The sequence below is a fragment of the Adiantum capillus-veneris genome, chromosome 3 (genome assembly GCF_014529385.1).
Source record: "Adiantum capillus-veneris isolate H3 chromosome 3, ASM1452938v2, whole genome shotgun sequence".
Classification (NCBI taxonomy): domain Eukaryota; kingdom Viridiplantae; phylum Streptophyta; class Polypodiopsida; order Polypodiales; family Pteridaceae; genus Adiantum; species Adiantum capillus-veneris.
In genome coordinates, this window is record NC_140933.1 from 12896537 (window position 1) to 12968625 (window position 72089).

The following is a 72089-nucleotide window of genomic DNA, read 5'->3' on the forward strand; positions in this document are numbered from 1 at the left end:
ATCATCATACCTTGAAATATTTTTTTACTCAGTCAGATTTGAGAGACCGTCAAGCTTGATGGACCGACTTAATGGCAGAATTTCACATGGAAATTCTATTTTTAAAAAAAGGGCCAAGCATAATGTTGTCACGGAGGCATTATCACACATTGTTCATAATATGAGTTTTATTAAGTTAGAGAGTACTTTGCTTCAAGAATTAAAGGAAACACAACACAAAGAACCTTATTTGCAATCAATAAGGTCTAGGGTTGATCGATTATTTATTATTCTTGATGATGCAACTCCATCTAATTCATCAACTCTCTCCACCAAGTCTATTTTTGAATTTCTTAGTGGAGAATGGATTTCTTAAATAGAAAGGGAAGATTTATATTCCTTGTGCACAAGAACTAAAAGCAAAAAATTTGCACGACTGCCACCATGATAGTCCTAGCATAGATAAGACCTTACAATTAGTAGAGAGGACATTTTGGTGGCCTAATCTCAAGCGAGAAGTCCATAAGTATGTCACGTAATGTTTTTAGTGTCAAGTTAATAAAGCAGAGAGAGAGAGAGAGAGAGAGAGAGAGAGAGAGAGAGAGAGAGAGAGAGAGAGAGAGAGAGAGAGAGAGAGAGAGAGAGAGAAGGGGGAAAGATCCCTTCTGAAGCTCTCTCCACGAGGGAACTTTCTGAGGAAGATTTTTTTATTTTTGCTACTGCAAGATTTTTCAAAAAAACTCTCTCGATTCCCATCCCCTTGATACATATCTTCCTTTGTTGGAATTTTCATAAAATAGTCATCCACATTGAGCTACAGGATTTAATAAATTATGGTATGACCCCTCTAGCTCCAAGAATTTTAGGTTCTCAAGATAGTTGCCCCACTATAGTAAGCTTTCTTAACAAGACGCAAGCGATGCTAACTTTAGCCAAGAAAAGGATTCAACAAGCATTAGATAGGGTCAAAAGTTATGCAGATCAGAAAAGATCCTTTAGGGCCGTTGAAGATGAAGCCATAGTATTTCCCCAAGCTCCTTCAAAGTTTACTTCCTTGTCAATAGGAAGGTGTCACAAGCTTTCCCCGAGGTACTATGGTGGACCGAAGTAACTTGTCATCTTTGTAGATACACATTTTTCCAATCTCTTCTTGATTATGCATGCTACACCTCCTTGTCCTCTTTGTTTCCTTGCATTTTTATTTTTACATTACAAAAAAAGATCCTTCCATTGCCCAGAGGGCTACAACCTGCCCCTACTAGAGAGGGCTTCATCAAAATGTGGGGAGACTCTCCCAATGAAAAGGTAACGTATGTACATTGACGAATAAATCAAGATATGGGAGGAGGAAACTATGAGAGATTGGGGACTGGCACATGCAACTCTCCACCCAACCATGCCTAGTAAATGCCCTTGGCTTGCAAAATATAGTTCCCTTGTACTGCATGTGTGTCCTAGCCCTTGGCCATGGCCCGTCTTATCATAGGCCTCACATTTCTCCCCCCTTGGAGAAGTGTTTTCGTCCTTGAAAACAAAAGTGGTGATATCTTCGTAAGAACATAATGTTTTCTACAGTGGCATCCCTCATGGATCCAACTATTCATTTGACCGAAACACAATTATCAAATCAAGAAGAATATTTGATTTTCCACATTGTTTTCCCTTTGCAACCATTTTGTGTAACCGGCCTTATCCAACATAGTATGTAAGCTCTATTTATAACTCACTAGAGTATTTTAAATGATTTACAACAACTAAGAGGTGTCTAAAAGAATATCACTTCTCAATTTCCATGAAAGTAACATGTCGACATAACTCATTAGCAAAGATTAAGTCCTTGACTTGTTATCATTTCTCATAAGTAAACAACCCCACCATAATTAGTGATTGAGGTTGAGAACCTGACCTAAACATGAAGGGATTAAACCTAGTCGCAACATGCTTTGCCTCATGGTAAGAAAACTCCAACTAGAGAATAATTGGATTGATTTGTGCTAACATACACACTTAACATATCCTTTAGCACAATCTTAACACTTGTAATCTACCTATCTGTCTCTGGATGACTGATAGGTAGATTCAAAAAAATAGAATGATAAGCCCTTGGCTTCAATGATGGTATGAACAATTTGAGCCAATGCAATATGTACCTTGCACAATTAGTAATGGCATGGATATATAACAGTTTGAATTGCCAAACATAAATGTGAGCTTATATCCGTATATTTTGATTCACCAAACCTCTGTGTCATTATCCTTGATCCTAATTCAATCATTAGTACTTTGGCATGGAGTGGAAACCTTGCTTCTCATTAAGTTTATCCAAGTACTTTGCTTTGCACAATAGGGAAATATTTTCCTAATGAAAGGTTAAAATATAGAAAAACAAGCATAACTTGAAATTTTATGACCTTGTCGCCCCTTTGTGGCCAATTGCCATGAAATTTAGAAGTAAACTCTCTCTTGAGAATGAAGTGCAATCTAATTTTATCATCTAGGCTTGAATTTGGGTCATAGCCACATATACTGAGAAGTAGAGAGCTATCATACGAACCATGCATGCCCTCTTGGCTTGGTTCATACTGACCTCTAGTGGAAAAAAACATTCAAACATGTTACAAAGTTTCCCGCAAGTTTGTATGTTGATAGTATATTCCAAACTTTGGAAGTTGCTATGCAATATGCCTAAAAGTGAAGCCTCGCTTCTCATTTATCAAAAGATAAGACAAGGTGGAGCCCATGCTCATAGCTAACAGATGCTCCTGTTGATAAACAAGTATGAATGCAAAATAAAGTTGACCTTGTTGAGTTTTCACAGAGAATCGGCCTTGCCAGATAGCTTAGGAAACTTAGCTATAAAATGTCTGCCAAGCTGGCTTTAGAGAGGAATCTGCAAAATTTAATAAGTTTAAAATTGTATACTATAAGTTGACCTTGCTTACCAACTGGTGTAAATTTCCCCTTGGTGTGTTAATCTATGATTAATACAGCTCGTAGCCTTGCTTTTCAACAGAGTTTTATCCATGGCCCATCTTGCTAGACTTCTTGGAGGCACAACTTTAAAGGTTATGAAATCTTTAGCACTTTAATTTATATGCACAAGTCGTGCTCGTGAGTAGCACCATATGGAGTTGTGCTCCTTAGTTAAAATATGACCGATGTATTGTGGCCAATATTATGGCATTGCCATACTAGATAGAGTTAAAGAAAATTGACCCCGCCGATCATCGACCTTGCCGAGTAGGATACCATGCGGAAGCATAAAAATACCTACACAAATTGTACAAACAAAGCGTGCCTGAGCTCCCAATATTGCTTGCATGCACCCGTTGCCAAGTACCCTTGAAAATCGGTCAAATCCAGCTTTGTGACTATGGGTTGATCATGACAGTTTATAATTGCATCAAGTTTAGAGAACTTGCCTAGGAGACATGCCCTAGAAAATCCAAACTCCGAACAAGAGGGAAAGATTTGGCCGGCTTCTTGAATTGGAACAAACAATTGGCCCTATCAAATGCTTGTGCCTTACCAGCCACATGCCTTGCTTGAACTTTCCTTACTGCTAGGCAACTTTGGTTACATGCATCAACTACAAGTGAGCAACTAATAAAAATTTGAAAGAAGTTACCCGGTGCCTAATTTGAGGGAAATTTGTATTGTAGCAACAATATATGGAGCCTTGCTCCTTGAAGGGGGTACCTTTGCACTTTTGTCGACCATACTTACCGCTTAACACTTTGTCCTCGGCCTTCGACACCTTGCTTAAGGCCTTGAAGGTGGTTGTCGTAGCATGAACCCCTATAGAAGTCAATTTTTATATCGAACTATAATTTCCATTATTTTATATTTTGTAGAAGCCAATCTATGCATGCATCATGCATGCGAACTTGGTTGACTTGAAGAACTCTAGGGTTTGTTTTTTGGGGATCATCTTGCCTGTGGTGAATTCCCCTCTTTCCCCTTGCATGCCACGATCACCACCATGCCGCCTTGCATGGATTATTGGAAATTTGCGTGAATAATTTTTTGATGGGTCAAATCCAACAGAAATAGAGCTACTCTAAGTGTTGTCAATTGCCGAGCATCCATGTGCTAAATCCCGACTAGTTTGAGAGCATGAAGATCTGAAACCAGAGCATAAAATTTGACTTACACTCATTTGTAGGGTGGGAACCACCATTTGTGTATACTCAACCCTAGTGTGAACTCAAGTATTTTTTTATAAAAAAAACTTCACTCAAGCGTAGCAACTATTTGCAGCAAAGGACGATGAAATGAGGCTTAGTGGCCAAACGGTGGCCCTCATTGAGCCCATGCAAAAAGTAGAGTTGACGAGGACTACATCCATCTCCCTTCTAGTCAACAAGGCCTCCAAACGGTGCTCTGCACTTTCGTCCCCTTGTGTGTGCAAGGGGCAATTCCCACCGCACTCATAGTTGAAACTCGCCAAGCAAGCCCCATTTCCTGCATCTTGTGATGCCATGGGACCTCGACAAGAGAGGAGAAAGAAAAACATTGACGAGAGAGGGAGAGAGAGTCTTTTGAGAAGATCTTTTTCTTCATGCCGCTTTTCTCTTTCCTCCATAGCTACAATGCTTCCCTAAGCTTTGATACCAATATGAGAGATTAGGGACTAGCACATGCAACTCTCCATCCAACGATGTCTAACATAGGTCCTTGGCCTGCGAAATATAGGCCATTGTACCGCATGTATGTCCAAGCCCTTGGCCTTGGCCCATCTTACCCTACACATGACAGAAACAACCACACTAGATGGTGGTGCTACCATCTAGACGCCCCATGGTCCATGGTGAAGAAGGACCCTGGTTTCCAAAGTCATAAGAAGGCCTTACGATGCTCGCACAAGCCATTGGAGTTGCCTTGAAGCCTCTCAAACTGTCCCCCAAGTGTATGGATCATCCCCAACCAGATGTCATGTACAGTCTCTATCAGTGGGATGGATTGAGCCTCGAAGATGCGGAAGCATCAAGCTCTCTAGAAGAACCAAAGTTTTAGGCTACAGATGAGCTCCTAATAGACATATGAGGTCGGCTACCAACCATGTGACCTCATTGTGTGATGACCAAGGAGTTCCATGTAAGTGGCTATATCAAGTGTTCTTCAATGCATGTGGGTTGGTGCTGCTCAAGGCCACTTCGCATCTACTCCCAGGACACGAGGCAAGCTCAAAGCAAAACAATCCTCTCATCTTGTGCTCATGCCCACTCTACACAACTCTATGAAAATATTGCGAGTGGAAGGCTTCCATGGGCCACCCGTTTGTGGGACTCGGGCACGACTCTGGTGAAGCAAAAACTCCTTCTAGGGCTCCTACTATAAAAGGAAACCTCTGACAATGAGCTTCCCAAGGAGGGATCTACTCTACCATGCTAGGTCGATGATCCCCAACCCTCCCTAAGAGAAAGGTAAAGTAATGCCTTGGTAAGAAACTTTGGCCCAAGCAGACCGTGTGTCTCGCCCTAACCTCAAAAAGTTTGTGATCAAACTCTCCAAGTAGCTCATGCAAGAGCTCGAGAAATTATAGCAAGATGTGATGTACCACATAGTGGCCAAAAGCTAGTGGTTTGCCACTACAAACCTGCTAGCAAGAGAAAGCCGTGTCGAACTCTAATGGAACAATTTCCTCCCGATGGATTGGAGGAGAGGAGAACACTACTACTCTGGTAACAGATCCAAACTTACTTGACGACCCAAGTATCAAATCAATTGTGGAAGCACGACCAACCCACAAAGCCATTGTCTTCCACCAGTGAATCGATGCTCTTGACACACAACAAAATGTCTCAAGACACTGCTCACACCTATGCAAATTGGCCTCCTGGCCCTCCAAAATTGTGCTTGAGTCATTAGCAAACTCAACATCCAATACAACTGACACCCCTCTAATCCATGCATCTCAAAAGCCCATCTGAGGCATAGTGCCCTCAAGGAAGCCCCAATCAAATATTTCATAAGACTTCTCAAAGTCGAGAAGGAGCACTAGAAGATCCTCTCCTTGGAGATGAAAGAGAGTTGTCGCCTCCCAAAAGTTGAAAATGTTGTCAAGGATGCTACGCTCCTTGACAAAACCCATATGTGTCTCATGTATGATGCTCTCATGTAGCAACTAGATTCTCAAACTCAGAGCCTTTGCTAGAAATTTGTAGGTTGAGTTGAGAATGGTGATGGGCTTCCACTGTCGAATCTTGTCCAAAGAGCCCCCCTCCTTGGGGATAAGATAAAGCAAACCCTCAATCATGCTTTCTAGCATCTCCCCAATGTGCAAAATACTAGTATGCACTACGTAAGTCTTGACCAAGAACCTCCCAATACTCCAAGAAGCAGATGGGAGTCAAAACCATCCTCCCTCGAGAAGCTACCACAAAGGAGTGCCCTTAGAAACCTGTTGAAACTCCTCTAGCTAGAGTGGGCTCTCACTGGCTCATGATTTGAAAATTTAGTCCCTGCAAAAATACATACTAAGCCTCCAATGTCACAGGTGTGGTCACAAGCACAAAAACAATCTATCCTAGATAGATTCACCCCTCCTACCCTATGGTCGAGATATCGAGAGTAAGAGAGCTTGTCTGAAGGCCATGCAAATCCTCTAGTAGCTGCCATACATTTGAAATATTCAAGCTCATACATAAATCACTCCCAAGAAGCCAACTCAACTCCATGTACAATAGCATGGCAACCCCATCGTAATCGAAGAAATCCCATCGTCGGAGAATGTCAAAACTGGTTAGCCCGTGAGGGACTGACTCAAAAGGAGAAGCCTACACTAAAAATGGTGTACTCAGGTAGGGTTGACCCTCGCGAGCCAATTGACTCGTGGAAAAAGCACTACCAAGATATCTGAAGCTGCTCAAGAGTGTCTTGCCCCCTTGAGCCAGTGGTGGGATATGAGATGTGTCTAAAGACGAGGGTGGGGGAGATGGGAGGGGTGGGTTTTGGGGGAGGAGGGGGAGACGGAGTGGTGAAGTCGGAGGGAGGGGGAGTTGGCATTGCAAAGATGAGGTGGAAGGACTCTCCTCAGACATATCCTAACGTAGAGGATCAAATTGGTTCCTTGTAGGAACCCATTGTTGTTGGTCTATCGTAGGTCGCCCACCAAGGGGGCCTGTATGGCGAACTTGTCCCTGACTGTGACAACCATGCACCTGCTACTAGATATCAACTGATTGGGTATCTGTCTTTAAAGAGGTGCCACCCTGTGCATCTTGAGTCTCTGTTTGCTATGTCGGACCAACCTTGGTAGGCTGGGTTTGTGGCACGGGTCGGGTTCTCCTACGAGCATAGGACTTCATAAGATGGCCCATCTATCTTCATATGAAGCACTGGCTAGGGAGTCCTGAATACTCCATGCTCTGAAGGAACCATCCACCACTCACCCTAGGCAATAGAACTACCTTCGGGAGAGTGTAGGTGTCCTGAACCAAAATGGGTAGCGTAGGTATACCTACTGCCTTGATAGCAATTGAAGTTGCCATGCGTGGTGTCTCCAAGACTGTCCCAATCTCAAAACCAATTTTGGATAAGAGTGAGAGTTACTCTCTTCTCAGGACAAGGAAGTAGACCGACATGGACAAATCTGCTTCCTCGACAAGCACAAATGAAGCTGGGTCGAAACCATGGCGCCATTGTAAAAAATGGGCTCTAACTACTCAGATGCCCAACGGGCTCATCAAAATTGACCTTGGTCGCCATCTTGAGAGTCTCAAACTTGATCTGATAGTAGTTGTGCTCGAAGAATTGTATGTTGATGATCTTTCCCACCTCTGAGAGAAGGTGGGCCTCGAGGAGATCATGCACCATGCCTCTACTGGACCAAGTGCCAATAATCTTGAAGATGGAAAAAGTGGCCTAAAGGTGCTCCACCTCTACTACAAGGCTCGATTGCTCCATCGGCAAAAGAGCAAGTTGGATGGTGGGCTCTACGGGGTTGGGAGAGGGGGCTTTGACTCCCTCTGAGGCGGGATAAGAGCCTCCATCTATGTCTAAGGTCGAAGGTGGGGGCATCGATGTTGAAGGTGATGCTACAAATGTGTGCATGTGTGCACGCACACATGCGTGCATGCGCGCGTGCGCTCACACACACACACACACATAGACACACATCAATTCGCTTGTAGCATGCATGCGCACACACACACACACACACACACACACACACACACACACACACACACACACACACACACACACTCGATTCAATCCTCTCTACAAGCAAAAGGCGAGAGCAGGTGAGGCCGAGGGTGGGAATGCGACGGGGGAGGGGGTCAAGACGCGCTGCAAGGAAAGGGGCGAGTTGAGGTTAAGGAGCAGAGTGAGGAAGGAGGCGAGCTGGGGGAGGGACAGGGGGGGCGAGCAAGGGTTATGGTGATTGTGTGGAGAGGGGGGAGGACTGTGTACACGCAGGGGAAGGAGACGGGGAGCAACGAGGGGCTTAGCGAGCTTGGGTTTCTTATTTATTGCCTTGCATATTTTTGGCCCACATTAAAGAATGTACATTGTATTTGTCCAATTTACGAATCCATTGGGCATCATGTTCCCATGTTTCAACAACAAGTATGATATCTAATTCATTAGTTAGCTCACCTATGGAAATTCCTGCATTCAAAGGATATCCATCACAATTCCAAAAACACACTTGTAACCGTGAGTTGGTCTTAGAGGTCAGGTGCCCCTACTTGTTGGATGGCATTGCTCCCTCCTTGGATGTCTTTCCTTCATGAGGTAGCTCCTTAGGTCTTTTTACATAAAACATTCAAGTAAATCCAACTATTATCAAGGATAATCGGAGTTGATTAAAAGCTTTGACTTTTTGAACTTTATAAGTGTTAATTTAAAAACATTTCCATTCGTAGAGAAGAGAGTGACGTGAAGTCGCTTGGAGAGATGCTACTTGGAGGCCGCAAGCAGAGGAGGTGTCACTTGGAAGGACATAGTAGCTTTGTTGTTGTCGGCTGAAAAAGCAATAGAGGATGAGATATAAAACACTGCCGCTCATAAAACACAAAAGAGAGGGTTGCCTTGCCTACTGTCGAAAATACCTACCACCTATTTGATGCTGCTTGGGGCTAAGCCCGAAGGCAAAGTGTTTCCTATTGAAAATAATTACTTGCAAAAGATTAAAAAACACAAGGAGAAGCTCCCACACCAACCCCTTGAAGAAGCCATCATGAGTCTCTGATTGTCCTCAACCTCCATGCTATGATACCATGGAGTGAGGAGAGGAATGCATATAGAAGATACAAACACAAAAGAGTGGGAGAGAATGAAAGTGAATGGCCGAAGAGAAATAAGGGCCTTTGCACACTAAATTGCACCCGGTAGCTCCATAAGGAAATGTTCGAGGTCCCATTACACGTACAACGACCACTTAATAATCATGCAAAAGATTGACCCCATTTTGCATGCATTGTAGCAAGTGAATTGGTTGCTCACTCTTCTCATATTGGAGCGGCCTTCGCTTAAGCCCTTTGGGTGCTGAAAATATTGTTTGGACACGTTAAGAGGGCTCCCTATACTTTCGGCGGCCCCCATTTTTGGAACAAGTGCCTTTGCTACACACGGAAGACACGCTAGCGCACAGACTTGAAATGTGAAAAATTGGGGGCGCCCAAACATTGGGACAACTAGACTTTGCAAATCTACTATAATGCTTATCCAACGCTAATATGGCTATACAACCATGCCAGTCACGCTAGAATGTCAACCATCTAATGCTGACATATCTCCAACATAAATTATCTACATATCCTAAAAAATTTGTGAAAAATCCCGAAATGCTCCTTAAATTTCAAAATTTCCCAAAAACCCTTGTACCGAGTTTGGATGGATTGCTCCAATCTTTGCCTAGTTGTTCTTTTGGACTATCTTGAAGCGACTTAGTCAAGAGCATTTCCGGTTCAAGTTCTATGGTCAATAGCTAGAGCATTTTCGATTCAAGTTCTATGGTCTCCTATTGAAGGAGAACCAAACGAAGTTCTGAAAAGGTGAAGTGTTTAGAGATATATACTTGGTGAGCCAAAGGCTCTTTTTCCAATATCTCAACGCAGAAGCCACCACGTGGCATTGAATTTAAATTTAAGAATAAATTTAAGAAAACACATCGCTGCCATGAAAAACTCTAAATTAAAAAAGGGGAAATTACCAAAATACCCCTCTAATTTGTCAAAATTTCCAAAATACCCTTCAAATTTAAAAAATTCCCAAAATACCCCCAATATTTTGTGATAAATTCCGAAAATGCCCTTCAAATTTTCCAAATCCCCAAAATACCCCTAGTTGTGAGATTAAATTTCTCCAAAGGTTAAAAAGTTTGGAGCTTTTCAAAAGCAAGCTGTTGTCTATCAATACAAGATGTTAAAACTAGAATTTGAGTTGGTTATGTAGGCTTTGAAGATGAATTGCTTCATTATTTTTAGACATATTTGCCTTTTTTTGCAAGGTGATTTGTGACAAATTACAAGCTAAACAATTAAACACGGATCTGGATTGTCAAAAAGAAATAAAGATTACAAAATATTGAGCAATCCAACCAAAACAGATACAAGGGTATTTTGGGAATTTCCATAAATAAGAGGGGTATTTTGGTCATTTTCCCATTAAAAAAACTCCGCGTGAAAAGCTACCAAGTCTGCGTTGCTCAATTGCTCTCAGAAGCAGTTCGATCTTCTCCAAGCAGTTCGCAGGTTCCAGAAGCAGCTCGGAGCTTTGTCTGCAGGTTTGTCTGTCCACTCTTTGCGCGCGCGCGCGCGAGAGAGAGAGAGAGAGAGAGAGAGAGAGAGAGAGAGAGAGAGAGAAGGCTATGACGCTAGTAGGCGATGATGGCTTTGCTCGCAATGGAGCCATCAAACGCGGATCCTACTGCCTTCTCATCCTCTGATTTATGGTGCTAGAACTGGCAACGCCCAGCTAGCTGTACTGGCACCTTATAGTTAACCAAAGCCCACCTTATACCTCTTTCACATGAAAGCGAAGAGCCATGAAGAAATGACTAGAGCATTCTTCAGTAACATAGAGTCTGTAGGCCAAGCTCCTCCCTATTCATTACTGTAGTACAAGGTCAACAATGTCATTGTTTGCCCCATCGGCATATTGGAATCGGCCTTCTTTTGCAGTGAAGCCTCAATACCTAATCATAAGCCTACATGTTCCTTCCCCGCAAAGCGATCATAGCAGCTTTGTGTGCAACAAGACCCAGTGGCCAGCTGAACAGTATGTCCCACTTCAACTACCTTACTCAGCTTGTTTCTGCAGGCGCAACTAGTTATGGCCAGCATTATGCCGCTCCAAGTATACCTATGCCCTCGGCCATCCTTCAATGTTCATGTAAATGATATGGAGCAGGTCCCCATGCCTAATTCTCAAGATTCACATCAGTCTTTTCCACGTTGTTTGCCCGTGCAACAGCAAGTTGGGAAGAACCGGAAAGGAGAACTGGAGACCTTTCAAACCCTGGTTATATTTTGCAGATCATCAAGCTGGAAGGTACTTCGGATACTTGCCGACGTGATGAGCACTCTCAAACAACAGATATTTTGTGCAATCGACCCATGGCAGAGGTTTGTTCTAGTGGTGCTACTGAAACAGAAGATATCAGATTTCAATTGATGATCAGTTGGCCTAATCTGGACCAAAACTCATTGCCTTTGCAGGCCCGTTCAACACATTTTTCTGCTGATGCTATCAGGCTGTTGGCGATGCAGACGACAGAGGCCGAAGAAATGGAAAGAGTAAACGTCGAAGTGGATTGATCAGACCGAAGCTTATGATATTTATCCTCAAGTAATTAAGCCAGCGGCTTCAGTGCTAGTTGCTTGCGCTTTTAGCAGAGAGTGTGAGGGGACTAGTCGAAGACAGCTCAATGTCGAGGGAAAGGCATTGGGAAATATTGCCACTAGTGCAAGCCATAGTTTGATGAGCGGTTGGCTTCAATCACACTCCTCGTCCAGCTCTGTTGATAGCCTATCTGAAAATTTGGTAAGGCAAGCATTTTGGAACGATCTGCAGATAAACAGAAACGTCTCTCATGACCAATTCAACGCAGAATATGGTGTCCGTGGGAGTTGGTTAATGTGTAGCTCCAAGGAGATGCAACAGCATTGCAGCAGAAGTCAGTGATCTTGCAGATAACAGAGGTGGCTTGCAAGCATTCCATCTTGGCCATCAAGGTCACTTGCTCTTCTGGCGAAAGAGCAAGTCGAAGGGTCGGCTCTGCGGGGTCAGGCGAGGGGGCTTTTGTAGAGTTCCTCTGAGATGGACTAGAGGCTGCCATTCTGTGTCTGCTGCTGGTAAAGAAGAGGGCGAAGGCTAAAGGCAAAGATGACGACGTGAATGCAAGTGCGCTGAGAACAACTCACAAGCAAAAAAAGGGAAGGGGGGGATGTTAGCGAGCAGAGGGGTGTGGGAGAGCATGGTGGACAGCGTGCAAGCTGGGGCAGCATGCAGGCGGGAGGGGGGGGGGGGGGGGGGGGGGGGGGGGGGGGGGCAGCGAGCCAAATCGAAAAATGAGATTTAACATACTGCTCAGACTTTTGAATACTCCCCGCGTAAATAACCACAAGGGTCCGGGCCAAAATAACCACAAGGGTCCGGGTCATGAGTATGTGCATGCATTCTTAAACATCAATTGCCTTCAGTACTCCTCCTGGGAGTAAATCACCAATCATTGAAACCAGTATTAAAACTAGAGTCAAAACAATTCAAATCGGCACCAAGACAAGTTTAAAACAGATGCAATCCATTTTAAATAAATTTCAAACAGTATTAAAGCTCAAAAGGATCTAAATACAAAAGAAAAATCATTCGGGTTTTTGTTCGTACAGTCGAATTGTAACGATGACTGGCTTGTTCTTCCGGATCAAGGTAATTGTACGGTTCCAAATTTGGAGTGTCGCGTCATTCTTGTCATGCAAAGGCATGCCCAAGAGAACGTCACAGTTGATATCCCTAGATGGTCACTGGAAGAGCACCAATGAGAGGTATCACCTTTTGGGTCTGGCTGGTAGCTAACCCAGCTTCAATTGCGCCACCCTATTGATCATAATTAAAGTCCATTTGCTTGAAGTTTTTAGTAACTCTTGGGTTAAAGAAAATTAGGGCTTTGAAGCCGTTGACTTTTCCATATGCTCTACACAATTAATTGTACTTTTAAGGCATATACCATAGATGTCAGGTATAAGGCCAATGGCCGGCTTAGCTCATTTGGCTAGAGATGGTCCTGGGTTTCTGTCGACCGTCGGTGTGGGTGGCGGCTCCGCTGGTCTGTCAGTGCGATGGGGATAGTTATGCCCTGTTTGAAAACATCCAAAGCATCGGCCTTCTTGTGATAAGGTGTCTCGTTGTTGAGACGTCAAACGAGGCCTTTGCGGTTGACTTTCACAAGAATCTCGAGAATTGTTCATTGTTGCCGAGGCCCGAGAGTTCTAGTTATTGGCCGGAGTTGCTTCTGTAGGCTTTCCTTTCATAATTTGTAGCAAGCTCTTGCATGGTTGAGACTTGCTTGGACGGGCAATATTCTTGCAATGGTGATGGTGGTCCAATGGTGTATCGTTTGCATTGGTCCTCCAAGGGAATAAACTTAAAGGACATCGAAAGGTAGACGTCGAGAAACCTTTGGTTATAGTCGTCCATGGTCTCTGTGACAAAGCATTTTCAAGTTGCCCCATTCTGCTAAGATTCGGACTTCAAAGAGAGAAGTCATATAACTGCGTTCAAATGTCTTGAAAGCTTGCCAGGTCCTCGGAGCATGCGGTTGCGTCGCGATTGAACTCCACCATTGCATAGCATTACCTTTAAGAAATCTTGCTACTCGAGAAATCTTGGATTCTCTGTATAGTTCCCAAAGCATAGATGTTGTTGAATTGCCGTTGAAACTGCAATGCTTTCTTCCGATCTTTTACCCCGGAAAAGGTGAAAATTTTGACTCTCGTGCCGCCATCTTTGAAATCTTTCGGTTGGTTAGGCGCGTATCCCGGGTATGGATAATAAGGGTATCCATATGGCCTCCAATTATTGTAGCCTGGTGGTGGGGAAGGTGGGGGCAACGATGGTGGCAAAGGTGGTTGCACTGGATCAGGTCATAGATGGCTGCACCATATTCCTGAAACTCCCATGATCGGAACAGATAGCTGGGAAGGTTGTCGGTTGGAAGCTCTCGTACTTTCTGGTGCCGGAGGAGGAGGTACCACCTAGAGCATTACAGGGGTAACATGTAATTTATGAAACTGTTGAAAACTTTGTAGCATTGGAAGATTCTGCTGAATATGCCACAAAAGAATGTCGCGAACCTCGTCGAGGAGAAACTGTAGGTACTCTAAATCAATGAACGCCATGTGGTCTTGGGTTCTTTATGGCTTATACCTCAGAGCGATGTTGAAAATGCCGCGAAAGAATGTTGTGAAGCTCATCGAGGAGAAACTGCAAGTACTCTACCGAATCCATGAATGCCAGGTGGTCTTGGTTTCTTTATGGCTTATGCCCCGTAAGACAGCGGCCCGATGCGCGATGGACTAACGGTGGGAGTGGCTAATAAGTCCGGGGTAGGGACACGAAGATAATGGCTATTAAGTCACAGAGAGAGAGAGAGAGAGAGAGAGAGAGAGAGAGAGAGAGAGAGAGAGAGAGAGAGAGAGAGAGATCTTTATTAACGTCTGCTAGAGGCCGAACTCGGCCTATGAGACAAATCAATGTACAACTGTCAGTGTCCTCTGGATATCAAAAGGGACAGAATGATAATAACAACATGAAAAGAGGTAGACTAAGTACCGAGCTGCTGGTGTGATGTAGTGGATGGTGGATGGAGCCCTATTGCTAAGGCTCAATATGCAACCTATATGCGTAGGGTATACAAGAATGTAATGCATATCTTTCTAGCTCCATCTAGTACCATAGTGGGGGTGTAATATCTGATACATAGGTGATGGCGAGGTAAAAATCCCTTGGAGCATAATCTCTGGGGGTGTGGGGAGAGAGAGAGAGAGAGAGAGAGAGAGAGAGAGAGAGAGAGAGAGAGAGAGGGTGGGTAGGGGTGAGGGGGGAAGAGAGTAGAGACTAGGGGATAGAGGGGTGTAGTAAGGCCACAATGCTAGAAATGATAGGTCTAACCTCGTTTGTTGGTTGACTATTGGGCAAGAAAGGCCACTTTGAAAATTGATAAAGGTAGAGATATCGTCCTCAATGTAAAGTTAAAGGGCGAGTCCATCCCACTTGTATTAGCTTTGGCCATTTCTACAGTAATGAGATCCAATCTTTCTATTTACTTGATCTTTTTGAGAGATTTGGAAGAACATAAAAATTTAAATTTGTCAAAGTTAGAGGCAAGATGCAAAGAATATTTGCAAGCTCAAGCCGATTGTTTCTCTGAGGGTTTGCTTAGGGAGCTACAATCAGAGAGACTTGAGGCTCATGTGATTGATTTTGTGTTGCATAGATTTACGAGGATCTGTTAGCAGCTCCGGCTCCATGACTTCAGCTTCATTGATGATCTTCGGCTCTTCTTCTTCGGAAATGTCCGTTGGAGGTGTACCCTGAAACACTTTCAACCAAGAAACATGGAAAACATTGTGCATTGACCAGGAGTTAGGAAATTGCAATTTCATAGAAACCTCATTGATCTTCTTAATGACAAGAAATGGACCATACATTCTGAAAGACAACTTAGGACACTTCTTTCCGACTTGCTTAAGATGAAACCCGATCCTCTTCCTTGATAGAAACATCCCGACGATACTTGTTAGCCTGTCGTGAGTAAGACTCCTGAGCCTTGCTTAGCCGAAGCTTCACACTCTCAGAAATCTCATTCAACGACTGACTTTCAGCATTGGCATTGGGCATTTGATTGACCGAGCGAGTCAAAAGTGATTGGAACGGACGACCAAAAGCTACCTCATACGGAGTTCTACCAATGGCAGAGGAATAAGAGTCATTCAAAATATTCTGATACCAATGTAAGGTGCAGCGGAAGAGATTAATGATTTGCTCGGATCTAGTACTCCGCACACAAACACAAGGGACACTTTACTTCACTTGAAAGAACTGAACTGAAACTGAAAGAAGGAGAGAGACGAGAGGGAAAAGAGACGACACAGGGATGTCGGATCCCAACCCTCAAGGGCCCCGTTGCTTTGTTGCCAGAGCAAGTACTTTCTTTATTCTTGCACAAATGCTACTACAATGGCTGGATGCTGAGATGTTGATACTAATGGGTATTGTTGCTACTAATGCTGGGTACTGGTACTGACATATTGACGGGTACTGAGGTACTGAAGGGGACTATGTCGAAGACGATGTTGACGATGGGTACTGTGGGTTCTATGTCGAAGACGGGGAGGTCGACGACGAGGTCTATGTCGAAGACGATGAAGTCGACGACGAGGTACTAAGGATCTGTGTCAAAGACGGTGATGTCGATGACCAGCACTTCTGGTCTATGTCGACTGTGACGATGCTGACGATGGTGTCGTCGCCAAGTCCGAGACTACGATGACGATGACGAAGGTGTCGTCGTCAAGGTAGGGATCTGCGATGATGATGATGATGTTGACGACGACGATGGTGTCGATGATGACGGTATCAAGGCTGAAAACTGAAAACGCTAGATGTTCTGCTATGGATCTGCTATTGTGGCGGCACTGCGGGGCTGATCTGCAACTGCCGAGTCGTGCAAGGGCTGAGAATGCAAAACGTTGGCTGATCTGGGCTGTGAATTATAAAACACTGGTTGTCTTGGCTGAAAACTGAAAACGCCAGGCTGATCTACTGAGATCTGAAAACGCTAGGCTGATCTAGGTGTAGATGGAAACACGCGAGGTTGTGCAACTGGGTGGGAGCGCGTTCTTGCGAGGCTAAGGGCTGAAATCTGAAATGCTGGTTTACTGGTGCAAAAACGTTGGTCTTCTTCTTGAGAAACGCTAGGGCTTCTGCCGAGGTGCTGCCTATCTGCCTCTTCCTGTCCCTTGCTCTTCTGCTTCTACTGAGTGCCCAATGGGTTTCATTTATAGGAATTATATGCTGGGTAGGGCAAGCTTTCCAACAAACTTACAAAAAGAATTCCAAAAGTCACGCTTAATAAAATGACTTATAAGAGGTGGTTCACGCGGTAAAATGTCTGCATGATGAAATGACTGTTCTTGTGCAAGAGAGGGTATGCAAGTGTGACTGGCTTGGAGATGCACGTCCTGCTAGAGGCTCACAAAGTGCCAGGCTCAGTCCTAAGCTAAGACTCATGCTAGACTACAGCAGAAGTGTGTCCATGCGGCGCAAGTGAAGTGCGCACGTGACATCCCCCCCTGTTAAAAGTGAGGCAAAGCTGTCGAACTTCTATCTGTACTTCTAATGCTGAGTGATGAATGCTTGTGATGCCGTGGATGCACAAATCAATGCAGATTCCTCCGAAACCAGAAAGTGATGGTACTACAGGTGCTGTGGGTACTGTTGGCGATGCAAACACCATGTAAGGGTCATTGTCCAGCCTTAGTACGATTGCCGAATATCAGCCTGCGCTCTATAGTAGATAGTGCTGACTCTGCCTGCTGTAGCAAGAGCTGTTCCTACGAACACCGACTATGGTCAAAACATCATCGGTGCTGATGGACTGAGGTTTGGTTCCGGAGTCTCTTCCAAAGGTTCATTGACGAGGGAAATAGATGCACGCTACATGCGAATGCGAATGCAGAAGAGGTTAGGGATCCTGTCTCCAACTCCTTCCCTAAGGTTAGTGATCGGCATACAAAGCTAGGAGATCTTGGTACTCAAGATCTAGGTTGTCGTGTATTCGATGTCAATCTTCCTTAAAAGACATGGCAATGAAGATGGGATTTGGTAAGTCCATGGTCGGGACTCAAAGATTCTTCAGGAAAAAAAAGCCTAGGAGAGGTTCCTTGGGTTCTTGATGGTTCTTTGATACTTGGGTTCCTGGGTACTTGAGGTTCTCGAGGTTCTTGGTTCTTCTGGGGTTCTTCTTTAGGTTCTTCCCTTGAGTTCGCGAAGCCAAAGCACACACAGAGCTCTGATACCAATGTAATGTGCAATGGACGTGAATGTTGATCTTGCTCAAGATGAGTGCTCCGAATTGTGCTCAAGGGCTTACAGAAGGGAGAGCCTTCCATTCCTTTAGTGAGAGAGTGCAATGATCACAAACAAAGTGAATGCTACTGTGAATGAAGGTGCTGAGAGAGAGAGAGAGAGAGAGAGAGAGAGAGAGAGAGAGAGAGGAATATGACGCCAGACGGTTCTCAAACCCTCCTCCAAGGACCCCCCTCTCTATGGCGAGAGAGGTCTATATGCTATAGATTGCACAAATCTGGTACAATGGTCTAGATGCAATGGACTTGCCGACGATGTCAACGACAATGATGACGAAGTGACTTTTGTTGGAAACTAGGTAGGGTAATTTTGCTAAGATAATATATAAGCAAACCTAGTGCTAGGCTAATCTGGCAGAAGAAGAAGGGGAGCAACAGGCACCCAGTGCAGCAGGCCCTCCGGAGAACCTTCTCAAGCAAGAACCACCCCTCAGCCTCTCAGCCTTGCGATTTCAGCCTTGAAGACTTGGCGTTTTCCCCTCACATCAGCCAGCGTTTTCAGCCCTGTTATCGCAGCAAATTCAACCTATGGTCAACGTTTTTGTAGCCTTGGCATGACACAATCGTAGAAAGAGCACAAGAAGGATTGAGCATCAAGCATCGGCATTTCCATTATGATTTGCCACAGTTGATTGATTTAGATCCGAAAGAAAAGATTCGATCTCATTGTTTGCATGTGTTTGATGAACGGTTTGGCACTCCGTCACTTTGTTCATCTGCATTGCATGCACAATCATTTAGGAAGCATAGTCACTTTACATGGAATGGGTATGTTCATGTTTTTGAGTTGGAAGTGGTTTCATGAATTTTCAGCCTCGGAGATTCTTGAAGAAGAGAGACGCATGACGATGGACGAAGTTGAAGCATTGAAGGAGCCACAGAAGACTTTGTGTCGCTTTCGGCGCGGCCCAAAGAAGCAAGCATTGAAGACCTTTATGAAGTTCAAGTATCGCACGACCTACACATCAGAGTGGGCCTGCGAACCTTTCCAGGATTCCGGATACTATTGGCGATCTCCCTCGACGCCATACAGTTCGGTACCAGTAGCTTACTTTGAAAAGGAGGGGTTCACGTGACACATCCAACCCTATGTGTCCGTGGACAAGCTACAGCATGACTAGGGTTTAGTTCAGTCAAGTGAGTCTAGAATAGGAAGTGCTCTGGCACTTTTGTGAGTCTGTTCGCAGACCGTGCATGCCCAGACACTTAGAGTAGATGCATATCCTCTGGTTGCACACAACATGATCATCAGCATTACCATCAGAATCCATCAGGGGAATTTTTCAATGCATTAAACCTATTTTTTCTATTTTTGACATTTTTCACTTATTTATTAAGTGACTTTTGTTGGGAACTAGGTAGGGTAATTTTGCTAAGATAATATATAAGCAAACCTAGTGCTAGGCTAATCTAGCAAAAGAAGAAGGAGAACAACATGCACCCAGTGCAGCAGGCCCTCTGGAGAACCTTCTCAAGCAAGAACCACCCTTCACCCTGACGATTTCAACCTTCAAGACTTGGCATTTTCCCCTCACATCAGGCCAGCGTTTTCATCTCTTGCAGACTCAGCCAAACCATCGTTTTAAGCGTTGCTATTGCAGCAAATTCAGCCTATGATCAACGTTTTTGTAGCAGCATGAACCAGCGTTTTTGTAGCAGCAATTTCAGCATGAGCCAGCGTTTTACTTCAGCAGTACGAGAGAAGCAGATCCAGCGTTTGTAGACAGCAAGGACAACGTTTTTGCAATAGTAGATCAGCCTCGTCAACTTCGACAATTGCAGATTCACCAAGCATTCCAAGCATTCCAAGCATTCAGTTTTCAACCATAGTCTCGTCATCGACGGCACCACCGTCCCCCTCGACATAGCACCACTTAGATTTGCATGAGCATATTGTACCAAATTGTGCAATCAATAGCATAGACCACTCTCGCCATCGAGAGTGGGGTCCTTGGAGGAGGGTTTGATAGCTTCCCGGTGTCTTATTCTCTTCTCTCTCTATCTCTTAATCTCATGCACCTTCACGCACAATGTCTATTCACTTTGTTTGTGATCACTTGCACTCTCTCATTAAAGAACGGAAGGCTCTCCCTTCCCTAAGAAAAAAGGAACCTTGAGCACAGTTCGGAGCACTCATCTTGAGCAAAGTTCAACATTCACTTCCGGTGCACCTTACATTGGTATCAGAGCTTTGGCAGTGTTCTATATCATTCAAGGAAAGAACCACAAGAACCATATAATTTTTTTTTGCTTGTTGTGGTCGCACGTAATCCAAGTCTCTTGTGCGTGTCAATTCCTAATCGTGTTTTTGAAGAGTGGCAAGAAACCCAAGAAAGAAGGGCTTGTCTAGCCTCCCCTTGTCTCTTTTCACTCATTGAGAACGGACCGTGCACTTAGCGGCCGGCCAATCGACGTGAGGTGGAAAAAAACAACCTTGGTGTGAGCGCAAGGCCGCCAAGGGGTGCACCCGCGGAAAAGAGCAGAACTCAGGGGAAGAGAAGATCCTTCTCTAACACAGATTGCAAGCGAAAGAAGAACCTCAAGAACCCCAAGACCCTCAAGAACCTCAAGACACCCAAGAACCAAGAACCACAAGAACCCAAGTTCCTCGTGAACTCAAGAACCCTAGACCACAAGAACCCACAAGAACCTACGACTTCAGAATATTCGGTCATCACCCGAAGCGGAATGGATACTTCGCATGAAGGTGATGAGCATGAAAGTGGCGAAGAAGAATTTTCCCCACAGGAGGTTTTTTTGACCCTCTCCCAAGGATTGCACTAACTTCTATGGAGGCTTTGGAAAAGATGTTTATGGTCAAAAAGTTAGAACGCGAAGCACGAAATGCAGAAAGAAAAGCAGAAATAGAGCATGAACACGAAGAAAGAATGGCAGCCATAAAGCATGAGCACAATGAAAGCAAAGCCGTTTTGTTCCGATTCTTTTCTCAAGTGCAGGCACAAATGCAAGAGATTCGGGAAAAGGAAACTCTCTCAGTCTCTTCTTCTTCAAAGCAAGACATAGAGGAATTACATGATTTGCATGATGATCAAGATGTGATTTCTCACGAGCATGATGATTTGCATGAAGATGATGTGATTGTTCACAAGAATGATGGTTTAGTTGATACTTTCTCTAGTGAAGCTAACCTTATTGCAGATTCAATCAATCGCGAAGAACGGATCTTGGCTCTCGAGCCTGGTCCAAAGAACCCCCTTAGGAACAACCCACTCAGAAAGAAATTCCTCTGGAAGAATCGATCTTGGCTCTCGAGCCTAGGTCCAAAGAACCTTCACAGGAAGTACTATGTGTTCGAATGATTAGTCAACACGCATTGTTCGAGTATTTCATTCGTGATCGTTTTTTGTATTTTTAGTCAGCGTCTTTATGTGATCCCTTTTCTTAGGCATGACAGATTGTACGTTGAGCACAATTTGCTCATGAATGAGCACGGATGTATGCGGATTTCTCATGAAAAGCTGAAACGTATGCATTCAAGGAAGTCACATTCCATTTCTCTTCCTTGGCATGACACAATCGTAGAAAGAGCACAAGAAGGATTGAGCATCAAGCATTGGCATTTCCATTATGATTTGCCACAGTTGATTGATATAGATCCGAAAGAAAAGATTCGATCTCATTGTTTGCATGTGTTTGATGAACGGTTTGGCACTTCATCACTTTGTTCATGTGCATTGCATGCACAATCATTTAGGAAGCATATAATTTTTCCAGTCACTTTACATGGAATGGGTATGTTCATGTTTTTGTGTTGGAAGTGGTTTCAGGAATTTTCAGCCTCGGAGATTCTTGAAGAAGAGAGACGCATGACGATGGACGAAGTTGAAGCATTGAAGGAGCCACATAAAACTTTGTGTCGCTTTCAGCGCGGCCCAAAGAAGCAAGCATTGAAGACCTTTATGAAGTTCAAGTATCGCACGACCTACACATCAGAGTGGGCCTGCGAACCTTTCCAGGATTCCGGATACTATTGGCGATCTCCCTCGACGCCATACAGTTCGGTACCAGTACCTTACTTTGAAAAGGAGGGGTTCACGTGACACATCCAACCCTATGTGTCCGTGGACAAGCTACAGCATGACTAGGGTTTAGTTCAGTCAAGTGAGTCTAGAATAGGAAGTGCTCTGGCACTTTTGTGAGTCTATTCGCAGACCGTGCATGCCCAGACACTTAGAGTAGATGCATATCCTTTGGTTGCACACAACATGATCATCAGCATTACCATCAGAATCCATCAAGGGAATTTTCCAATGCATTAAACCTATTTTTTCTATTTTTGACATTTTTCACTTATTTATTAAGTGACTTTTGTTGGGAACTAGGTAGGGCAATTTTGCTAAGATAATATATAAGCAAACCTAGTGCTAGGCTAATCTGGAGAAGAAGAAGGAGAGCAACAGGCACCTAGTGCAGCAGGCCCTCTGGAGAACCTTCTCAAGCAAGAACCACCCCTCAGCCTCGTGATTTCAGCCTTGAAGACCCCTCACATCAGGCCAGCGTTTTCAGCCCTGCTATTGCAGCAAATTCAGCCTATGGTCAGCGTTTTTGTAGCAGCATGAACCAACGTTTTTCAAGCAACAATTTCAGCATGAGCCAGTGCTTTACTTCAGCAGTACGACAGCAGCAGATCCAGCGTTTGTAGACAACAAGGACAGTGTTTTTGCAATAGCAGATCAGCCCCGTCAACTTCAGATTCGCCAAGCATTCCAAGCATTTAGTTTTCAGCCATAGTCTCGTCATCGTCGGCACCACCGTCGACCTCGACATAGCACCACTTAGATTTGCATCAGCAATCAATAGCATAGACTACTCGCCATCGAGAGTGGGGCCCTTGGAGGAGGGTTTGACAACTTCCCGATGTCGTATTATCTTCTCTCTCTCTCTCTCAGTCTCATGCACCTTCACGCACAGTGTCTATTCACTTTGTTTGTGATCACTTGCACTCTCTCATTAAAGAACGGAAGGCTCTCCCTTCCCTAAGAAAAAAGGAACCTTGAGCACAGTTCGGAGCACTCATCTTGAGCAAAGTTCAACATTCACTTCCGATGCACCTTACATGAGACCCCTCCCACTCCCTTGTACTTTGAGCACAAATTAATACAAAAAGAAATACCGAAAGGGGCGCCAATCTTTGGGGCCAATATCTCTAGGCACGGAACTCCGTCGGGCCGTGTCAAATTGATTGTGAACCGTGAACTATTTTGAAGTGAATCTTTGCTGTGTCCCGATAGAATCTTTACTTGGAGTGTCCAAGTTTGTTACAGTGGTATCAAAACGCGGCCTATTTCTCTTCTACTGGGAAATCCGATGCTTTTCTCGCGGCACTTATGGATTCCAACAACGAACAACAGACTTCCTCTGCATCTAGGGATGCGGGAAGAGATCACGAAGAAGATTCTCACGAGGAGTACAGCCTGCCTCGGCCTACTCAAGCGGAGATTGAAGAGACGGAGCGTCGACAATTGGTTGACGATGTGACAAAGATGATCAATCTTGCGAAGGATTACAAATTTGCAGATTTTTTGACTCGGACATCCTTCGACGAAGTGCACTCTCAATGGTAGCACTCAAGAAACCTCCTACTCCGAGGTGTTTACAAAGCAAGAATTAGAAGAGGTGGTTGATACATGGATTACCTAGCTTTCTGACGCAACCAACAAAGCCAAAAAGCACGACAAAAGGCAGAAGAAAGGAACCGATTTCTCGGGTTATTTGGGTCGTCAATCTACTTTTGTCTCAGCACGAAAGCAGAAGAAGCATGTGCGATTTGAAGGATTATCCAGTTCTTCTTCTTCTAACAAGTGAACTATCAGACAGGAAAGGGAAAAAACAAAGCAAAAAGCAAAGCTTCGGAAAGGGCAAGGAAAAGGCAAAGAAGCCTAAGTTTCTCCCAGTTTCTGACGGTTCTACAAAGGACTTGTCTTCAGATAGTTTGGACTCCGATGATCACAGATTTTATGCAAAGAAGAAGAATTTGTATAAAGCCAACCAGTATGACTTTCTGGAGGATAAAAGCAAGAAAGTTCGAGAATTTAAAGAAGGTGGACAATTAACTAAATTTGACACTTTTTTTGGTTTCCGAGATGCTTTGAGGGCTTTGGCCTTCATACAGCAGTTTGATATAGCTTTCTCTGGAGGGCATTGCTCAGAGCACTCCAAGATTCGGAGGGCTATCTCTTACTTCAAGGGAAATGCTCGAACATGGTGGTCCACTCTTCTATTGAACAAGAAAGCGCCAGTTAAATGGTTGAAATTTAAAAGGCTTATATTTCTTCTTGGTTGACTGGGGAGTACGAACACGACATACGAACTGCTTGAAACCATCTCCGGATGACCAAGAAAGATACCTTGGACACATATTGCGAGAGATTTTGGAGCTCTTTTCTACCCGCTTCTTCATTTAAGAAGATCTCGTTTAAAGAACAGATTGAGCGGTTTACCTTGGGGACTTCCAACGGAGAAATACTTAGAGATCACTGCTTAAAGCAAAAGTCAGATTCTATTCAAGAACTGATGAGTCATGTGAAACAGGGCTTTGCCATACACTCAAGTAGTTTGACTTACCCCACAGATGAGATCATGACGCAGAAAACTGAACCGACTTCTAAAAATGAAAGTAGAAAGAAGAAGAGCCCCCAAGATGAGAAAGATAAGGATGCACGACCCCAGCTCACTCCCCGAGAGAGAGCCAATCTACTTTTGCCTCAACACGAAAGCAGAAGAAGACCGGAAAGGGAAAAAGTGAAGGCAAAAACAAAGCTTCGGAAAGGGCAAGAAAAAGGCAAAGAAGCCTTAAGGTTCGCCCAGTTTCTGACGGTTCTACAGAGGACATAGTTCGGACTCCGATGATCACAGATTTTATGCAAAGAAGAAGAATTTCTATAAAGCCAACCAGTATGACTTTCTAGAGGATAAAAGCAAGAAAGTTTGAGAATTCAAAGAAGGTGGACAATTAACTAAATTTGACACTTTTTCTGGATTCCGAGATGCTTCGGGGGCTTTGGCCTTCATACAGCAGTTTGATATAGCTTTCTCTAGAGGGCATTACTCAGAGCACTCCAAGATTCGGAAGGCTACCTCTTACTTCAAGGGAAATGCTCGATCATGGTGGTCCACTCTTCTATTGAACAAGAAAGCGCCAGTTAAATGGTTGAAATTTAAAAGGCTTTTTTATTTCTTCTTGGTTGACTCGGGAGTACGCACACGACATACGAATTGCTTGGAACCATCTCCGGATGACCAAGAAAGATACCTTGGACACATATTGCGAGAGATTTTGGAGCTCTTTTCTACCCGCTTCTTCATTTAAGAAGATCTCGTTTCAAGAACAGATTGAGCGGTTTACCTTGGGACTTCCTACAGAGATCCAAGATCACTGCTTAGAGCAAATGTCAGATTCTATTCAAGAACTGATGAGTCATGTGAAACGGGGCTTTGCCATACACTCAGGCAATTTGACTTACCCCACAGATGAGATCATGACGTAGAAAACTGAACAGACTTCTAAAAATGAAAGTAGAAAGAAGAAGAGCCCCCAAGGTGAGAAAGATAACGATGCACGACCCCAGCTCATTCCCTAGGAGAGCCAATCTACTTTTGCCTCAGCACGAAAGCAGAAGAAGACAGGAAAGGAAAAAAGCAAAGCAAAAAGCAAAGCTTCGGAAAGGGCAAGAAAAAGGCAAAGAAGCCTAAGGTTTGCCCAGTTTCTGACGGTTCTACAGAGGACTCGTCTTCAGATAGTTCGGACTCCGATGATCACAGATTTTATGCAAAGAAGAAGAATTTGTATAAAGCCAACCAGTATGACTTTCTGGAGGAAAAAAGCAAGAAAGTTCGAGAATTCAAAGAAGGTGGACAATTAACTAAATTTGACACTTTTTCTGGATTTTGAGATGCTTCGAGGGCTTTGGCCTTCATACAGCAGTTTGATATAGCTTTCTCTGGAGGGCATTACTCAGAGCACTCCAAGATTCGGAGGGCTACCTCTTACTTCAAGGAAAATGCTCGAACATAGTGGTCCACTCTTCAAGAAAGTGCGAGTTAAATGGTTGAAATTTAAAAGACTTTTTATTTCTTCTTGGTTGACTCGGGAGTACGAACACGACATACGAATCGCTTGGAACCATCTCCGGATGACCAAGAAAGATACCTTGGACACATATTGCGAGAGATTTTGGAGCTTTTTTCTACCCGCTTCTTCGTTTTAGAAGATCTCGTTTAAAGAACAGATTGAGCGGTTTACCTTGGGACTTCCTATAGAGAAATGCTTAGAGATCACTGCTTAGAGCAAAAGTCAGATTCTATTCGAGAACTGATGAGTCATGTGAAACGGGGCTTTGCCATACACTCAGGCAGTTTGACTTACCCCACAGATGAGATTATGACGTAGAAAACGGAACAGACTACTAGAAAGAAGAAGAGCCCTCAAGATGAGAAAGATAAGGATGCACGACCCCAGCTCACTCCCAGGGAGAGAGCCAATCTACTTTTGCCTCAGCACGAGAGCAGAAGAAGACAGGAAAGGGAAAAAGCGAAGCAAAAAGCAAGCTTCGGAAAGGGCAAGAAAAAGACAAAGAAGCCTAAGTTTCGCCCAGTTTTTGATGGTTCTACAGAGGACTCGTCTTCAGATAGTTCGAACTCCGATGATCACAGATTTTATGCAAAGAAGAAGAATTTGTATAAAGCCAACCAGTATGACTTTCTGAGGGCATTACTCAGAGCACTCCAAGATTCGGAGGGCTACCTCTTACTTCAAGGGAAATGCTCGAACATGGTGGTCCACTCTTCTATTGAACAAGAAAGCGCCAGTTAAATGGTTGAAATTTAAAAGGCTTTTTTATTTCTTCTTGGTTGACTCGAGAGTACGAACACGACATACAAACTGCTTGGAACCATCTCCGAATGAACAAGAAAGATACCTTGGACACATATTGCGAGAGATTTTGGAGCTCTTTTCTATCCGCTTCTTCATTTAAGAAGATCTCATCTAAAGAACAGATTGAGCGGTTTACCTTGGGACTTCCTACAGAGATCCGAGATCACTGCTTAGAGCAAAAGTCAGATTCTATTCAAGAACTGATGAGTCATGTGAAACAGGGCTTTGTCATACACTCAGGCAGTTTGACTTACCCCACAGATGAGATCATGACGCAGAAAACTGAACAGACTTCTAAAAATGAAAGTAGAAAGAAGAAGAGCCCCCAAGATCAGAAAGATAAGGATGCACGACCCCAGCTCACTCCCCGGGAGAGAGCCAACTACATCAAAGAGGGGAAGTGTTTTGGATGCGGGGAACAAGGACACATCTCCGCCAAGTGCCCTAAAAAGGCACAGAAAGAACAAGATGAAGAAAGGCCAGAGAGTTCAAAAGCAGCTGAGGAACATGGACGGAAAGGCAAGATGAAAGCAGGACTGGTTTCAGATTGCATGGGTACTGACCCAAGCACGATTGATGAGAGTACAGAACTTTGCCAAGCTTGGGGCAAAGTGAAAGATTAAGAAGCCTTTATTTTCTTTGGGAGGAGCCAAGGCCAACTTCATTTCACCTGAATTGGCGGCAAGGCTCAAGATTACACCCGATCGGATGGGGCCACAAGCAGAGGCAGTTCTAGCGGCACCCGGCAGGGACATAGCCATTACACCTGTCAGTGGCAAACTTCGGTTGCATTGTGTAACAGACTTGGACACAACAAGTCAAGAATCTACCGCGACAACACCAAATAACCACTTCAAATAGTTCACAGTTCACAATTGATTTAGTACTGGCCCGGCAGAGTTACAATTGATTCAACACTGGCCCGGCGGAGTTCCGTGCCTAGAGATATTGGCCCCCAAAGTGTCACAAAGTGATGACATGGCTACGGAGAAACCCTAATTTCAGGCTGAAACCCTAAAATCCCTGCAAACTGTAAAAACTGCCAGAAACCCTAATTTGTAGCAAACCCTAAATTATGGCTGAAACCCTAATTTCTGTCAGCAAACCCTAATTTCTGCCGGGAGTGCGACGAGGCAGCAGAAGTACGGATTTCCGTAATTTGCGGCGGAAATTGCGGCGGAATTTGCGTTGGCAGCTTTCTTTCTTTTTCTACGCCAATAGCAAGAGAAAGAGAGAGAGAAAAAGATCATCTGCTTTATTTTATGCAAGCTCTCTTGTGTGAGAGAGATAGAAGCTTTTAGCTTTTGGATTTTGAAGTTTTTGGGGCTCTGCTTTTGGGCATCCCTTGTACCTTTAAATAAGTGGGGAGGGCTTTCACCTCTTAGAGCATCTGGACGCAGAGTCTGAGAGTGAAACCCTAGCCACTCTCTTGTACTTTGATCTGATTAATATAAAAAGAAATACCGAAAGGGACGCCAGTCTTTGGGGCCAATATCTCTAGGCACGGAACTCCGCCGGGCTAGTGTAAATCTGTTGTGATCTGTGAATTGTTTTGAAGTGGTTAATTGGTGTTGTCGCGGTTGATTCTTGACTTGGAGTGTCCAAGCCTGTTACAGTGGTATCAGAGCACGACCGATTTCTCTTCTACGGGAAATTCGATCCCCAAATTTTTTTTCCTCGGCACCTATGGCTTGAGGCAATGATCAGTCGACTCCCTCTGCATCTGGAGATGCGGGCAGGGATCACAATGAAGATTCCGGCACGGAGTATGGCCCGCCTAGGCCTACTCAAGCGGAGCAGCGAGAGATGGAGCGTCGTCAATTGATTGATGATGCAACAAAGATGATGCTCAATTTTGCCAGGGACCCGAAGATGGCAAAATATATGAACTAGACCTCTTTGGAAGAGGTACAGATGGAGTGGCAGAGAACCACAACACCACTCTCGAAACCCACTCTCAAGAAACCTTCTGCCTCCAAGAAATATACGGAGAAGGAACTGGAGAACGTGGTTGATGCACGGATTGCTCATCTTTTCGACGGGGCAAAAGAAAGACAAAAAGCACGGCAAAAAGCACAAGAAAGGCACTAACTTCCCGGGATATTTGGGTCGTCGGTCGACATTCAACAAGGCAAAGAAACTGAAGAAGCGTGTCAAGTTTGAAGGCTTACCCAGTTCTTCTTCTGACAGTTCTTCTAGCTCTTTAGACTCGAGCGAAGAAGACAGGAAAAGCAAAAAGAGAAGCAAGAAACAACGCTTCGGAAAGGGCAGGAAAAAGGCAAAGAAGTCTAAGTCTCGCCCAGTGAGTGACACTTCTACAGAGGACTCGTCTACAGACAGTTAGACTCTGACAACGGAAACTTTTATGCGAACAAGAAGAATTTTTACAAAGCCAACCAGTATGACTTTCTCGAAGATAAAAGCAAGAAAGTCCGAGAGTTTAAGGAAGGTGGCCAAGCACTTACGTTTGATACTTTTTCGGGATACTCCGATGCTTCGAAGGCTTTGTCTTTTATACAGCAGTTTGACATCGCTTTCGTAGGAGGATGCTATTCAGAGCACTCCAAGATTCGAAGAGCTGCCTCTTATTTTAAGGGGAATGCTCGCACTTGGTGGTCCACGCTTCTATTAAGCAAGACTGTGCCAGTTACATGGCTGAAATGCTATCACCAAGTTGTTGCCAATGCAAAACCGCTGGCTGATCTGGTCCAAAAACGCAAGCCTTCTGCTGTGATGTAAAAACGCTAGGCCTCTTGGGGATTCTCCTGAGAAGTTGCCTGTTGAGCGTGTGCTCCTGCTGCCTCTTCTGCCAGAAAGTGCTAGTGCTAGGTTTGCTTATATACAAACTTAGCAAAATTGCCCTACCTACTTTCCAACAAAAGTCACTTAAAAAGAATAAGTAAAAAATTTCAAAAATAGGAAAAATAGATCTATGCACTGTAAAAATGCTCCTGATGGGTTCTGATGGAAATCTGATGATCATACTGTGTGCAACCAGAGGACATGCATCTAATCTAAGTGTCTGGACATGCACGGTCTGCGAACAGACTTACAAAGGTGCCAGATCACTTTCTATTCTAGACTGACTTTGACTGAACTGAACCCTTGTCATGCTGTAGCTTGTCCACGGACACATAGGGTTGAATGTGTCACGTGACAGGACCATAAGAACAATGCTATGGCCGACTATCGGGCGAGAAAAGTGACTTTGACTACTGGAAAGGGCCGAACCATCGTACTTGATGTGAAACTTATGGGCGAGTCTGCCCCTATTGTATCGGCTTTGGCCGTTTCAAAATTAATGAAATCCAGTCTGTTTGTTTACTCGCTCTTTTTGAAAGAGTTGAGTGATGATCATAGGACAAATATGTGTTAGGTGCAGCGGAATGAATGTTGTAGTTTCTCAAGATTAGTGATCTTTATTGCTCAAGGTTCCTTTTACTTCTTAGGGAAGGAGAGAGCCTTCCGTCTTGTAGAGTGCTGTGGTCACGAACAAAGTGAGTGGATATTGTGCGTGCAAGTGAACGAGATTGAGAGAAGGAGAGAGAAGAGATACGACACTGAGAGGTTGTAAAACCCTCCTCCGAAGGCCCCACTCTCGTCGGCGAGAGTGGTCTACTTTGATTGCACGAAGGTGTACAATGCGTATGCAATGGACTGATGCAATGGGACTATGCCGATGACGACGACGGTGATGACGATGACTTAGGCTAAATCTGTGATCTTCGCTGAGTTCGGGGTTGTCTTGGTGGCTGAAAATGGCTGTTTTCTGGCTGTTTTCATGGCTGAAAATGATGGGGTAGTCAGGGCTCAGGCTGATGGCAGAAACGCTGAGGTTAAATACCTGTCATGCTGCGTTTTCATGCTTGTTCGTACCTGCTGAAAAACGCTGTAAGGCTGATGTCTTCAAGCTGAGGAAAACGATACAATGCTGAGGCAGATCTGATGCGGTTTGGCTGAATTTCACTAACGCTGATGTTGTCTTTCCCTTGCCCAAAACACTACTATTGATCTACTACAAAAAACGCCTCCAAGGCTGATAGCTGCTGTGAAAAAACACCAGCAATGGGGACTTTTGTGGGGCGATCATGCAAGGGGGGAATGCGGGGTATCTGATGTGGACGCGGTAACTGCAAGAGAACACACCGGGCTGATGTCTGTATCCAAAACGCTAGGCTCTGATGGTGTAGGCGAGTGGGAACTCCAAAACGCCAAGTGATGGGGGAGTATGGCGATGGTCTACTGCGGGGGGGGGGGGGAGTGTTTTACTGCTGAGAAGTTGCCTGTTGAGCGGGAAGCTCATGTTGCCTCTTCTGCCAGAAAGTGCTAACTTGGGTTTGCTTATATATTAACTTAGCAAAATTGCCCTACCTACTTTTGTTGGAAAGTCACTTAAAAATAATAAGTGAAAATACTAATAAATAGCAAAATAGGCTAAATGCACTGGAAAATTCCCCTAACTGATGCTGATGGATTCTGATGATCATGTTGTGTGTAACCGGAGGATATGCATCTATGCTAAGTGACTGGGCATGCACGGTCTACGAATAGACTTACAAAAGTGCCAGATCACTGCTGATCTAACTTGACGGGACTGACTGAACCCTGCTGTGGTGTAGCTTGTCCACGGACACATAGGGTTGGGATGTGTTACATGACAATATGTCTGATCTAGAAAAGGAACGCCAAGATTTTATCCACACTCATGCCGATTGCTTTTCTGAGGGCCTGCTAGGCGAGTTGCCACCAGCTCGTCTTGAGGATTATATCATTGATCTGATACCTAGAAGCACACCACCAAACTGACCAGCTTACCGTGTGAGCCGAGCCCAGAATGAAGAGATTATGAACCAAGTGAAAGACCTCTTGGAAAAGGGTCTTATCCAACCGAGTACTTCACCTTCCTGCTGTCCGATGTTGTTGGTTTTGAAGAAAGAAGGACTCTTGAAGAATGTGCATTGATTATAGAGCTCTCAACAAAATCACCATCAAGAACAGATTTCCGATTTCTAGGATCGATGATATTCTTGACCAACTACAGGGATGCTCTTGTTTCAACAGGATCGATCTGCAGAGCGGATATCATCAGATCCGAATCGCGTCGGAAGATGTCTACAAGACAGCTTTTCGGACAACCTTGGTTTATTCGAGTTTTTGGTGATGCCTTTTGGGCTTACCAATGCTCTAGCGACCTTTAACCGAATGATGGACAGGATTTTCAGAGAGTACAGATCTTTTGTGGGCACTTCTTTGATGACATTATTGTCTTCTCCAAGGATGAGGCAGAACATAGAGAACATTTGCTACATGTCTTTCAGGCATTACGAGATCACAAGTTGGTGAGTAATGCAAAGAAAAGTGAATTTTTCCTACCCGAGATACACTTTTTGGGACACATCGTCTCAGAAGCAAGAGTGTAGATGGACCCGGCCAAGATAGAGACTATCCGTGATTGGCCTGATTTGAAGAATTTTCATGAAGTTAGAAGCTTCTTGGGCTTATGTTCTTACTATCGGCGGTTCATTAGAAAGTTTGCAGAGGTTGCTTCCCCTTTGCATACCTTGACATAGAAAGGAGTCCCTTTCTCGTGGGACCCACTGAGGTGACCGCCTTTCAGACATTGAAAGAGAAATTGACTACAAGACCAGTTTTGACTTTGCCGGATTTGCAGAAGTCATTTGAAGTATATTGTGATACTTGTGGTCGTAGTCGAGGTGCGGTCTTAATGCAAGAAGGCCATGTCATTGCCTAGGAGAGCCAATTGTTCTCAAGGCCGAAATCAACAGCACAGATATATAAGAAAGAGCTTTTGGCGGTTATCCATGCTCTTACTCAGTGGAGACATTACCTACTCAGAGCCGATTTTACGATCTTCATAGATCACCATAGTTTACGCTACTTCTTGTCACAGAAGCAGTTATTGGAAAAGCAGATGCGATGGGCGAACATCTCGTCACAGTTTCACTTCCAGATTGTCCATGTGTAGGGACATAAGAATTTGGTGGCAGATGCTTTGTCCCGAAAGTCGTTGGATCTAGCTATTTTCGCAATACATCATAGGAGCTTTGAGGATATAGTCCCACAGATATAGATTTTGTAGATATTTTTACTCGGATACGGAATGGGGAGGTAGTAGCTGGATCGCCATTCGGGATGCCTACTTGATGAAGAAAGTGATGTGCGTTACACAGCCGTCGAGGGAAAAGGTTTTAACCGAACGTCACTGTCGACCATTTACGGGTCACTGCAGCATTGCTACCACCTTGAAAGGTGTGGAGAGATACTTCTTTTGGCCGAGATTCAAGGAAGAGTGGACGAAGGACGTGGACGATTTTGTACGCAGTTGCTTGGTATGCCAGAAGGTCAAGTTTGACAGGCATAAACCACAGGGATTGTTACATCCCTTACCCATACCCACCCGCCCTGAGAAAGTATTGCAATGAATTTCATTTTTGATCTCCCAAGAACACAGAGTGGGCACGATGGTATCTGGATTGTTATTGACAGATGTAGCAAGCAAGCTCATTTCATTCCAGTGAAGAAAATTGTCACCAGGAGGTGTATTTTTCCTGTTGCCTTCCGTAAATAAGTATTAGATATATTTATTTTATTTTTACTTGTTTGTCCCAAAACCCTTGAAAAGGTGCAAGTGGACATTGCATGGCCAGTGTGAAACGGCTGCAGCCAAATGGGTTTCTCACATCGGGGATCTAGGTCGGTCAGACAGGGACTGCCCTGGCCAGTTAGAACTGAATTCTGATGAGTATGGAAGCTCGTATGCGCCAAACTGGAATTTGGGCCACTCGTCAAGTCATTGCAACTTTATAAGTTGAAAGGGGCCAGTAAATTAACCCACATTGTAGATGTTGGTCAAATGGTAGTCTTCAATGATGGTCAGGAGACCGATAGGGACGCCATGGAAGCATCTCCTAAAATTTAGGGAATTGCTATTTTTGACCGGAAAATGTGTTTGCATCATTAGCTCTGGAATGACAAGGGGAACATTTTATTGCTCTGCTACCAAGTCAACTGACGCACCAGTTGAGATATTTTTAGCGGGAAAGCCCAAACTCGGAAACTGGGCGACGTGTCAGCCTGTGAGCGATTTTGCCACTCTGGGAGGCAAAAACGAGCTGCATATCAACAAAGGGGGCGCCATTTTCAGCCTCAGGTGGATTGTAGCAAGTACAGAAGCTATGGAATGCTTACCTTGCCCTCTATGCACAGTATGGTGACGGGAGTGATGCCCTGCACGCTACATACTGCTCTCTTTCTCCCCTACGTACAATATGTTATGCCCCACTAGTGGGCTTCTCATTTGACCTATGTAGAGCTGTGGGGAAATATGCTTTCATGCCGAGGCAAGAGCCTCTTTGCACAGGAACCGGTGTAGCTAGCTGCTGCACCAAAGCAAGTCTACGAGAGGGTGATAACCTCTCGATTGCGCAGTAAATTCAGCACTGTTTGCTTGCTGTTTTTACTCTGTTTTGAGACTGTTTTGTGCCCGGAATGCTTCCAGAATCAAGGGGCACCAAGCCCAAGGTGCAGGGAACAGTGTAGGGACCGTCGTGTGCCCAAATCATGTCAAAAACAGGACTGAACCAGAAATTACAGCGACCTGGAATTTACTGATTTGTGCTCCCGACTGAGGGATAACGTCAGTGGGATAGAGTCTTGAGCTTGGAAACTGATTCGGATTAATTCGGTACCGTTATGTTGCCGAAATTCTACCGAATCTGGAGCGTACTAGTTGGATGTAGGTGTTGTCTTCCAGGGGCTCTTTTTGTAATTCTCTCTCTCTAAATTAAAGAAATACCGAAAGGGGCGTCAGTCTTTGGGGCCTACAGGGTGTTGGTCTTGTGTGCGCAGTGACACTCTAGTCGTTGGACGCAACTGTGTTCTCTTCCCTTCTCAGTGCTCTGTGTAAAGTTTACAGGTAATTGAAATAGTACCGTCCTCTACGTTGTATAGGCCGGTTATAAAAACAGTCAAGCTGGATCACTTAGCGAGACCGTTTGTGGCCCAAATCTTCAAATTACATGACATGCCTGAGACAATTGTCTTTGACAGAGATCCCCGATTCATGAGTTTGTTTTGGAAGGCTATTTGGGAGAACATTGGCACGCGGTGGTTGTTCTCATCATGTTTCCACCCGCAGACAAATGGGCAATCGAAAATTGCAAATTCAGGCGTACTGGATTTATTGAAGTCTTACATCTCGGATCAAAAGACTCAGTGGGAAATGTATTTGCCCTTAGTGGAATTTGCCTACAATAACACGATTCACTCTTCAACGGGGAAGGCGCCATTTGAGATCATTGAAGGTGCTACGAAGGTTCCACCCTTCCTAAGCACGAAAGATAAGATTTTTGAAGCCGACGAGTACACACGGGACTTAGATACGGCTTTTGCCAAGGTCCAGGAGGCTTTGCAGAAATCTCAAGAAAGACACAAAAAGGCAGCAGATCGACATCGTCACGATTTGAAATTAAAGGAGAATGATTGGGTGCTCTTACGTTTTGAGAAGGCACGCTTGAGAAAGAAAAAGGAAAAGGAGCGGCTTTTTCCGAAGCTTAGCATGAGATACTACGGATCTTTCCAGATTTTGGAAAAGATAAATGATGTCTCCTTTAGACTGAAGCTGCCCGATACTTGGAGGATTCACAATGCTTTTCATGTGAGTCTCCTAAAGCCTTTTAAAGGCGATGTGCCCGATGATGGGGAGCTAGATGAGGAACCCGAAGTGGAGGAAAACGAGGAGATACTTGTTTCAGAACAGATTTTGACAGATAAAGATAGAAAGGTAAAAGGTAAAATGATAAGGCGGTTCTCGGTTAAATTCAAGAACTATCCCGCATTGGATGCGAAGTGGATGGAGGAGGAGGACCTGGCAGATACTCCTCAGATTGTGAACCTTTACCTTGAAGCATTTGGTTTAGCATAGTCTATTCCAAATAGAACCCCGAACTCAACTTGGGCAGATTTTGGTGTAGTGGGTATGCACAAGAGGGGAGTCGCTTCACTCCTTTGTCAATAGATTCACTCCTTTGTCCATAGATTGCCCCGATTTTTAATACTATAGTCATTGATGTCTCTTTTGAGTTTCAGGGATACTCTGAGCTGACAATATTCTGTTGTATGACTTTATGAACTTGAATTCCCGATAATATGATATTGATTAGTTCTTGACTTGTCTAAAGGGGCGCCAATCTTTGGGGCCAATATCTCTAGGCACGGAACTCCGCCGGACGTGTCGAATCAATTGTAAACTATGAACAGTTTTGAAGTGAATCTCTACTATGTTGCGGTAGAATCTTGACTCGGAGTGTCCAAGTTTGTTACACATCTCCATGTTCTCCACAATCAAAGAACGTCCTGGATTTGAGACACTCAACTTGCTATTCATTCATCAATCGGGGACATGTATCCTTCTTTTTCTTAAACTTGCCTCTTCTTCTATTACCATTGGTCGAATTTTGAGTTGATCAGTCGGATAAGTAAGATTACTCGAATGCATAGCAAACCCTTTAGCATGCCCCGTCAATTGTTGTATGGACTCGGACTTATGCAATTAAGGAGTAATCTCGTATCTCTCTGTGTAACCACAACAAAATTGCTCGATCTGTTTCTTAAAAGTGATCTTTTTAAAAGAAGAGGTTTTTAGGAAAGTATCTCAAAACCTCTGGCAATAAGTGTCCAAAGTATCTTCCTTGATCATCCAAAGATGATTTCAAGCGATAACCACATACCATCGTACTCATGAGTGAGCCATGAGGAAGTGAAAAGCCGTTTAAACTGCAGCCACTTTGTTGGTGCTTCCTTTCATAACAAAAGAGCGGACCACCAAGTCTGTGCATTTCCTTTCAAGTAGGATGCTGCTCTGCAGATCTTGGAGTGCTTTGAATAGCGCCCTCCCGAATAAGCTATGTCAAAGTGTTGAATAAAGGCGAGGGCCTTGTGGGTATCTCGGAAGCCTGAAAAAGTATCAAATTTTAGTGCTTGTCCACCTATAACCGGACTGTACACCGTGAGAGGGCTGTACTAATTCAAGTACCTGTTAACTTTACACAGAGCATTGAGAAGAAAAGAGAGCACAGATGCGTCCAACGACTAGAATGTCAGTGCGCACACGAAGATCGACACCTTGTAGGCCCCAAAAGACTGGCGCCTCTTTCGGTATTTCTTTATTCAATTAACAGACGATCTGAACGCATACATCCAAGTCTCACAAAGCTGTCCAAGCTGTCCAAACCTGGCGAGGGTTGAAATTGCAGGTTTTTGACCCAATTGGGCAGCATAACAACGCCAAAACCCCTGTAGATCAAAAGCACACCTCGAGGACTGGTGAGCTGTAACAGAATTTCAGCGCGCTGTAAATCCTTGTTTAGGCACTGCCAGTTGCCTAAAGCCCTGCACAGTCATCCCGAGGGGAGACAGGCATCCCGAGGCTCCCCTGGTGCTAACTTTTAGTTTAGGTGCGAAACCCTAAACCTACAAAAAAACACAGCAGGCTGTAAGTCTCTGTTTTGGGTTTTAGCAGAGCAAACGTGTCTACACGCAATGGGACAGTCCCCCTGTGATTTGGACGAGTTTTCACGCGAGAAAACTCTCCAAATTCACAATCAGTTTGTGGATGAAACGAAGATAAGAATTTTAGCATAGTGCCCATGTTTTCAAACAATGCCCTCCAGAAAAGTCTCATCATACGTGGATCCCTGTCATTGACAATTGACTGAGGCATCCAAGATATTGCTCACGAATATCTTGACCATGAGTTCTGGCTTTATCTTCTTCCTAACAGGAATGAAATGGGCCTGCTTACTGAACCTACAAATGATAGTCCAAATTCCATCATTGCATGTCTACGTTCTTGGAAGATCAACGATCACTATACTTTCCCGTGGCCTAACAGGGATTGGCAATGGTTGCAACAATCCCAGTCGTTTTTACTTGTCAAATTTGACTTTTTGACATACTAAGCATGATCTTACAAATGTGTCAACATCTTGACGTAAAGCTGGCCAATAGAAGAATGCCTCAACCCCTTTCACTGTTGCATCAATTCCACGATGCCCAGGAGATGGTGGAGCATGACTTTCTATCAAAACCTTTGGCCGTAACTGTTTAGTAACGAATAACTTTCCATGCATCATGAGAAAGTTATTCTTAAGCATATAATGGTAATGATGTTGCCCATCAACAAGCTGATCATAGATTCTTGCAAAATCTGAATCTTCACCATATTGTGTCTTCATTTCGTCTAGTTCACAATGATACGGAATTGACACTGCCGAAATTTGGGGCTTTCGTGGCAACGCATCAGCCACCACATTCTGTTTTTCTTAATCTGAAAATGGAACATTGACAAGATGTTTGCTGATCGCATGTGTTTCTCAGACAACTTTGTTTGTGTGAGAAAGTATCGCAAGGTTTGATGATCTGTTTGGACAACAAAGTCAGTCCCTAGCAGATAGTGTATCCAACTATTGAGAGTGAATTACTGCCAGCAATTCCTTCTCATAAACTTGCAAGTTCCTTTCAGCTTTCAAAAGAATTCTGCTCTCATATGTGACTACTGGGCCATTCTGCATTAGAACTGCACTAAGACTGTGGCCACATGCATCACATTGAACCACAAAAGGTTTTTAAATATCCGGCAAAATGATTACCGGATCTGAAGTCAACTTCTCTTTCAAGTGTTTGAAGGCTAGAATTTCCTTGGCTGTCCACTTATAAGTAACTCCTTTCCCTTGCAATGCATGGAGTGGAGAAGCAATCTCAACAAAATTTCGGATGAACCTCATGTAGTAGGAACATAAGCCTAGAAAGCTTTGAATGTCATGTACACAATTCAAGTCTGGCCAGGACCTAATTGCTTCCACTATGACGGGATCCATGCGTACCTCATCCTTTGAAACAATGTGCCCAAGAAAGTGAATCTCTTCCAAAAAGAATTTACTCTTTTTCGCATTAATGAGTAGCCTGTTCCTGCATAGCTCATTGAAAACTACAGTCAAGTGATCCCTATGCTCCTCTTTAGACTTAGAGTAGACAATCATGTCATCAAAGAATGTACCCACGAGATTTCTATGTGGTTTAAATATTATGTCTGTCATTCTATTGAACGTGGCAAGAGCATTTGTGAAAGCGAATGGCATGACATAGAGACCAAATGTTGTCCTGAACACAACAGTCCTTTTGTTGTTCTAGCACAATTATCATGGTGGTTATGGGGATGCCTAGGTGTTCCCCTTACCTAATAGTTTAAGCCCCTTGCCTGACAATGTCATGTGGCTAATGTTTGGAACGGTGGAAAGGGAAAGCTGCCTTTTGGGCCCTTTGGGATTTTTGGAGAGCAGGGTTGTCATTGGGAAACTACAGTGATTACAACTGATATCATATGGTTTAGATTCATATGGTGTACTTTACAACTTTTACAGGGAAAAATTTTACTTCTTTTTTGGGCAGTTGGGGGGGGGGGGGGGGGGGGGGGGCAGTTTCGTATAGCCTTGGTTTTGGTTTCTTTAAGACACTTGGGCTAGTGATCTTTGTGGCACTTGTGTTTGGTTTTCTAGTTTAATGGACAATGTCTTAGTGAATTATCGTTAAAACTGCTTTTTGTTGTGCTTAGTGACTTGATTTGTATGCAGCAGGTGCTCCATGGAAGATCGCTTGTTTTTTGCAAACAAGGAATTTACTGGATGCATAGAGGTTGATCATGTGGCTGGGAAATCTATGGCTACTCGGTTGTTTTCCAAGTATCCTCTAAAGCTAATTGTGCCTAACAAGGTATCTGACAATTATTTATGGAGACTACTCTCCTTTCTTTTGTTTAATCTTGATTGAGGAGTTGTTGAAGATACAACAGTTTGGTTTGCTTTTCATGGTGGCGAAGGGTTTGGAAGTCTATTGTTGGTTAAAAAGAGGATGTGTCACTCTGATTATCTTTTGCCTTGTAGGTTGCTCCATCAGTGGATGTCGTTTGGATCTATGCATTGTCGTATGGAGGTGGTTTAGTTTCGGTATAAATAACTTTTTTGGTTATGTTTGTTTTTCTTTAGAGTGAATTGATTCCTATGGGAAGGGTTGTATTTGACAGGGTGATACAGTGTACGTTCAAGTAAGAATTGGCTCTTGTTGCACTGCTGTGTTCACAACTCAGGCATCTACGAAGGTGGTTGTTTGGCCTTTTTTTTCCTAATATGTTTATGGTTGGTGGTTGTACTTAGGGTGTGTTCTTTTCTTTCTTTGTTACTTCAATGGCCTCGTTCAAACAACACATATCTATAGTGGTTATCATGTTCAGTTGTTCGTAGTCTGGTTGTTTGCAAAAGGTGTTTACTCTGCTCTCATGGAGTCTCTTATTGAACACATCTTTTTGGCTTTCAGGTCTATAAGTCAAATGCAGGATTAGCATGTGAGCAGTTACTTGAGGTACAAATACTGGTTTTCTCATGTTTATTCAAAAGAGCCTGTTTGATATGCCAGGAGGAAATGCACCTTAAGATCCGGTGTGTCCTCATTTCTGTGGTCCTGGGTACAAGCTCATCTAATAGTAAAGATGAACAGTCTCAGAGTAGAATCGTATGATATCGTGTTGGTGAAAATGTATGGATGGCTTGATGCAGTGTACATAGTTGACAATGCAAAGTTGAACAAAAGTTTCCATTCAATCATTTTGTTCAAAAAGTTGCACCGTGGTGCTTGAAAGCTTGCTACCGGCTGTGAAGAAGCCCTCTTATCTATTTATCATTGCTCAGGTCCATATTCAACAGAAGGGCACTTTTGCAATGCTTCCAGACCCAGTAACTTGTTTTCAAGCTTCGAAATACTCGCAAGTACAGGTGTTTCACCTGGCTGCAGATGCAAATGTGGTTCTTGTTGATTGGTGTACAAGTGGGAGGAGAGAACGCGGGGAGGTTTGGGCATTCAACTCCTATAGAAGCACCAATCACTTATATCTAGAGGGAAAGGGTCCCTTATTTCTGGATTCGGTAGTAGTAGTACATTTTATTCAATGCTGTCAACGTATGTTAGAACAGGTGCATGAAGTGTTTTAACTGATATTTGGATAGATGTGTTTAGAATGTGGAGATACTACAATTCTTGAAAGGATGCAACCTTTCCAAGTTGTGGCGATGCTGTTAATTTATGGGTAAGAGTTCTCATGATCATTCCCACGTAGTTGGAAAAAGGTTTTCAGTTTTCTCATGCTAGGCTTTTTTAGGCCAAAGCTACGAAATCTTTGCTTGCAGCTTGAAGAGTTGATACAGATACGAAATCGCAAAGCCTTAAAATCGCGGCCCAGAGGAATGCCCGACTTGCTTGTTTCTTGCAGCACCTTTGGTCCAAAGGTACACGTTGATGAGGTCTTTGAACATTGATGGTACAAAGCTTCGAGCCTGATTGCATGTATATTTTTAATGTTGTAGGAAGATGGGCTTGTTGTACGAATTGTGGCAACTACTACTGAGCTCGTGTATGCGTTTTTACATCACCACCTTGCAACTCTCTCTTCTTTGATTGGAGTGCCCCCTTATGCAGGGAAGTAAAGGACCCATCAATAGCAACGATTATTATGACAAGAACGAGAAGCAACCTAGCCCATCTGTGGTTGCCACAATACTAATCTTGGGTTGTATCATGGAAAAAAGTAAGAATGAGAAGCAACCTAGCCTAGCCCATCATGTTTTTCTGAGGTCACCACAATACTAATCTTGGGTCATATCATGGGAAAAAATGAGAAGAATGAGGAGCAACCTAGCCCATCATGTTTTCCGTCGTTTGCCACAATCCTAATTTTGGGTTGTATCATGAAAAATAAAAAAGGATTCTTGTTTTTGCTGTGCATAATTGCACTTGTTGTCATACCTAACTTGGGTTGCATTATTACCATCCAGTAACAGGTAAATCTAAATACATTACATCTTTGTTCGCATGCCTAATGTACGCTATGCTATGAGGGCCTCAGTTGAGAGTCGTCACTTGGAAGTATGCAAAAGAACTATTAGCGATCATTCTTCTATGCTACTGCATTCCAAGTGAGTTCCTACAGCCACTACAAAAAATCTGAAAATAGTGTATCCTATACCCTTAAGAGATGACTTCACATTTATGAGTTAAAAATGAGGTGATGGCAATGGTCAAACTTTGTAGAGTTGTAGACATGGATAGGATATGAAAGATGCCAAATGATCGTCGAATTATTGATGTGAGTTACTTTGACGTTAACTTGGAAACGTGCAAAAACACTAGCCTTTGAGAGGTGTTTTCTTTCAATAGCATAGCGAATGTGACATCTGTAATGTAATGTGTAAAATATGGTTGAGCGTGATCTCTTCACAAATTTGGATTTTTCCATTCGATTGTGTAAGCCTACGGGGATACTAGCATGTTGATCTCCTCCCATCTAGCTTCCTTAATGGCTAAACTACCAATGCCCCTTGCCATGCATATCGTACATGTGGCTCTTAATCATTGGTTCCGAGTGGGCTTTACCATTAGAGGACCCTTGTCTTGACATTACTCCCTCCTTGGAAAAGTATTCCTCGAAAATAAAAGTGGGGAAGTTCTTAAGAACACTAATGTTTTTCCAAGTGCACCTTCTTTAGGTTCATTTTTCCACTTGACTAATCCTTGATCGCGGATAGTATTGACTCGATTGTCCTTATACATGTGCTTGCCTTAAAGCATAGAAGATATGGCTTATTCTATTTGTATCACCAATGTACACTAAACTTGTCAGTGATTTAATATTGATACATAAATCCAACTCAGAACCCTTGGTTTGGATAAAGATTATCATAATCAAGCCCGCCCCTCTGATGTCATGACTTCATAATGAAATAGTTTCAATAATCATCCTACAGTAAAGAAACTTGAATCTTGAGTATAAAAAACAGAGCTTAAATATGTAAGTTCCATAAAATTATAGTTCTTAATGTAATCATTCCCATGTAATAGGGGATACATGTAAATGACATAGAGACAAAGAACGCTATAAGAATCTACAGTAGACATAGTGCTCATCTAGTGGCTTTCCTATATAGCCTGTTTAAATTGCAATCGTCAAATGTGATATCAGAGGACTAAAACTTTGTAGTGGTATGCTTAACAATCTCCAATAATAGGAAGATCATATCCCTTGTTGGATTGCTTTGTGTGTGCGAAGTCATAGTGTATCTTGAAGCAGCTAAGGGACCTTTTTGTATGACTACCCTTGATGGGATGATTGGATGCACATGTTACTAGAGAATCCCTACACCCTATAGACATTCTTCATAAATTTAGCCATGCTAATTTGTATAGGTTAGTTATCAGTAGACTCAAAACTTATCGTCTTTTAAGAAATAGTACTAAGAAGACACTTCCTATGTTGACCCTAGTATCCTTTATATACTTGCAAACAATAATGCTAAATGTAAAACTAAACAATCATTGAAAATTGGCCTTGTCGAAAACATTAAACCATAACAAAATGTGAACACAAATCACAATTACGCTCAAACAATGAAACATTATCATTCACATGTAATAGCCCTCTCTATACATATCATAGGTATGCATGTGTGCATCCTAAGTCTCTTTTAAAATTAACCATCTATTAAGGTTGTTACTTGTTTCCTACACATTGCTTCCTAAATAAGCTTTACTCAGACAAGTATCCAACAATTGCTCGCTATTGAAATTGCTCGTGATGCTTTGTTCTTTAGATAGTCTTCATAAAAAGAGTTGACAACATCCTAAAGTTTGAGAGCTAGTGTCCTAGTTCGTGAGAATTCGTATTCTCCCACTGTGGAATATATCTCGCGATTTAATGTCAATAATTTTGACATCCCTAGGTATTGAAAGTACTTGTGTGGAGGTACTTGACTGAGAGTGCCTTTCATAAACCTTTCTCCACACTACGATAATTGTACTTCCAAGTTCTTAGACCTATTTTTCATCCTTGAAGATGTATCATTGAAGAGTACAATTGCTACCCTTGTACTAATGTGATCTTCTCAGTAGGTTTAACCAAAGGATACACTATGTTCACACAACAATCAAAATCTCTCCATTCAAGCAACGCTTGAGTATAAAAATTTTCACCTCTCTTACACAAGCAAAAAGAGCCATAAGGAAATAGGAAAAAACCTATTTAGTGGCTTGTAGAAGTGTATGCTAAGTCTAAAACTCCACCCAACTCTTCACACCTTTCTCTCTCAATTTAAGAAACATTAAATGGCAAGGTCAATCCAATCCTAATGAGTTTAGAAAATTTTTCAAATTGTTAAAGCATTTTCCCCAATAAAATGTTCAAGTCGTAAAGATCATAGAATAAACATTATTCCGGTAGTGAATCACTTTGTTGGGCACTTTATCGAGTAAACTTGATATTGCACACAAGTAAATACAAAACCAAATCAACGATTTAAGCCTTAGTAATTCACCAATGGGGCTCCAATACTTCATGTCAAGAAGAAAATGCAGCCATCTGTATGTGTATAAACTACAAGGCTTTGAAGAGTATTAAGGATAGGTTTTTTATTTCTAGAGTAAATGATGCGCTAAACAAATTAAAACGAATAAATATTTTTAGTAAAATTGACTTTACGCCTAGATACCATCAAGTCAAAATGTTTGAAACTGCATTCAGAACACAAACTGAGCACTACAAGTTTCTTGTTATGTCAATTGGTTTCACAAATGCATCAACCACTTTTACATGTATGATGAGCATGATTTCAATCACTAAGATTTTATCATTGTTTCTTTTAACATCATTTTGGTGTTTAGTAAGTTTCAAAAAGAGCATAAATAACACCATGTATGTTTGACTTTCTTAAACATTAATTCTATTTAAATTTGGATGCGGCTATATTTTAAATTTTTTGATGATCTTTATTGGCAAACTATGAAAAATAATGTTAAAGAGTATGTTGCATTCTGTTTAATTTGCCAAAAGATTAAATCTACCACCAGTAAGAAGTTGGGTCTCTTATGTTCGCTCTCTGTTCATGCAAAATCTTGGGAACGCATTTTAATGGAATTTGAAATTGTTTTTCACTCATTGTTCACAAGCATGATATGATTTGTACTATCATTGATCATTTTTTTAAACAAATATATTTCATATCCTATAAGAAAACTCTCACAACACATCAAGTTACACTTCCATTTCTCAAAACTGCCTTTCTTTATCCTGGTTTACCAAAAGTGATAATATCTTGAGATTTCAAATTTTGTAGTGCTTTTTCGACTACAATCTTTGAGAGGTTTAGTACTACACTTAATTTTACTTTTCAAATTTCATAATGATTTGAAAGGTCAAATTGAAGTAACTAACCATACAATAACTAATTTACTTAAAGATTATGTTTATTTTCAACCAAAAAAACGAGATGATTACCTGCATATTCCATAGTTTTTTTATAACAATACCACTTACTCTGCTATAAGTAAACCTCCATTTGAGATTGTGTATAGCCATTCTCTTTCAACACTTGCTTCATATTTTCCTAATGTTGTGCCCGCTATCAGTATTGTCACTTGTCAATTTTCATGAAATTTATGCAAGTGTTCATTTTGATATCAAGCATTCACAAAAACTTTATATTAAGCATGCCAATAAGCATTGCAAGGCACATGTTTTGAAAGGAGGTGATCACGTTATGCTTTGAATTGAAAAACAAAGAATTAAAAGTGATACCAATTTTTTTGTAAAGCTTGCTCCATGTCTCTATAGTCCTTTCAGAATATCTACTATGATTAATGATGTTTCATTTTATTTAGAGTTACCATTATACTTGTACATTCACTATGAAATTTTTAAGGATCTAGAGACCTCCATACCTTATTTATGAGGATCTACCTTCATTTGTAGATTAAGAAGAGCAACTCATTCCCGTACAAATAAATGATCATGAGACCGCTACTATACGCACTAACATGATTTACAATACATATCTCTTGACCTTTAAGGGTCACCCTAAAGAAGATGCCACATGGATGTCCAAAATTTCTTTTAACAATTTTTTGAAATTTTTTCACACTTTTTATCACTTATAGTCCAATTGATTCTCCATTGAGCAATTGAAGACAGATGCTATCCTTAGTGGAGGGATGTTACAATATTATTCACCCTTCTGTTGTATTTGGTTATCACACTTTTTATCACTTATAGTCCAGTTGATTCTCTTTTCAGTTGCTATCCTTAGTGGAGGGATGTTACAATATTAGTCACCCTTCTGTTGTATTTGGCTATCATTACAATTGAGATAGTTGAGCTGTAATGATTTATTATTGTTGTTGTTTTTATTTTTTTTATCTAATAGTGAGTTTTTTTATCTAATAGTGAGTTAATGTTGTATAGATTGAAATACGAAAAATTGAGGAAAAGATTTTAATGTAGTTGAACAATAAATTTTATAAATTTATTTCAACCGTTTACTTTTAGCACAAATATTTTTTAGATATTTTATTTTTATTTAATAATCTTATTTGGCTCACTTTGTGCATTGTAAGCATTAAGTGATAAGAATCAAACCCTTATGGTTTAAATATCAAATACCCAACTCCAAAAGTGTGCCGTAGAGTAGCATTTTTAGCCATTTTTGTGTAAGATTCTCTCTCTCTCTCTCTCATGATATGTGTATGTGCAATTTTGTCACCATTTCTATCCTTACAAGCTTTCACTATCTTTTACTATGTTTATGCGCATGTGTGTTTATGTCTGTAGTTTAAATTAGTCATTCTCTACTTGTGTGTATAGTTAAAAAAGGGAGAGATGGTGAGATGTGTGTGTGTGTGTTTTGAGGGCTTGAGAATTTAACCACCAATCTCTCCTTCCCTCCATTAGGATTAGCTATGAGCTATTATGACGTCAAACTATAAGTTACCATGCACATTAGCTCATAAGCTATTAAGATGTCAAGCTAATAAGTTGCCCAAGTTAAGACCAACAGTCCTCTGTTAGGTGTTAAGGGTTCAGACTATGCTTGAGAGCTAGCAATGTCCCTTTCACTCATATCGATGGGAAACAAAATTTGAAATTCTCTTCCAATTATTTTAAAAATTAAGATGAGCTTGAATTGTAAGACAAAGAGTGTAAGTACACTTATCTAACAACTCTAAGATTAACTAGTGATTTTTTTAGAGATTTTATCTAATGTAAGTGATAGGATCATGCATAGCTACAAGATAGCACATAGAATAAGGATTACAAATTAGTATACTAGATACCCATTTTGCTCTTTTTTTTTCATATATGAGTTTTCTCGAATTTTAAAATTAAGATTGACAATCCATCCACACAGATACACCTTTCATACCTTGAAGAGTGTGTGGTGCCTGCAGAGTGACACAATGTGTAGGTGGAGCTCAGTATGAGAGTTATTCACGCTCCTTATTCTATATTCAAGTACAGGATAAGTGAGGTAGTAATGAAGGGTTAGTAACAAGTGTCCAGTCAGTGGGCATGAACCCAACAATGCCCCACTTGAAGGCCAACATGGCCCAATTGGCCTATGTATGTACAACCTATATAACTGTGAATCATTCCAATGGCTTTGTCCTACATCCATCATCTCAATGCAATGCCCAAACCACTTTGAGGCTAGACTCTTTGCATATGCTGCTCCACTATGTGTGCCTTCGAGTCTTTCAAGGTTGAAGTTGAGATGAAGCTATCGCTTTCTCTCTCTTACTCAACTCTACACGATCTGTCTCGAGAAAATAGCCTCTGTGTTTTTATTTCGAACATATATGTGCTCCAAATTAGCTAATGATTCCTTCTACAAATTCGTAGAGCTCAAAGAGAGCTTCGTTTTGATTAAAAAAGTTTTTAAATTTGAGTTTTCTAGCTCAACTTATAAGCAAAACAATGATCTACTATCGATATTTCCTAAACTAAGTGACTTGCTTCTCTCTCTCTTTGAGCTTACAGAAAGCTCAATCTCTCTACCCTTATGGCTTGTGGAGTTCAACCCCTTGCCACCTTGATATGTTAGCTCGATGTGCCAAGCTCACAATGCTCCTTATCTATGGAAGCTCCGAGCTTCAATCTCTTGCCAGTGTAGATAATGTAAACCTTGTTAAGAAGAGGGAAACACCGAGAGAGGTGTACCACAACCTTCAGCTCTGATACCGCATGAAAAGTGCATGGTGTGTGCGAAGTGTGAGGGAGGAGAGGAGTAGACACACGATATGGGTGGATGTTAGTATGAGAGTTATCCTCTTACGCTTTTTATTTTATATTCAAGTAAAGAACAAGTGAGTTAATTATGATGGGTTAGTAATGAACATCCAAAAAGTTGGCCTAAACCCGAACATAAACTCACCATCTCTCTCTTTCTCAAGTATACACACGAGTAGACAATGACTAACTCAAACTACACACACAAGTACACACGCACAAAAACGTAGTAGGAGATAGTGAAAGCTTGTAAGGGTAGAGATGGGACAAAATTACACACGCACAATATAGCATGAGAGAGAGAGAGAGAGAGAGAGAGAGAGAGAGAGAGAGAGAGAGAGAGAGAGAGAGAGAGAGAGAGAATGGCATAAAATCCTAGATCCCAAACTCCATGGTACACTTTTGGAGTTGGATATTTGATATTTTATTAATTAGAGTAGTACTGAAGATTAGAGGCCCCTCTTTTGAACTAAAGTATGCTTGTGGTTCTCACCAATTATTGCATGAACCATAAGGGATTGGTTCTCACCACTTATTGTCCACAATGTACAAAGTGAGCCGTGTAGGCTTGTTGAGCAAGAATAAAAGGTTTAAAAGACACTAATACTAAAACTTATCGCTCAACTTCATTGAAATGTTTTCCTCAATTTCTCGTATTCCAATCTACACAGCATCAACTTGCCATTATATTAAAAATAAAACATCAACAATAATCAAACATTGCAAGTTCAGCTATCCCAATTGTAACGTTGACCACATATAATAAAGAGTGGCCAATATATCATAACATTATCTACATGATAGCTCGTAGCTTAACTTCTCTTAGCATGAGCAAGATAAAAGATAATCAAATTAAGTAAGGGATAACATGTGACTCTCAATAGAGATACCTTTCTTAAATAGCCACAAAAAGAAGTACACCATTTTTTTAAATAAATTTTTTTCTTGTAGACTCCTTGCCTTATACACCTTGTGTGGAACTTGTCTTTGCATGCTGAGTGAAAGGACTTTTTCATGATTATGGTTGTGCTCTCTCCTTGCCCATGAAAAGAGAGAAACGTGTTGTGCTCAACAACAAAAAGCCTTGAATAATATTTGCAAAAAAGAGAACTTTGTGAACTACCTAGAAAGAAAAGACCCTTGTCTATATATGCCACATTTGGTGCCCTTGCCATAGGCACATTTCTTTTGTTATACTATTTTGATGTCTTAAATATGTATCAATAGTATGCTCTTAGGATCATAAAAGTTACTCTTGTTTAGCATCATAAAATTTATGCTTATGAGCATAATATTTAAAGGATATGGAACATTATCTACCTATGAAAATCATATGGTTTAAAGATAGAAACTTCAATCGAACAAATAAGAGTTCCCTCACTCAAATCAAAGGTTGTACAATGTATAGCACTCACCATTATTTTGAATACTAGAGAAGAAGATTCTTGACCATATCGCAATCCAAGAAGAGATGATATAACTCTTCAATGGAAAACTTTATACAACAAAGGCTTATTGTAAGAGAGATGCGAGTAGATTAAACTATTCTACATCAACTACATCTTTTTGTATATTTAGTAACAAAGTCCTACAAACATGCACATACTCACGCTGTGTGAGAGACATGACAGTAATGAAAAATTTGTTGTGCAATATGTTAAACATAAGAGCAATCTAAGTAAAACATGATTGTTCATAGCAACATGTTTCAACTTCTTGGATTGCTCACAAAATTGTATCCCATACATAACAATTCAATGCTTTTTGGAATAAATTTTGTGATTCCAAAAACATGCCTTGCACGAGGAATCGCATATCTAAACACATCACATTGTTTTAGATTAAAAGGAAAAGAATATTGCGAGGCCATTCCTAGAAGATAAAACAAAGAAAATATACTCTGAACAAAAACCATGCCTTGCACGTCTAAATGCTAAAGAAAATGTGATTGATTATCGAGTTGTAAGCAACATATTAAAATTCAATGTATCGCCCCTTGGGTGTAAAGAACATAAACTTGTAGGATGGTTCAAATTTGTATTCCATCTTTGTAACGCACAATCATCAATATGGAAACTGATACAAATTGAATCATGTATCCACTCTGTGAAAACTAAACACTCATATACTTGTTATCAAGATGCATAAAATTGTTGTGATCTATAGTGAGCACTATTGTATGCAATCACAAATAGATAAAAGCACTTGACATACTATCATTAAATCTAATATCTAGCTAACCCAAATGATTTTCTCATGTTAAACTGATCATTTAATGTGAGAGAATAAACGGGAACAAGAGTTAGAATATAAACATGTGCTTATGGATCTATCTCAGCACGGACCAAAGTCAACGGGTCCAAATAAGAGATGGTTTTTCAAAGAGAAATGCTAGATAAGGGAGCTTGAAAGACCTTAGGGTTAGATTCATTAAATACCTCCAAAGGTTAGTGTTAGAAGTCATTAGACCTAGGACCTTAGGCAAGCTAGGGCTGAGCCTCAGGTGGGAACCCGGCCCAAGCTTGAGGTGCTTGTCGTGCTTGCCGACTAAGGTGCTTGAAGTGTTTGTCCTTCGTGATGACTAAGGTGCTTGAGGTGTTTGTACTTCGTGATGACTAAGGTGCTTGAGGTGCTTGTCACGCTTTATGACTAAGGTGCTTGAGGTGCTTCATGACTAAGGTACTTGACAGGCTTGTGGTGTTCCAAAGTCAACATGATCCCTACAAAGAAGGGGGCGAGCCCTAAAGCTAGAGTCATGAGAGAGAACACACACACACTCAAGGCAAGCCCAAGACTCAAGAGGTAATAAGGATACATGTCGAGCACCTACAAATGATGCATTGATGTAGTGCCTAAAGCTTATTGGTTGACCTCTTAAGGGGTCTAATGAGAATTTACTTTATTTAATTAATTGTTCAAAGCATTTTTCAAGCCCTCTCTATCAAAGGGGAAAGGAGGACAGTTGTCCAAATGCTACCATGGTTGCTTGAGATGCACTATGCATGTGACTGGCTAGGCTTGCAGGGGTCCAACCAAATTCAGGGATGAGCTACAAGGAGGGATCGACCAAAGCAAGTTGGGGGTGTGCTTGGGGGTATACTCTCTCTCTCTCACACACACACACACACTCACATGCTCTCATTCTCACCTGGTGAAAGTGCAAGAGCACCATCTCCTTCTCTAAGCTTGATAAGTTGAGACCCTACACCAACAACTCTTGGCTATGGAAAGAAAATCCAACCAAGAGTCATGCTTCAATGCTATGCTATCCATCTTCTTCATCTCCATTACTATGCTACTATGCTATGCGAATCTCTATGAGTAATGGTATGAGAGGACACTACTTCTTTCTCGTAAGTTACTTCTTCTTCCTCTTCCCTACCCTCATTCCCTGCTAGCTCTCTCCACCTTCAAAGGTGTTTGAGGTCTTGGGACTGAGGCCGGGGACAAGTTAATGCTTTCATTTAGCTAAGTTACGGGCATAATTGTGGTGCATGAATCTCTCTATCTTCATTGCACCATCAAGGTCTCAAGGAACACAAAGCTTGTATTGTACCAAGTCTCTCTTTATGGGAGAAACTATAATACAAAAGCCTTTTGGAGGGGGGACCGGCTCCACATACATCCTGTCCTCAACTATTTTCAAGTTCTCTAATTCTCTCTCTTGAAAAGTATTGTTCATGCCACGTTAATTAAGTATAATGGTTATGTTGCTACCTCTAATCAAGTTCACCGTCTATTTTCTCAAAGTATCCTCATAAAAATGCTCACTACAATTTTCTTAATTCCGCTACTCTCAATGTTCACATTCCATTTCTATTACATTAATATCAAAGCTATTGGTTTCTCTTTTCTTGCTTAAGAAGAGATTTCGTTAAGTTGTCCATGAAAGGTTGGACCTGTTCATTGCAAGAGGGTAAGTGGGACAAGGATCTATTATCTTGGTTGAAATAGACTTAGTTCGAGGTACACCATTGGGAGTTATAGACTTAATAATGGAGTCTCTCAACGCTTCCCTTTGGCTTAACCATTATTGAGCCTGCTACCATTATTGAGCTACTAGCAAGCTCAACAAGAACCATAATCAACCGGGAAATGTTAGACCCTCTCCACTACTCTTTGCAATGACCAGTCTTTGAGGTTTTTGAGGGTACCAAAGCACAAAGTAGCATACACATAAGTTTAATTAGCATGGCTGACAATAATCAAGAGAGTAGAATGAATATTGGAAACTTTGATTTTGCACATGAAGGTGCTACTGATGATGCCCCAATGTTTGTGAACTATCTTGTTACTAGGCTGCAACAAGCTATGGGAACCCTGCCTTGCAAGCCGAAGTTACCCAACAACTTCGTGCTTATGGAATTTCCCTATATCTCTAAGAAGAGAGAGAGCTTAGGAAGCCTCTTGTTGAGACTTCCAAAAGAAGACTCTCTCCGATAAGAGAAGAGGAGGAATCCAATGAACGAGAAAGAAGTGAATATCCAAATTCCTTTGAAGATGTGGCTCCATGAAGACGGCGGTCTCGATGATTCCCAACTCCTCCCAAGAGGAAAAGATCGTCCTATAGTCCTTCTCCTCGTCACTCCAAAGGGGAGAGAGGAAACAAAGGAAGAAAAAGGCAAGTAAGAGGTCACCCTCTTCTCCTTCTTATTCACCTTCCTCCTCTTCAGATGAAAGCAGCGGTTATTCTCCTAGATAATACAAGAGGAGAGGACATCGCAAATCCTACCGTGCTTGGAAGAGGTCCCAAAAGCTTAAGAAGTTCAAAGAAGGCTCTTTTCTCACCTATGATGGCACCTTTGGTGCTACTAGCAAAGTATTGGACTTCATCTAACAATTTGATGCAGCCTTTGGAGACAAGGGCGTCACAGAGTCCTCCAAGCTACACCATGTTGCTATGCAAATTCAAAAATCTACTCATCAATGGTGGGCTAGTCTCCACAGAAATGGCGAAGCCCCAAGGACATGGAAAACTCTACAAGTTTCCATAATGAAGAAATTCCTTGCAAGCGATGCCAAGGACAAAGTTCTTACTGAATGGAGAAGCTTAAAGCTACTCTCCCACGAGTCTATCCTCAAATATGTTGACAAGTTTTGGGATTTACATCTCAAAGCTACAGTCTTTCAAAAGATAGACTTCGTCCAGCAAAAGCAACAATTTTGTGCGGGATTACCTGAAGAAATCGCCAAGCATGTCAACTCCCAACGGCCCGGTTCTATCACCGAAGTCATCCACCACACTATGGTTGCAATTCCAACAACAACAATAACAACAACAACAAGACCAAGGCTTTTCGTAAAGATCACAAATGCTTTAAATGTGAAAATCAAGGACATGGTTATCGTTCTTGCCCCAAAAGAAATGTCCGCAATGAGACTCCTAGAGATTCCACAGTCGAAGCTCCAAAGAAGATGCTCATTGCAAAGAATCATCCCTTTCATATGCTTGGCGGAAGGTGAGGGAGCATGATGCCTTCATCCTATTTGATCCTGGCTCTACTCACAACTTCATATCAATGGAGTTGGCCACAAAGTTGGGCATACAAGCTTTCGAGATGGGAGATACTATAACTGCTGATGGGGCTTTCAAGGGACATCAAGCCTTAGTTACTCCCTTGATTGGGAAGTTGAGGCTTCATGTCCAAAGCTACGTCGACAAAGAAGACTTTTTCATCTCTCCTCCCCAACATGAGGATGTTATCCTAGGGGCACCATGGTTCAACCGCATGGCTGCCAACATGAAGTTCCTTGAAAGGAGAATCTACTTCACCTATAGGGAAAAGAGCATGTATATAGATGCTAATGAGTCCGGTCGTACTATACCACTTGTAAATTCACCTACTTTTGATAAGTCAATGAAAATCTCACTTTCCTTGTACATGATTTGTGTCAAAGAGTCTCTAAATGATGGTAATGTTTTAACAAAACAAAGAGGTAGGAATCAAGAATTAGACTTGTCTAATTTTTTAAATATATTCCAAGATGTGTTTATCAATGACATCCCTATGGAGTTACCTCCAAAACGAGGGGATGATGACCATGTGATAGAGCTTCTATCCGGGAGCTCACCACCTAATAAACCTTCTTATAGAGTTTCTCAAGCTCAACAAGAGGAGATTATGAGGCAAGTGCATGAGCTGGTAGACAAGGAGATGGTGAGGCCTAACTCCTCTCCCTTTTGTTCTCCACTCCTTTTAGTGCAAAAGAAAGATGTCACATACTACACATGTGTGGACTATCGAGCACTAAATCGTATCACTATCAAAAACATATTTCCCGTACCGCGGGTTAAAGACCTATTTGATAAGCTACAAGGTTTGACCTACTTCAGTAAGATTGACCTTAAAAGTGGTTATCATCATATAAGGATAGTGAATGAAGATATCGTAAAGACCGCGTTCCGTACAATGTTTGGTCTTTATGAATATCATGTCATGCTTTTTGGTTTGAAAAATTCTCTAGCCATGTTCAACCGCCTAATGGAGAAAATCTTTGGACCCTACCGCAAGTTCATTGGAGTGTTCTTCGACGATATTATCATCTACTCCAAATCTTGCCAAACGCGACGATATTATCATCTACTCCAAATTGCAAGTGTTTAACTTGCCAAACGTGAGTGCTAAGCATGCCCTTGTTTGCTGGAGGAGATCATCAGAAATCACTGAAATCACTCATACCTTGAACATTTTTGAAAGTGGGTACGCCAATGTTCCTTTAGAAATATAGCCAAGGTTTATGCCTAGTTTCATTTCACATTGGCCGTCCAATGTTTTAATCTTAAAAAACCACACATATTTGTATGTGTGTGTTTTTGTGGGTAAGGGATACCCTGGGTGAACAGAACTCTCTAGCCTTTTGAATTATGTGATTAAGAGCTATTTTATGTGGGTGCAAAGCAAGAGCCGTAGTGTGCCCAATTATATATTGATTAGAAATTAAAGAAAGAGTCTCCTTTTAAATTGAGTACGTGTGTGTGTGTGTGTGTGTGTGTGTGTGTGTGTGTGTGTGTGTGTGTGTGTGTGTGTGTGTGTGTGTGCACGTGCACTCTTGCTAGAGCACAAGCTCTCTCCTTCTCTATCTCTTAACAATTTTTCCCAAGTGACTACCCATATGCAAAACAGTTTGCCAAACTAATAACCTAGGTAACAATCAATCATGACACACAAGAGATGCATGCAAGGAATCAAGCAAGTTTGGGTACCTAAGAAGCTTCTTTTAAACAAATCTCAATATCTTTGGACACCTAAAGAACAATGCAGCTTGTCGATAACAATCCCATTGCAAATATCTGCAAATCCAAGTAAATGAACAAGAGTGGTATGACGCAAGAAATAAACTCCAATAACTAGTGAGCCACTTACAGCTATGCCAGTCAATCACAATGCTACTCTTTTCCCCACAATTAACAAAATCAAGCAACAACCCCATAGCCCAAATAAATGGTTTCGGCAACCTAGGTCACTTGCCAAGCTAAAGCCTGCAATAGGGCTTGCCAATTGCAAATCTCTTATTTGGTAAACGCATAAATAGAAAACCTCACAGTCAAAAACCATGACCAAACTGCTCAAAACTCTCGTCTTGCATAGCATGTTTCTTTGAAATGCATTGACATCAATTTCATGGTATCATAGCTATGCATAGACACTATTTTTCAACCAGGCACAACACAACCCTAGCGGCCACCCATCGTCTAGAAGGACTCCGGAGGGGGGCAAAGTATATACCAGTTCGGATGATTGATAAAATGTTAATTTTTGGCATTGTTTGTGAGCTATTGATTTCCAATTTTTTGTCGTTTAAGTATGGATATTTCCAAAATTACTATATATGCCTATATCGAGAGCCAATAATAAGAATTAGGGACGAAAGTCAATTATGAGCCCTTAACCAAGTGTATATATGTGTATTTGCATGTTAAACTCTAAAATTAATAGCAGTTAATGGCCAAAAAATGAGAAAACTCAATAAAACTTTTTGCCAAGTGTCAGTGAGTAAATTGTTTTAAATTTTTGAGCCAGTTTGATATTTTTTAGTGGTTTTTGATAATTTTCTTTATTTTTCTTAATAAAATTTCAACATCACTAAGTAAACAAGCAAGAAGACTGAAATCAGATTTTGACTTCAAATGCCAAATTTTCAAGTCCAATGGATAGAAAAAGTTTGGATCATTGAATGGCCTAATGGGCCAGGGACTTAATCTAGGGCTACTAACAGCAGAAAGGCCTATGGGTGTTAGAACTCAAAAACTTTTGATGTGAGGGTGCACTACATGAGCTACCAAGTCTAATGGGTAAGTTAGTAGCTCTAAGAAATCGGGATTCCAAGGTATGTATATCTTGTAGGGCTATTTTTGAGGTCATTGCTCATTGTCCTCTATGTGTGTGTGTGTGTGTGTGTGTGTGTGTGTGTGTGTGTGTGTGTGTGTGTGTGTGTGTGTGTGTGTGTGTGTGTGTGTGTGTGTGTGTGTGAGAGAGAGAGAGAGAGAGAGAGAGAGAGAGTTTTGCTATATTAAACTTATACTTATACACAAATGAACTTTAAAGTTCAAAAGACATCTGGCTTTAGACAAAGGACATAAATTAGTACAAAAATAACTCAGTCTTAAATTCATTTTGTACATCAAATTGAGAATAAAGTACCATTTTAGTACATTTATACATAAAATAGTTTTTAAAAATGGTTCTAAAGTAGAGAAAGCTAGGTACTTCAGTGTTGGTAAGCCAAAAAGATCTTAAGTGAAAGATATAATTCTCACATGCATCCATATAAACAAGAAAAAAAATTGTTAGCCTTGAATACATATTACATGTGTCAATGAACTTATTAGTTTTTATCCATGTCCTACTTAGAAAACTTTTTAATTTAAACCTACTATCCTTTTTAAAGCATCAAATTGTGCAAAGTATTTAGGAGACATGTCCCCCTTCCAAAAGTAAGTAGATAAACCAAAAGAAGTGTATTTCCATATGTTTTTATTGTGATCAAAAGGCCACCACCCCTTGTGATCCATATGTCAAAAAATCCCCTCAATTTTAAAGTGTTATGATCAGAAGGCCACCACCCCTTTTGATCCAAGTGTCAAAAGATTTGTTTAATATTTCAATTTTTTAAAACAAATTTTGTGATGTATTTCAACTAAGATATAACTTTTTATATTTTTAATGTGATCAAAAGGCCACTACCCCTTCTGATCCAATTGTCAAAAGATCCCTTAGATATTTCTTTTAAAAATTGAAGAATTTAAGATATGATGTAATTATCCTTTCAAAATTGAATTGAGGAAGAGGAAGAGGAAGAGGAAGAGGATGGGGTACATGTCATATTGGAACTTGGAAGATTCCAACAACAATGAGGGCCAAATGTGTACCAAAAACAATTTTTATCTTTGTAATGCCAATTGATTGTAACATTTTACCCAATACCTGTATACCTGCTATCATTTTGTAATTTTGAAGACATCAACGTTATGCATGAGAGGTATTCCCTGTTAGTATGCAAAAATTTAAGCTTTGTACATAAAACCCAGAGCTAGAGTATAAAAGGCAACTTTGTAAAGTTTTTGGGAGGCATTATTATGAATAAAGCGAGGAGATAAGGTCCTCTTGTGTACGTCGTGTATCTTCTTCTTTCTACTGTGAGCTTTATCTCTTTGCAGTACACTGCACAATTGTCGCATCAAAATTTTGATGCGACAATTGTGTTAGTCTTGTCGAGCTCTATGCATGGAAATTTGCATTGCAAGCGCTTTGCAAAAACTGAGCAACGACGTCTGCAACCTTCCAGGTCACATATCTCACTATCCGAGTGTTGTATTGTGATTTTGTCAATGATACGAGGTTCTCCACACTTACAAGAACCTAGTAGGAATGTCTAATATCTAAGTTACTGACATGCAATTAGCCTATTGGAAAATTTGCTTTTTTTTAAGTGTCCAAATTGCAAGTCTAATGACCTAGTTTTGTTACGGATATCTTAAGGATGTTGTCTATTGAGTTTGGAGTCGTGTGGAGTTGATTTGCTAGTGGATTTTCATGTGGATGTGTGAAGGGATTAGAGCCAAGGTTCTAGGTTTTTGGTAGATAGAACGTGCATTGAACATCAAAGCGGAGTGTACTGTGTTTTTCGGATGAGAGATTGACAACCTCTTGGCATGTCTCTATGCCCTAGTCAAGTCACTTGCTTCCCAGGATTGGCATTTTAGTCTTGGTTCCGTCTCTTCCTTAGATGCGATAGGTATTGATCGTTGGGTCCCGAGACATTGGCACCGTTGCCAGGGAACGAGTACCTAAACTAGTGTGAACACAGTCGAGTCTCACAAAGTTGCCTTAGGTAGATTAGTAGATAGGATAGGTTAAAAAATGAGATCAAGGTTTTCTTGGTCTTTCTTTTGTGTTAATGTGGTGATTTTCTCACTGCAAGAGTGTTAGTCACTTAAGATAAGTGTTTTTCATAGGGTTAGAGCTTGGTGCAAGGCTTCATTGCCTGTTAGATGGGTGAAGTTTGTACTAGGCAAGAAAAACGCAAGAAAACGGAAAAAATTTCAGAGTTTATTTAAAGAGTTGTTTTTTGAGTATTTTGAGCTTATTCTAGGTTAATTTTTTTCATCTAAGAAGTTGGGAAAGAAGACAAGTTTGACAAGTGCTCTCGTCATTATGGATCCACATGTCGCTAAAAAGATCTTTTGTTTAAGGTAGTGAAAGCTCAAAGGAGGATAGTGCTTTTTTTAAAAGTGGCTTAAGGCACATAATTCATGCACAAGAGTGTATGAATGCAAAACCACAATCAAATTTCTCAAAAAGTCATCATCAGCTTTTGTGAGAGAAAATCACGATTTTCTCCTATAGATCTCAACTAGAGACAATTTTGTGTTTGGGAATAGACCTATGTATTTAACTTGATTTTTTAAGCACATACATGAAGTTTTTTTTGCAATTTAATCTATAGAAGGTGAGAAAGAGCCAGTCAAAGTGGTGTCAAGAGGACTAAATACTTGTTGACTCAATATACAAGGTTAAAACAAGCTACAGGATGGTAGTTGTGACTAAAAGAGAGGAATAAAGACCATAGATATGAAAAAAGGCAAAAAAATTGCATTCCTTGGAAAATCCAAGAAAAAATCGTGATTTTTCTCTTCTTTCATATCTGAAGCTGAAAAGCTTGCAAGGTTGAGATCATGCATTCCCCTTAGTCCAAGAAGGCTAACCATCAAGTCCAAAGTGAATTTGGGCATTTAGGCCTGAAAAAGTGTTAAAATTGTGCTTGTGGTCAAATCAATTATTCAATTAGGGTAAAAATTGGCAAACATATTCTTGAAGAAGTGCAAAACACCTTGGGATTGACCAAAGTTTTAAAAAGTGGTCTAAAGCATAACTCAGAGAAAAATTTGTGATTTTTTCTTGAATTTTTGCTAGGAATGAAATTTTCGGCTAAGTTTTGTACCAAGAGTCTATCTAAAGGTAAGAACCACAACCATAGTGTTGAGATTACATTTGGGCAATTTTCCAGTCAAGGTGGAAAAAAATCGTGATTTCCTCTTGGCTTTCTGCTATCTCGTCAACTCCTGCACCATAAGAAGACCTCAATGCAAGGAACACACCATGAGTCAAATCTAGAATTAATTATGTGTGCATGAGATTAGGCCAATTTCCATCTGGGAAGTAGACCTAAAGTGGGGCAGGTGACCACCTAACACCATCAAAAGAGTCAAAACATTGATGGGACTGTTGCAAGATTGAGTTTTGGGGAATGTGTGGTAGGCATGTAAGAAAGTTGAAGTGAAAATTATCTCAAAATCCTCTAGGAGGGAGAAAATCACAATTTTCTTCCACAAAGTGCAAAGGATGCAGCATTTTGACAAATTTTGGTTCTACCCACTTAAGAGAGTCCTATATAGCGATAGTAGGCCTTGAGATTAAGGGAATTGTGCCACCCACTGAAGAGAGTCCTATATAGCAATAGTAGGCCTTGAGATTAAGGAAATTGTGCATGGATCCTTGAGGTGTACTAAAGTTGCATATACATCAATTTCTAGCTTGACATAACTCCAAACTAGTGCTCTAGTTTGTGTTGAGTTTTGTACAAGAAAGGCTATTCGTCCACGAGGGGAGTTGAAATACGGACAAAGTTCCAAGGAATCCAAAGAATTCCAAGTAACGGATCAGGTTTCATGTTCCTATATTGTTCATGTTCTTAAGATCTGGAGCTTGGTACCGGTCAGGTGTTAGACTATCGAGAGATCAAGTAAGTCGTGAGTCTATTCAAGAGAAGTAAGTCATGGGTCTACTGAAGAGAGTGTCAATCGGGTTAACTTAGAGCACTTATCAACCGTCCGAGAAGAGGTGGTCTCTGACACTTCTTTTGAACCATATTTCATTGTCCTTATGGTGGGTGAGGAAAATGGAGCAAGTACTTCGCAAAGACCAAAAATTCCACCGACCCTGCAATTGTACTACCATTATACTAATGGTAAGGGAGCAAGAATCTATGTAGATATCTATCAGAAGTGCTACGTTCGTAAAGACTTTGGAGATTCTGAGTTTCGAGAGCAAGTTGAGGCTGTCAATAATGGAGATTGATATATTGACAAGAGGGGTTGCCTATCTTAGGACTGATAATCTTGATCTAGTAGATTCAATGGGAATGAAGAGAACCAAAGACAAAATCGACGAAGGAATCGAGAGATTCCTCTGGAGAATGATCCAAGAGCTAGATTCTGTTGGGGTATAAAGCCCAATGTGGTCGCTCACGTAAGTGGGCGGGCCGCCAGGTATGTACACATATTCTTTTGTAAAAACCTAATAAGAACTCACTATGCTCTACACATTACAGTAGAGCGAGTTCACCATATCGTCGTGCTCTTCTTCTCGCACTCTCTCTCGCGTTGCACTTCCGCTCGTACTCCTTCAACTGGTATCAAAGCTCAGATCGAGGCTCGGGGCAGCACTGCAGGAGGCTAGAGTCACCAGCTCAGATTGGAGTGAAATTCGACAGGCGAAGACACGGCCCCAAATCTCGTGGGGCAGCCCAAAGGGCTTGGTGTTGTCAGAATTTCATTCTGAGGTCATCTCGGCCACCGTTCGGCTTCGACAAAGGTCTGCACACGCCATTTTCGACTACGTGGTCTTGACGAATGCAGATCCGACTCTGCAAATTTGCGGTTTTTGGCCTACGACTGCATGTGCTGAGGATATCGACACTCCCAGAGTGTTGATTTGTGGCTGTCTACACATCGAAGGACGGCTCACAGTTCTTGGAGACGTGTCACATACGACACGGGCATATCTACACACAGACTGTAGGCGACATCCACTAGTTCATCAGGTAGCTTGTGTTTGCTGCTTGATATTCCAGATTTCATCCTAACATTGCAGGTACTTCCACATGGGATGTATTGTCAGAGATGATGTATGTCTGTTGAGGGTTTGCTGGCTGTGAGTCACGCAGCAAACAACCGCCGCAACGATTACAGCATACAGTGGGAAATTTGTGGATGTATGACTTTGTGGGAAGTCTATGTACTGTCAGATTTACTGCAGCCTTTGTTGAGGGTCGAGTGCGGTTTTATTGAGCTGGGGGATTCTCGAATGTTGAGATCCTTTCGGTGATACAGGTCTTGGAGCGATCCCTCGAGCACCCTTAGATAGGTAGCTAGGATGTATTGACTATGAGTTAGACAGTTGGGATTGCATATTTGCTTTACTGCCGTTGAGGAATTGTCGCAGTCTATGCTTACAGGACAGCGACAGGACAGTCAGAGACAATACAGGTGCAGGACAGGTTTACCCGCAGCTTACAGTGTCAGAGAGACAATGTTTTTTTTTTTGAGCTATTTTTTGGTCTGTTTTTAGTACACCAGAGCCATTTTACAAAGGAGACTCTGCCAAAATTTCTGCAGAATCTGAAGCTTTCTTCGTTCATTTGACAGGTTGATATTGGTTCAGAGGTCAGTTTACAGGGGAAACTCTGCCGAATTTTTCCCAGGAAAGTAAACTACTGTGAAGCATAGCTATGGCTAGATCACAGGACACTGCTCTTTACAATATCAAGAAGCTGGATGGAACCAATTTCCCATTGTGGAAGAAGCAGATTTGGCACGTGTTGGTACAAAAGAAGCAGATAAAACCTATAAAGCTCAAGGGGATAAAACCAGAAGATATGGACGAAGATGAATGGAACGAAATGGATGAATTGGCACTTTCTACCATTATGCTGACTTTGGCAGAAAGCGTTTACTTCAATGTAGCAGATGAGATGTCGGCTTATCAAGCATGGTTAAAGCTGAGTGATCTTTATGAGAAGCAGAGTGCAGCTTCACAGGTATACTGGCTTAAGAAGCTTGTTGACTTGAAGATGAAAGAAGGGACACCTATGTCCAATCATCTGAATGAATTCAACACAATCTATAGTCAATTGTCAGCTCAAGGTGTCAAGTTTGATGAACCTGTTAGAGCTATGTTCCTGTTGATCACATTGCCGAAAAGTTGGGACACTTTTCGCACAGCTTTGAGTAATTCTGCACCTCCAGATGGTTTGAACATAGCAAGTGTAGAAGGAAGTATGCTTACTGAAGAAACCAATAGAAAGACAATGGACAAAGGCAAAGGAACAGCCTTAGTTGTCAGGGGAAGGACCAAAGAAAAGTACAAATGTGGAAAGAGGAATCAGTCTCGTAGCAAGTCCCGCAGTGCTAAAGGCAAGAGTGACATAGAATGCTACCATTGTGGCAAGAAGGGTCACATGAAAAGAGACTGCAGAGAATGGAAAGCAGAAAAAGGCAAAGAGAAAGCTGAAGACCATAGTGAGAAGAACAAGTCCTCAGTGAAGATTCAAGAAATAAATGTGACAAACACTGTTGCAGAGAATGACAGTCTAGTGTCAAGAGACATCTACTTCTTGAAGAATACAATGGACTCAGCTCTTCTTACAACATCTGATGGAAATGCACTGAGTGACTGGATTATAGACTCAGGGGCATCACTTCATGTGTCTCCAAACAAGGAGTGGTTTACCTCTTATGTGACCACTAAAGATCATGTTCGTCTAGGCAATGGGCAGACATGTGAGATCTTAGGTGTTGGAGATGTTCAATTGAAGTTTCAGAATTGCTCTTCTTTCACGCTAAAGAATGTGAGACATTTTCCCGCAATTACAAAGAGCTTGATCAGCACAGGTTTACTTGATGATGCTGACTACGTCACCACTTTTGGACAGAACATGTGGAAGATGGATAAGGGTTTTATGACAGTAGAACATGGAGTAAAGTCTGGAGGACTTTACATGATTTATGTATCAAATGTCTCGAAAAATGTAATCAATGTAACCGAGCAGCCGAACGTTTCTTTGTGGCATAGCCGGTTAGGACATATGTCCAAGAAGGGAATGGAAATCTTGTCTCGTTTTGGTTATTTGCCTGGCTTTTCATTTAATGATTTTGAATTCTGTGAACATTGTCTGTATGGTAAGCAAACACAGCAGCCACATAAGCATAGAAGCAGTAGAAGAGATACACAGTTGGCACTTGTTCATAGTGATTTGTGTGGACCTATGCCTAACCTATCTCTAGGGGGAGCTTCTTACTTTATGACATTTATAGATGATTACTCGAGGAAAGTATGGGTTTACTTTCTCAAGCACAAGGATGAAGCGTTTAGTGTTTTCAAAACGTTTGTGATGCTTGTGGAGAATCACAGTGGCAAGAAGCTTAAATGCTTACGCACTAACAATGGTGGAGAGTATGTTTCAAAGGCCTTTCAGGACTTTTGTGAGTCAAAAGGTATAAAACGTGAACTTACTTCTCCTTACAATCCTCCTCAAAATGGTGTTGCTGAGAGGATGAATAGGACCATACAAGAGAAGGTCAGAAGTATGTTGTCTAATGCACAGCTGCCAAATGGGTTTTGGGCTGAAGCTGTATCAACAGTTGTTCATCTTGTAAATAGATCTCCTAGCAAGGTTTTGCAGAAGGATTCAGTGCCAGAGATGGTATGGTCAGGCAAAATGCCCTCATACAAGCATCTCGGAGTCTTTGGCTGTGAGGCATATACTCACGTTCCAAAGGAATTTAGGAACAAACTTGAGCCAAAGAGTAGAAAGTGCATCTTTCTAGGCTGTGGTAATTCTGGTGAGATGGGGTACATACTTTGGGATCCCGAATCCAGAAAGGTTGTCCGCAGCAATGATGTTCGCTTTAATGAATCCAAATATCATTCTAAAACAGAGAGGGTTGAGGAGATTAGAAGAGTTGTCTTCCAAGAAGATGGACCTGCACGTGCAAGACAAAATGTCAGGGCTCAAGAGGAGCAAGGACAGGATAGAGTGGAACCACAGGTTGTGGCTGAGCCTGAGCCACCTATTGTGCGTAGATATGGACCTGTCACGCGACCTCCTGATAGGTTTGTTCCATCTATGAATTATGTCATGTTGACTGATTGCAATGAGCCTTCATGTTACAAGGAAGCAGTGCAAATGAAGGACTCCGGGAATTGGCAATTGGCCATGCAGTCAAAGATGACAGCTCTGCATAAAAACCAGACATGGAAGCTAGTTAAATTACCACGGGGCAAAAAGGCTCTACCCTGTAAATGGGTTTACAGGTATAAGATCACCGCTCATGATAGTCAGCCAAAGTACAAAGCAAGGCTTGTTGCCAAGGGCTTTAAGCAAGAACAAGGCATTGACTTTGATGAAGTCTTCTCTCCGGTGGTCAAGATGACTACATTGAGATGCTTTCTTGCATTGGTTGCCATATTAGATTTGGTGTTGCACCAAATGGATGTCAAGACAGCGTTCTTGCATGGTGATTTAGATGTGGAAATTTACATGCAGCAGCCAGCGGGTTTGTTGAGAAAGGCAAGGAAGATTGGGTATGCCAGTTGTTAAAGAGTCATTATGGCTTAAAACAATCACCGAGGGCATGGTACCATAAATTCCACAAGTTTATGCTTTCTCAAGGCTACAAACGTAGTGAGTTCGATCACTGTCTATATACAAAGAAGGCTAAGGATGGCAGTTGGCTGATCCTTATTTTGTATGTGGACGACATGTTGATTGCTGGCAAGCACTTGGAAGAAATTTCAGCTTTGAAGTCAAAGATGGCAAAATCGTTTGACATGAAAAACATGGGTGAGGCAAGTCATATACTTGGTATGTGCATTGAGAGAGACAGATCAAAGAAGTTGATTTGGTTATCTCAAACAGAGTATATTGACAAGGTTTTGCAACGTTTCAATATGGAGAAGAGAAAGGCATTGAGTGTTCCATTGCCACCATATGTGAAACTTAGCAAACAAGATTGTCCTGTGTCTGAGGAAGAACAAGTTGAAATGGATAAGATTCCATATGCGTCTGCAGTGGGTAGTTTAATGTATGCAATGATTGCTACTCGCCCATTGAGATACCTGAAAGCTACAAAGAGTATGCGTATATGCTATGGGAGTCAGGAGCTAAGTGTAAAGGGTTTTACAGACTCAGATTATGCAGGTGACTTAGACAACCGAAGGTCTACGTCAGGGTATGTCTTTACATTGGCTGGTGGAGCAGTATCATGGCGTTCTAGATTACAAGATTGTGTTACTCAGTCTACTACAGAGGCTGAATATGTTGCAGCATCAGAGGCATGCAAAGAATCAATTTGCCTTAATCGACTAGTAACAGATTTGGGAATCAAAGAAGAGATGCCTGTGTTATATTGTGATAGTCAAAGTGCTATACAATTGGCTCGCAATCCAGTTTATCACTCAAAGACAAAGCATGTGGATGTGAAGTATCATTTCATCAGGGAAATGCTCGAGGATAAGCAACTTCAGCTTGTCAAAGTTCACACCACAGAAAATCCTGCTGATCTACTTACAAAAGGACTTCCCTCATAGAGCTTTGCGCATTTTCGCAAGCAGTTAGGTGTAGGGTAGTACATCACTTCTCTACATCTCTTGTATATTAGCTTGTATAGTAGCTTCTCTCACACTTAAGGTACCACATTGGACTTTAAGTGGGAGGTTGTTGGGGTATAAAGCCCAATGTGGTCGCTCAGGTAACTGGGCGGGCCGCCAGGTATGTACACATATTCTTTTGTAAAAACCTAATAAGAACTCACTATGCTCTACACATTATAGTAGAGCGAGTTCACCATATCGTCGTGCTCTTCTTCTCACACTCTCTCTCGCGCCACACTTCCGCTCGTACTCCTTCAGATTCATAACTATTAAAGAGCTAAAGAGAGTGCTTGTAGATGATCCTAGAGTGGGATTGTACAACTTAATGACCAAATAAGAGGAAAACTATTGCATTAGGGAAGACGTGAGGTTGATAGAACTTACTGACATCAAGAAGATGTACGTGTATGTCTACCTGTTTGAAACTAGAAAATGACCTATTTTGGTTGATAGCAAGGGGCATGAGTATAAGTATGCATACATGATAGACATGGAAAAGCTTTCCTGTTGGGGAGAACCATTTTTTGTCATCTACTTAAATCAAATGGCCCATAAAAAGCCGATGGAGAAGGAGGTGAATTTTATGGACAGAGTCACATATGTTCCACCCTATGTAGAGAGTACCTGTAGGTTAGGATCTGAAGAACCAAAAGTTCCAGATCCTTGGATGAGAAGGAGTCAATTGTCGGAGCCAAAGCCTATCAAAGGTGGATATACAGTCGTTATAGGGTCATCCATGCCACACCATACTGAGCGGGCAAGGCTAGATGTAACTACAAGAGAAGTATCGGGGGCTACACTCGAATGGGAGAAGTATCAGGTGCTACACCTAGAATGTCTACACCTCCGTATAGGAGTGAGGTATGTGTATCCAAGTCAATACTAGGAAGAGAATGCTCTAGTACCACTAGTACAAACATATTACAAGGAGGAATACCACAGACAATGCCATTTAAGTGATCCTTATTCATCAAGGGTCATGGAATCCTATGCGTTGGAGAATGTGGGGACTCTAATGGTCTGTTAACCCTCACGGCTCATGGACACCCCATCACCTACGACGGACGTGTATTATGTATTTGGTAGAGTCAGGTACCCGGCTTGTCGGACCAATAGGAAAAGGGTAAGAGTGATCGCCGATGAGAGGCGCACTCTAATTGGGACATTCAAGGGATTAGTTGGCTAAGCATGGGCGCCCAAGTGTGAATGGGGTGAGCTCATATAAAAGCCAACTAAACGTAAAATTCACTCATTCTCTCATTTGTGCAATAGAAGAGTGCTCTTGCTCCATCTCCATCTCCATCTTCTTCTTCTTCACCTCCTTGTGTGTGTGTGTATGTGAAATAGAGAGAGAGGGAGAGTGTGTGTGCGATCGAGCATTACGAAGGCACGACGGCGGCGAAGCGGTTGAGCACGACACGACTGCAGCTTCTTCTTCATTTAGGTGAGGAATCCACCACGAAGGCGAGCGTAGAGCGGTGAGTGACACACCCTTTGCTCTCTTGAGCTTGCTAGTTTAGGCTTGTTGTGTGCTTGGAGCCATTTGTGGCTCGCACACGGTGTATCAGCAAGTCCTTTGCTTCGATAGTGCGGCAAGGAGCGCACATTTTTGGCGCCGCTGCCGGGGAAATGCGCTACACTAAGCTCGGTTAAGCACTTTACGCTTTCTTGTGATGCAATTTCAATTGAAGGATTTGTGAAGAAGGAAGGTGTGTGGTTGTGTGGAGAAGATTTTTGTTACACTGTACTGTCTTTTTTGTTTTCTGTAAAGAAGGAGTTACAATTTTTTTGCAATGTGTTGTTAGAATTAAGGTATTACCTATGGAATGTTAGTTCTGTAAGGTTCAATGTTAGTTCTGTAAGGTTAGTTTTGTAGATCTGTTAGCTACTGTAGTACTGTGTAAACAGTGTTAGAGTGTGTGTGGCAGTATCTCTATTAGCTGTAAGTAGATAAGTTAGGTGTAGGTTAAGTGTGTGTGTGTGTGTGCGGGCGCGCGCGGCGCGGCCGCGGTGACTTTTTTTTTTATCTTTTTTTTAAAAAAAATATTTTAAAAAGAAGGATCAGGCTGGGGATCATTCCCCAAGCTCAAGCCCAAACCCAGACCTCAGTCCTCAATTTTAAAATATAGTTTATACACCTTTTTGTATTTAAAATTTATTTTTAGGATTTCGAGGACTATAAAGACTATTTTTAGGATTTCGAGGGCTTCACGTAGCCGAATAGAGAGCTGTAAAGCACGGCACGTTCCTTTAGCCAAAACGCTCGTCTTGAGCTATTACACACCATATTTTGTGGCTCGGTTACAAAAAGTAACCAAAAATAACAAAAAACTTGGGTTATAAATACCTTAAAAAAAACTAAGTGAGCGGCCTTCACGGGCACTCACCAACGCGCTTAGAGTGTGGAAGTCATATGAACCTACGCTCTGGACGAGTGTTAGAGCACGGTCATATTGGTAGTGCCTCCATTTACGCAGGCACCCATTATTCCTCCACCCTAGGTTCTGGACCTTCGGCCGGGACTCAAGGTAGTGCGACCCAAGATCCTCATATCGCGTCTAGTGATTCTTCCTCTGACTACGAAGTCATGGAGGGGTATCCTACACCAAACCCTGATAGTTCAAGTCAAGACATGTATGCCATGGGCCCACGGCCCGGGTCCAGCGTGTTTAGCCGCTTAAAAGAGACCCTTAGTAGGGCTACTCGCTCCGAACATGCGGTTAATGAAATAAATGAAGGGAGTGGGGAAGTAAATTTGTCATTCATGCCTAAAATGGACCCTATGCTTCTTGAGAGTGTGCATGTGAATGTTCCATCCACTGCACCTCCTGATCCTTTAGGACTATCTCCCTCTAAGGTTTTACTACCCGATGGTAGGAGTCTTGCCGAAGTGCAAGAGATCGAACGCTATATGCAAGCAACAATGGAGAGGGAAATTGAGAACCTACGAGGGCTAGAACAAAGTCGAGCCCTAAAAGAAAAGGCTCCTATGACAACAATCATGCCAGCCGAGCAACCGAGTGCTCCCAAGGTAGCAGTCACGGAGGGGCAAGCTATGGGGAGCAATAATGCTTCCACTTCAAGGGAAACCTCCAGCACGCCAGGCCTAGATGGGATATTCCTAAACGAAAATTGGGAGTATGACCTACAAGCAGAAGCTTTAACTGATCAGTACACAGGACACACCTATCATGTGGGTTGGTTAGATGTTCTACAATCCACATCGGGTGCTACTAGCATAGATGAGCAACAACAGAAAGTCTGTGATGTCCTCCATAGGATTGTCGAGTTAGAAAGACAGAACACAGGGATCAACATGCCTTCAACAGGCCTAATGAGATTCTTGGATACGGGAAAGGCCAACCAACCAACCCTGTCACAAATGGAGACTCCCTCAGTGAGCCCCATTGATCCTCCATATGTTGTTTCGCCAAGAGCCTCAGTACAATCTGAGCCCACAAGTGGCAGCTTTACCTTCCCAGATCTAGCTCATCTTTCTCTTAATGACACTACGGCTACCATGCATATCCCAGTGGTGAGCATGACAAGAAGTACACCATGGAGTTCATTTGTTAATACTGCGCTGATGCCTAGTAGCACAGTGCCCCCAACTATACCTACATGTATGTATCAATCATGTGCACCTGTCGTACCTCAGCCTCATGTAGCTCCTACACCTCCGATTATTCCAAGAGCTTACAATCCACAATGGAATTATCCAAGCTCTTATAAAAGTGGAGCCATGCCATTTAATAATAACATGCCATATCAGGCACCCCCTATGCCTAGGGCCACGCCTGTAAACTTTGGACCACCGTCTGGTACACCACCATACGAAATTTGGGACCCAAGAGCCGCACGTATGCCAAGGCCAAGGCCAACTCCCATCTCACATGTGGTTCCAGGAGCACATACACCCATTATACCTGCTCAAATAGGATATTTGGCAGCATTTGCTCAAACTATCGGTCGCTCTATAGCAGAAAACATGCATGGTGCACCTAATAGAGAGCCTAGGAGCAAGGCAGTTCAAGTAGCTAAGCTCACACAGAAATTCAGTGGAGACGGAGATGCTAGAAATCATATGGAAGTCTTTGAACATGTGTGCGATTCCTTGGAAGAGCACAATGAGCTACATAAGTGTAAGGCTTTGAGTTTGACCCTAAGCGGAAAGGCTGGAGATTGGTATAGAACCTTAAGAGTAGAAGAGAAAACAATCTACTCTACTCTTAGGAGACTGTTCTTAAAAGAATACATATGAGAGGGAGTACTTTGGGGTGTAGCCTCTCAGCTCGAGAAAGCCCAACGAGAAGAAGGTGAATCCGTGAGAGACTTCATTAGTCGCCTAAAGAATTTGAATTCTCGATGCAATCCAAACGAGCGATTCAACAACAACCAATTGCTCGATAGATTCATTAGGGGACTACGACATAAAAGTATTTATAATGGCCTAGTCATTAGAGGTATCACTACTTGGGAAGCAATCACCATGAATGCAATCCAATTGGAGGATAATTTAATGATTGCAGGAGAAAGAGTGTTTGTCAAGCTGAAGTCAAGTAGCTCGCAAGCATCAGGGCATGAGCCAATGAAGATAAAGCCAATCGTGAAAGAGCAATCGATATCTGAGATGACTTGGGAAGCAATCACCATGAATGCAATCCAATTGGAGCATAATTTAATGATTGCAGGAGAAAGAGTGTTTGTCAAGCTGAAGTCAAGTAGCTCGCAAGCATCAGGGCATGAGCCAATGAAGATAAAGCCAATCGTGAAAGAGCAAACGATATCTGAGATGACTTTGGCAGATCTCACCAAGGCCATCCAAGAAAGCCTTAGGGGTAATCGTGCTCCACAAAACACTCATATGTATCCAAGAAGGGAGCAACAATGGTGCTCAATTTGCTTGGGCCCACATACTACGAGTGAATGCCCTACTTTCAGAGTAAAGTTTAACGGGACTTGTAACGCGTGTGGTAGGTATGGCCATCAAGCGAAGGATTGCCTAATGCTTAAACGCATCATGGAAAATAGACCGCCTATAGCTTGGGCAAACTCACCTCGAGTTCCTGCATTGATGCCTACCCCACCCATGGAGCAACAGTTGCCATTACAGCACATGGTCCCTAGAACCCAAAATGTGGTTCAAACCACACCATTGCCACCTCCAGTGCTAGGACCGCAACCCTCTCATCCAAGAGTTACACCTATGAACCAAATAGGTTGCAAGTCATCTAGTACTTATGTAGATTGCGAAGAAGACATAGACTCTAGTATCACCTATGGAGTCGACATGCTTGAGGAGTGTCCCATGTACTATATGGAAGACCATTGGGGAAAAATCAAACCGGTATATCAAGCTACGGCGCTAGCAGCAAGAGGCCAAAACATTAATAGTTTTGCTAGGAGACCACCTCTTCAGTGCTACGAATGTGGTGGACCACATCGAGTAGCTGAGTGCCCCATTAGAATGCAAAAGAATGCTGCACTAATGCAAACAAGTCAAGGGAGTGCATTGGCAATGCCAATACTCATTTGTAATCGTTGTGGCATAGATCATTTGATCGCACAGTGTCCTAACAATCCAAACGCGTCGAAAATCACACCATTGAACATAAAAGAGATCGTTGATGGGACACCACCAACTATAAACATAGCACCAGTGAATGCACTCACACGGTCGATGCTCCAAAAGCAAAATTACATCATCGAAGAGAGAGATGCTGCATCCATTGGCCGAGCGAGAAAGAAGAAAACACGAAGAAAGAAATCCTTTAATGCTTCTAGCTCAAAACCTAGTTCAAAGACTAACATAGGGACAGGAGAGGATCCCGTGTATATGAATGACCCTGAGGATGACTCAGATTCGATAGAGACCACGGAGACCAAAACTGTTACTACAAAGGAAAAAGCCAGTGAGGAGGATCACGAGAGGGAATTACGACCAACACCAAAAGAGTATTCAAATTTAAACTACCCAGTTGCGAACCCCCAAGATAAGCCACGAGAGACAA

At 42.1% G+C, this 72089-nt stretch overlaps 1 protein-coding gene across 2 annotated transcripts; it reads left to right on the top strand.

The window, feature by feature from the left end:
- Window positions 1-10580: 10580 nt before the first annotated feature.
- On the top strand, window positions 10581-41823 carry URED (urease accessory protein D). 2 transcript variants are annotated; one of them, XM_086507877.1, is made up of 9 exons: window positions 10581-10711; window positions 39624-39759; window positions 39930-39992; window positions 40070-40144; window positions 40360-40404; window positions 40731-40964; window positions 41046-41125; window positions 41198-41324; window positions 41403-41823. In XM_086507877.1, the coding sequence occupies exons 2-9, from the start codon at window positions 39631-39633 to the stop codon at window positions 41520-41522; spliced, it is 873 nt and encodes a 290-aa protein (XP_086364003.1). In that variant the 5' UTR covers window positions 10581-10711; window positions 39624-39630; the 3' UTR covers window positions 41523-41823. The 2 variants fall into 2 exon arrangements, with proteins under 2 accessions (XP_086364003.1, XP_086364005.1); XM_086507879.1 differs by having other exon boundaries at window positions 10582-10711; window positions 39621-39759.
- The last annotated feature ends 30266 nt before the right edge of the window (window positions 41824-72089 follow it).

Coding starts and splice junctions, on each gene's coding strand:
- URED (XM_086507877.1), top strand. CDS start 39,631: ATGGAAGATCGCTTGTTTTTTGCAAACAAGGAATTTACTGGATGCATA. Junction 39,993..40,069: donor ATGGAGGTGGTTTAGTTTCG/GTATAAATAACT, acceptor TGTATTTGACAG/GGTGATACAGTGTACGTTCA. Junction 40,965..41,045: donor GTCCCTTATTTCTGGATTCG/GTAGTAGTAGTA, acceptor ATATTTGGATAG/ATGTGTTTAGAATGTGGAGA.